The sequence below is a fragment of the Thermobia domestica genome, chromosome 4 (genome assembly GCF_964235325.1).
Source record: "Thermobia domestica chromosome 4, izTheDome1.hap1.1, whole genome shotgun sequence".
Taxonomy (NCBI): Eukaryota; Metazoa; Arthropoda; class Insecta; order Zygentoma; family Lepismatidae; genus Thermobia; species Thermobia domestica.
In genome coordinates, this window is record NC_137457.1 from 183,404,819 (window position 1) to 183,476,907 (window position 72,089).

The 72,089-nt window shown below is 33.8% G+C and overlaps 1 long non-coding RNA gene across 1 annotated transcript; it reads left to right on the forward strand.

Annotated features, from left to right (window-relative positions):
* The first annotated feature begins 11,242 nt into the window (after positions 1–11,242).
* LOC145683413 (uncharacterized) lies at positions 11,243–49,349 on the forward strand. The gene is made up of 4 exons (XR_014131084.1): positions 11,243–11,272; positions 17,512–17,528; positions 41,973–41,993; positions 49,204–49,349. It is a non-coding gene; the product is annotated as an uncharacterized LOC145683413 (long non-coding RNA).
* The last annotated feature ends 22,740 nt before the right edge of the window (positions 49,350–72,089 follow it).

Below are 72,089 nucleotides of genomic sequence, written 5' to 3' on the forward strand. Positions count from 1 at the left end.
ATCGACGTTTTCTACAATCTTCTATTTCAAAGTGAACCCACGCGTTTCTCAGAAGGTAATTCGCGAAATATCCTTTCGGGACTCGAGTAAAATCGATTCAAATGCAAAGTTCCCCGCTGTCCAATATGTATTGTACTAATATTAATGGCCCATACCGGTAATCTACACATTTATGGTGCTTCATATATCCGGAATCCAATAATACATTACTATAACGTTGGGATACAAAAGTGATTTTAGTTTCTTGTGTGCAACTGGAGATGAATATGGAAATATGCAAAAAAAATTGGATCAAGTACTTTTTCTCTGACACAGGTTGCCCACCTCCACTGCCATATTGGAATAGCGATATTGGATTCAAATTTCGGTTTTTCAAATTGTGCAAGTGATACATCAAATTCATGTAAATTTTCTCGGATATTAAGTGCTCTAATGAATTTTACCTAACATGTACCGTCTGTAAGGTATTGCATATTAATTCCCTACAGAGACTTCGCGAATAGCCATTACAGAGTAATATCAGTTGCTCTTACGTTTTTCATTTTGACAAATAAAAGCAATTTCTAACTGGAAAAATACTGTAGGTATAAACAAGACTTTTACAACATTGGTGTCATAACTTTATTACTTTTCAGGAGTGATTGTTATTACTTTCATGTTATACTATAACAAGGAAGTATTGTAAGGACAAAATGTCCAGACACGTAATGTAAATTCAGATACGACAACATTTAGGTGAAGGTCTTCCATTTCTTTATTGACGTGTGCGTGTTTGGTTGTACAATCCGCGGCAAGAAACCTGCAACATGAGCATATAAGTTTATTGTGAAATGACGAAGTCTTTTGCTCCAAAATAAGTGTGCACGGGAGGAGGCCGAGGTTTATCCTGGCGTGATTCGTTCCACTTAAAAGTTATGTTGATTGCCAGTGCTGTTAGGCGTAGTTTCACAATAAACTTACATCCTCATGTTGCAGGTTTTTTGCCGCGGATTGTACCAATAAGAGAGTATTTCGTCAACGATAAATCAAGTACAAGATTAATATAAACGCGGAATTTGCACAACTTTTTATTGGTTAATATTCATCAAGTGCCCGTTATTTAACATGCAATACCTTTCAAATAATACCAACTATGTTAACACTCACTACACCAATGAATTTCCAAGAAAATTGTACATGAATTTTGTGTATCATTTGCACATATTCTCATTTGAAACGTAAATTATTTATGTCCATCACTCAGTGGCGATACTAGTGTATCTAAACTGTATAAAATATCAATCACTTGCGTTCATCAAAACTAATGAATGTTAGTAAACGGGAAATTTGACAACACTTCAGTTGGGTATGGCGAAACGACGACAAATTGCCTCCCATTTCCTAAAAATATAAGACGACAACATTATTATAGTATACATGATCGCTGTAAAATGATCTCTATTAAGAATAAACAAAACCGACCTCTATTAAGAATATTTATCAGCAAGTGAACAAGATTTACTTTTTCAATCGAACAGGAAAATAACAAATATGCTGTAATATCATTAATATAATACTTTTGTAATTAAACAGTCATTATATATTATGGGTTATTATTCATAAACATATTACTGCAATGTGCGTTCATACGTTTTTCAGAAAAATGCTTATGTAAGTACAAGCTATTATGATTTATTAACATGTAGTACGTAATTATTAAAAACTTTAAGAGTTTAATGCTACTAAGTATGTGCAAAGTAGTCTCTATTTATCTTGCTATGTCTAAATATGTACCTAATATATATATATATATATATATATATATCTGTATATATATATATATATATATATATATATATATATATATATATATATATATATATCGGGTGATTCCGTTAGTCCGTAGCAGGCCTTTGAATCGAAAATGGTCCGAGATACGTACAAACTGAAAAACACGTGTCCCATTAGTTCCAAAGGACAACAGATCGAAGTAAAAAGTTTTGTCCTAGGGTCTCCCGCAGGGTCCCAGACAGGGTCCGACTCAAAATTGACAAATAGAAAGAGGGGTAAGTGATATATCGCTACAAAGCTCTTGTAAAAAGAAAGAAGGTAGAACAAGTCCCGATTCTCTACGATCACCTTATGCAAAATGGCGGTGGGTCAAAATGCCATCAAAATGTGCATTGAAAACAATATGGCTACCCATATAAATGTGACACGGGCAGCCAGACGGAAAAACTGAAAAACAAATGTCACATGATGCTCGAAGGACAACAGATCGAAGTAAAAAGTTTCGCCCCAGGGTCCCCCGCAGGGTCCCCGACGGGGTGTAACTCAAAATTGTCAAATGGAAAGAGGAGTCAAATGGTATATCGCGTGAAAGCTCTTCTAAAAAGAAAGAAGCTACAACAAGTCCCGATTCTCTACGATCACCCTATGCAAAATGGCGGCGGGGCAAAATGTCATCAAAAGTTGCATTGAAAACAATATGGCCACCGGCAGCCAGACGTAAAAACTGAAAAACAAGTGTCTCATTACTTCAAAAGTACAACATATCACATTAGCGGGTTGTAGATATCCAGGCAGGGTCCACCTCCAAATTAGCAGTTGTTTGATTGTGCTGGAGGAAAGACCCTGAATATTTTGAACAGCTATATTTCCTTGGTTCAATACCACAGAGGCTGTTCAGTACTCTTTCGTGACACTACTGTAAAGTGTTGTCTTGTCTCGTCTCGTAGTCAACACTGGTAATATACACAGTATGGAAGTGGAAGCGTTATGGTGGACAGGTAATCATATTATATTGAAATGTCTAGGATTGAATGGTTCTAAGAATTAATTTACCATCGCATAACGTACAAAGGATATATCATGTTTACCTTGGAGATGGCTGCTATCCGTTATGTAAGAGATGTGCACTTCACACATCACGTTTTACATCATGTTTTACCGAAATTGTCGTCCATGTACAGCAGGACAACGGTACAGACGGCGATAATAATTATAGCCCACAGCTTCAAGCTCTGCCTCTCCTATGCTTCGAAATGCGGACATTATACGTCGTCTAATTTATTCTGGTGTAGTTGGTCTATTCGTGTAAACAAGCTTCTTGAGTCGACCCCAGAAATAATAGTTCATGCACGTAAGGTCTGGAGAGCGAGGAGTGAAAGGAGTATTTTACTCTCTTCCTAAGCAACGGTGAGGAAATAAAGTATTTAATGCACCTCAGCATATACGAGCAGCATGTGCTGGACAACCATCTAATTGCATCCACATATGAAGTGGGATGTTCTCCAGCAGTTGCGGTAGATGTTCTGTCACGAATTGATGGAACAGAGCCGACGTTAAATTTCCATCAATAAACCAGGGTCCAATTACATGTGTTCCAATGATACCGCCTCACACATTGATGCTCCAACGTCTTTGTCGGCCGATCTGTAGTGTCCAGTGCGGATTGTGTAGGTTGACATGATCATCACTTCTAAATATTGCTTTCTCTGTCAGCAGCACGTACATACTAAAAAACGTTGGGTTTGTCCTCAATTTCTGACGGCCCAATTACAAAACTGGAGGCACTTATTACGGTCGGCATCTGTTAGCACCTGGCACAAGGACATATGATACGGGTGGTGTTTATGCTTCCACCCTGTACTGTAAGGGCCTGGTTCGTATTTTAAGTTAATCTTCTAAATAACTCAACGCGCTTTATCACTTTCTTAATTGGCTTTTAATATTTGACCATGATAAGTATATATAATTAACTTTTCTGCACATATAATAAAATATATATATACCTTCATACACACTTATCTACTCGTTAAGATGTCTACGTATATGTACAATTATTTATATCGTTGCTATAGTAACAACAACTCATATTTTAGCTACCGATCAGAAAATAATAATCTCGAAATCTCTATATGTCTTTCTTTTTCGTTTTACATTACATTGCTCACATAATTCGCCTCTGATCCCCTTTCTGTAAATAGGCACAGATTGCCAATGATACATACAACATTATCGAACGGGACTTCCATAATAGTTTTACTATGAAGGAAAAAACCCTGGGTTAGATATCACGCAACATTTATATTTTGAATAGCCCTCACATATATATAATATTAACTTTAATACACATACATAATTAACTTTTCCATTTATATATAATATACTATAACAACATATTTTTATATTTTTGTCAATATATCTCGACATTAATAACGACGAATTACAATTGTCATAATTAAGGCTATTCAAGAATTAATCCTAACTAATAGATTCCTTCTAGGGTACAAATTCAACTATTCCTTCAGATGCAAACAACACTCTTTACAAACAAAGATCTTCATACTATTAAATATTAATAGGATCAGTCAACAAAGTTGGAATATATAAACGCATTGATGGTTATCACTTAACACATTAATAAGTTTTGAAAAATCAAAAGATTCGATACTCATTATTCTTACTCTTTCCATATAATAAGGTGCATTTATCTGTCATTACTTTCATAAGTTTACATTAAAATTACGATATATAATTTTTAAAGATTCATAATATTCAAATAAGTAATTATGAGATAACTTTGCAAAAGACAAGAAACACAAACATCAAACATCAGATAAAGTATAAATTCTGAAAATTCAACGATAGAATAACAAAGTTGGAACAATAATTCATAATTACACATGTTTTCAACGTACATTTTAATAATAAATGAACTGAAAAACACATTAACCATAGACGTGAGTAAAGGTCAATTTAGTACAAATCCATCGGACGCCTTTTTGTCAATTCAAGTTATACGTTCGAAGGGTTCATTTAAGGAACATTGTATAGCACAGTCTTGTGTACGTGCTTGTCTTTCATAAGATGATACCATATTTTGGTTCCTATTTACGAAATTCCTGCCATCTGTAAATTGATTTTGTGAGAATCGGCGATAATTATTATTTCTACTGAAATTCCTGTTGTTATTTCTGAAATTCCTAGCTCCATTTCTATAATTGGGTTGCGTTTGATTTCCGCTATCATTATAGCTACTCATTCTAGTATTGGAATTATGTACATTAGTATCATTTTCAGGTTGTATATCTACATTACGAATAGATGCATATTGTATCTGATTACGTGCATAATTATCCTGACCTCTATCCTGCATTTTATTGTTATTCTGAATTGCAGATTGACTCTCATAACTTTGAATGAGCATAATTAAATGATTGAAATTAATGCACTGAGCCGACATTAACAACTGTTGTAGTCTAAATGGCAATAACATCCTAATTGAAGCTATAATTTGGGATTCCGGATGGCTCGGATTTAATGATCTTAGCTCAAGATATGTTAATACTACAAACTCAGTAATACTACGGTGTAACTTTGGATTGTAGTGGTTCGTTTGTAAAACAGCATCTCTATTTGCTACCATAAAATCGTTTTCATAATTCGACAAAAGAACATTCTTAAAATCTGAATACGAATGAAGACTACCTCTAATAGCCTTAAACCATGTTAGGCAAGGTGGCAACAAGATATGCGGTAATATTTCTAGGAATTGAGACTCATTTACACCGATGAGCTCACATTCATCCTGGAATTTTTCGAGAAATGCCCTAGCGGGTATATCTCCTGGCACACCACTAAACTTTGTGAGCGACTTTACTTCACTAAACCGCAACTGACTACCTGTAGATGTCTTCATACCTCTACTGGAGATGCGTCTGCGTTTGGATGTTTGCCTCCCTCGTTCTTCTCCGCCACTACTCTCTGCACCACTCGATGATCCAGCAAATTCCAATGTTGCTCTTGGAGGATGATCAGGTACCCAACCTGTGGCTATAGGATGACTCGTGCCTTCTGTATTCTGAAATGAAGTTCCGGGAATGCATTTTTCTTTGATGAAATTAACTTCATCTTCTAGTACTTTAATGTGGTTTTCATGTACGTTAATTGACGATTTTAAAACATCCATAGATTCTTGAATTTCTGTGCTTCGCTGTACAACTTTTTCTATTTTCTCTTCGTATTTCTCGAATTTTTGCACCACGTGTAAGTTCATTTGATCTAACTGATGTTGCACATGCCCCCATCTATCTTCATTACGTTGATTCAATTTTACTATTTTTTTCATCAAAGTCATTGGCTAGTTGCGTTAATTTCTGGTCCAGTTTTTCATTCACATGTTGCATTTGCTGGTCCAACTTTTCAGAAAATAATAGTCTCGAAATCTCTATATGTCTTTCTTTTTCGTTTTACATTATATTGCTCACATAATTCGCCTCTGATCCTCTTTCTGTAAATAGGCACAGATTGCCAATGATACATACAACGTTATCGTTGTAATACGCAGTACACTTGTTTGACTAATTCCGCGATCCAGGCAATATCTCTTGAGGATGCATTAGGAAGTACTTCAACAGCAGCAAAAGCATCAAAAACTACATCGTTGTCATTTATAATTGAAGCGTGTTTGTGACCCCCATATTGAGGAGGTATGCGCTCTGTTTGCTTCAGACGATTTGCTAACCGTCGAAGTACATTGTGGAAAATTCATTGTCGCTGTGGGAACCTAGCGTTATAAATTCGGGTTGCAGCTCTATAGCTTTGCCTACATTCCCCTAACACCATTAACATGTCAAATGCCTCCCCGTTCGTATATATGGCATTGTTCGAATAGAATGCTATCTTTAGCCGACACTGCACTAACACACGATATTAGGGTAGTACGTGCCACCTTTTACAATGAAATGGAAGACTTCTGACACACACAAACAACTCAATTCGTAGCGTGTATTACTTTTGTACAGCACAAGTACTTTACTAGAATTCGTACTAACGACCCTTCAGCAAAACCTGCTCAATTTACTGTGGAACAAACTGTGTTCCGGCGTACCTCACGTTCGTGCCTTTGAATTCAAAGTTGTCTGCGACAGTTTCTCTCGAAAGGCGTATGTTTTGTACAAAAACATAAACCACCAAACAGCACAATCCAGCTGCAGTAATCGGTATCAAAGATGTGTATGTTTATTCATATCAGTATTTCATTTGAAGTTATACGTTTCACATCAATGTCTCATGAATTTCACTTATATACGACGCACAGGGAAGAAAAGGGTAGGTAAGGACAGGGCTGGAACCTTGCGTCAATCCCACTATTCGCCTGTAGTTACAGTGGAACGCTGAGCTTAAAATAGGTATACAGACGAACCAGGCTGTGACACCATTCAAACCTAGTCGGGAATTGGGGGGAATGTATTCTCGAACGGAAATAACACAATAACGCGGAGAGAGTCGCAACGTGACACTCAGGGATTGGCAAGATTTATACGTCATTGAATAGCACACGGCAAGTTCAGAATACAGATCTATTTATACCACCGTTTTGGTTTCTGTTCTGATGCGGGCAAATGGTACAAAACAACATGTCCCAGGAGAAAGTTTCGTATAATTGCTGTACCCTGGAGAGTTATGGTGATAATCATGGAAACAAATCATCGCGTAGTGCACACAGCCGAAATATTTCGATCGTTGCACTAGCCAGTCTGGAGGATACAGTGCTCAATTTCCTTGATCCCATAGTGTCGGAGGTCTGGGAAGGGAGAGGCCACTCTAAGAAGCAACATCATAACTACCGACAAAGGGCTTTCAAACACACATCCTGTGCGGACACCAAGGTCAAGATCCGGGAAGAGCCCCAGACCTCTTACAAAACAGATGCAGGAAACATTGGTAAAGCATGCTTGCCTCGTTCCACATCTCGAAGAATTCTGTGCAAGCAAAGTGAAAACAGTTGTTTTCTCCCGACCGATTAGTGTCATTGACTCAATATTTCGGCTCTGTGCACCACTCGCTGATGTGTTTTTTATGATAAACTCAACTCTCCCGGGCTACCGGACACTGTCTAGCAATTTTACCGCCAATTCCACTGCAATATGTGTTTTTTCACATTCATTTCAATGCAACTTTTGATGACATTTTGACCCGTCATCATGTTGCATAGGTTGATCGAACCGAATCGGGACTTGCTGTAGCTTATTTCTTTTTACAAGAGCTTTCAAGCTATATACCACTTGACCCCTATTTCCTTTTGACAATTTTGAGTTTGACCCCGTCTGGGACCCGCGGGGGACCCTGGGGCGAAACTGCGATCTGTTGTCCTTTGAACATCATGTGACACTTCTTTTTCAGTTTTTCCGTCTGCCTGCCCGTTTCAGATTTATAAGGGTGGCCATATTGTTTTCAATGCAATTTTTGATAACATTTTGACCCCCACCATTTTAAATAGGGTGACTGTAGAGAATCGGGACTTGTTGTATCTTCTTTCTTTTTGCAAGAGCTTTCAAGCGATATACCAATTTACCCCTCTTTCTATTTGACAATTTTGAGTTGGACCCTGTGTCCCTGTCGGGGGCCCTGGGATGAAACTTTTTACTTCGCTCTGTTGCATTTGCAACTAATGAGATACGTGTTTTTCAGTTTGCACAAATCTTGGACCGTTTTTGATGTAAAGGCCTGGTACGGACTAACGGAATCACCCGATATATAGTGTGTCCCATAAGTCCGTTTACAAAGGACAATATTACAGACTTTATATTATCCAAGGAAAGTAGCAAAACAAAGAGAAAACCCTGCTGAAGAAAGGAGTCAAATATTATTTGGAAGTTCTGTGCAGACGTATTTCTTTGTTCTTTTAACCTCCTTTCAATTATCACATCTAAATATGTTTTCAATTGAAAGAAACATTAAAATTTAATTGTAGATCACCAAGGTCACAGAACAGATTTCTCTCCTCTAGAACTTGTAGTTTACCAAATCCTGGGACGGGTTCCCTGGGAAAACCCTGGGATGAGTTCAAAATCCTGAAATTGTAATTGTATTTCTATTACCTCGTGCTAAAAGAAGTGATGTGGGCATATTGTACCGTATTAAATAATGAAATAAAATAAATTAACTTATCTTTAAAACAGAGGGTGAAACTCACTCTTCTTAAACGCTTCCTGTTGGAAATGGAAAACAGCATTTTGTTCTGTAATACAGCAGTATATTACATCACGATATTATAAAAAATTACAAAAATGCGTTTTAAAAAAAGAAATAGAAACAACTTCTATATACAACAATTTACGTAAACGAAATTATGTGTGTGTGTGTGTTTGTGTGAGTGTGTTCTGTGTGATTTCGCGTACATTCATCAAAATATATGTTGAGGTTCGACAAGTATAACGGGTCTTCAGAAATCCCTCTTCACTCCTCAATAGTGATGGGCAGTGGGAATATTCCCGATGGAAAGGAATTTAAAAAATGGGAATATTCCCGGTGGTTTCCCTGGCTTATAAATTCCCGGAAAGCAATTTATTTCCATTTGTTTACTTTATCTTCCAAATTATAAGAATCAAATGACTAATTACTTTATTTTAATATATTATGATTTACTTCTAGATTTTAAAGAATTTGAAGGTTAACAATTTAAAATTCTTTGACTGTACTTTATATAACTAACAATATGAGTCTTTAGGTTCCATTTCCATTTACACTAAAAAGTAAGGTATTTGTTTAGTATTGAAGGGCCAAATTAGCAAAAAGTAGGACGATTTACATAAGAAATGAGTTGATAGTCGAGTTCAAGTAGTCAAGAAAGTATCGAACACAATTTTTTTTTAGGGCAGTAGGGGATTTGTACAAACCATAAAGGTAAGTCGAAGTGACTTATGTGAGGAAAGAAAGTGAATTGTTTTTAACGAAGATGGAAAACAACGTGTCCTGCGGGGCTCTAACCCGCCTTCCCTCGCTTACGTTCGCTTGGCAATGGTCTCTGAATGTACATTTCAAGGACTCCTCTGGAGACAATAGTAATAACATACTGTGATATAAAAACAAATTTATCTTTGAAATCATAATATAGTAATAGAATGCAATTTTCTTTGTGATTGTACATAAGTTCCCTGAAAATTCCCATTTCTCATGAATCTTACCGGGAATGTTCATCACTACTCCTCACGCACCATACCCTTCCCGCCACAGTCAGCCTTAATAAATCGATACATTTTCATAGCTCTCAAGTGCATGTATTCGTTTTTTAATTCGCCTTTAATATAGCAATTGTGCTTGTTTCACAACACCTAAAGTCAGAATAAAAGGCTAACAGATTCTATGCATAAGTACTGTCGGGTTTTTAAAATAAAGTGAAAATAACGATAATATAAACAATCACTTTATTGCTCGTTTCTGCAAGTCTAGTTTGCGCTACTTCATCAATTGAATTCTGGTATTAGCAATTTCATTCAAAATGGAGTTCTCAAAACTGCTCCTAGCTATATATTTATTTTTGTAGTTGTTTGTTATTTTTAAAATAGAAAAAAATTATGTTAGAGAAAATATCTATGACGAAAAAGTATATTAAAAAGTACTCTCCTTCTGGATATCTGGATTTCCAATCATTTCATTTCCCAAATATTGTAGAGTCCAAACTAATGAAACTTTATATAATATATACATATTTGACGTGCGAGCTTTTTAAAGCTATAGAGAGTACAGGAAATCTCATAAATGTTAGTATGAAAAGAGTCTGTATTCAAGTAGTTGAATCTATATAATATATACTAATTATTTCGTTTCACCTTCTAAGAAAGAAGGATTTTATTTACTGCTGAAATAAAACAATAGACCGGCAGTCGAGCCAGCAATTCGGTATGGTAAGAACCATAAAAGTTATACAAAGTGTAGTTATTTATGCCATTGTCAAGTCAAATATTATAACATGTTTGTTTTCACTGATTCTCTTTGCTCCATGTTGTTAACAACGAAGATAAATGCAAATAAAGTCATTTAATATACATATTTCCATTATTGAGAAAGTCGCATGGTTTGCGTACATTCGTTTAGATATTTTCACAACTATGTATATAGTAAAAGGCTATTGCTTTGGTTTTCCCTAGTATATAATTATTTTATTCATGTGGTATGAGCCGTCATGCTTTTGACCTCTTTTGGTAAATCGTATACTATTATTTTATTAAATACAAATTATATGGTACGCAAAAATTGTTTTCTTCAAGTGGTTCTTCAAACCAGAGTTATAATAGGTAGTGATTTTTCGAACATATAGCTGCTTAATATACGTAAATTAAAATGGGAGGCAATTATTTTCCCTCTTTTGATGCCTTGTTCTGACAAATGACCAAAAATAAACAATGATAATATGAGATACAATTTAGCATTGTTTTTGTTATTCCATATATTATTACATATATTATGATTTTTTAAAAATTTTCAGCAAACTGCAAAGATTAAGGTAGGGAAAGAGTTATGAAAGAAATTTATTTAAAACAGATTATTAGTGCTATAACAGATTAACAGTGTTTTCTACGGAACACAAATTTGTAAATTCTTTCAAGTTGTAAGGTAGATGCAGGTAATACGCTGTGTTAACGGTACTGTATTTTTATCGCCATAATTTTATAAAACACAACGAGTAAGACTTGCGCGTAGCAGAGTAGCCTTTTTTGCGTGTAGAAAAAAATGTGGCAATGATGTGACTCAATTGTGTTTTCTACCCAAGGTAAGAGAAAAGAGTGTTACAAAATGGCGTACTTACTTACACGTGAAAGTAATTATGCCAAATCTAGGAATCTGTTTGAAGCCAGTAATAAATCTTGCATTGCTTACATCGTCTGTATTATAGGAACTCAAATATTACGACAAAATTATGGCTGAAGCAAAAATAGTGTAATCAAAGTTCAAAATGGAGATAAAAAGTAAAATTTAAAAGCGCTAATCTCCAAACTTGAAAGGAAATTCCAAAGTGAAAAGTTTTAATACGAAGATAAAGAGTGTCACTGAACAGTGACTTTATAAAACTACACCGATATTACATGGAGCATGTTGGACAATTGAAAATCTTTTTGTCTTCTGCAGTCAGTCCTGCAGATGTCCTGGCGTATTTCGCTGCACCATGCTTGGTATTGATTAAGTAGCCATGGAATAAAAATTCTGAAACTACACTTACAAAACAAAGTGTTCCTAGACAGACACGAAATGAGGCGTACATTACTATAAACAATCGGCAATGTTTTGAAAAATCACGATACTAATAACTGATTCTTATTTCTATTGGAATAATAACGCCCTTTTGCGGAAGCTTCCCAAAGCAAATAACAGTACGTGGCGTGGCGGATTCAGTGCTGTATCCCGGAGTATTCGTCAAATCAGACTTTTCCAAAATTGTGAGACATATTGGAACCACGTTTTAGCGGATTTCGTCTTAAATGTCCCAGCACGGGACACTTGGCGTATTTAGCTGCACTGGTGTATATACCGGCATTTACCTTACTCTTTGAAAATAAGACATATTTCGAATGTCCATGTGAAATGAATAATTGCAATCTGGCATGTATTATAGAGTACTGCATACCAATAACACTTTGTCTAAATTAAATGTATATGAATGTATATGTTTTAATTTTATAGTTTCAACTCTCTTACTAATTGACTTCGATTCACGTGATACCAGGTTTAATTCTGGAAGGAGTGCAGTTGAACGACAAAAGTGATTCGGATTCCACAATGATCAGTGGGTCCACTTTTTCTTTAGCCTAGCAGACATATGCGTAGGATCTTAAACTAAGTTATCTCATCTTTAAACAATTATATATATATATATATATATATATATATATATATATATATATATTATTAAATCTACTTTTTCATTATTACATCCGAGCTATTATAAAAAAGTGAGAGTCGAATGTTGTTATACATAACCATTCAAACAAACTTAATCATTTGAACTCTTAAAATATAATTTTACATAATGTAGACAGAAAGTATCCTCTTATAAGATCATGATGTTTAATTTTGTGATGTTCTGTAGTATATTCTATTTTACACTAAAAGCAGTGTCCAGATTTGTTGTATTATTTTTCTTCTATTCGGTGTTCGGCAATTCAATATTCCATTTATATATATTTCATATTTGTTTGGCTTCATTCTTTAACATTTATAAAAACTTCTATATGAAGTGGGATTAATATTAGTTCCTCCTCTTTTTACAACTAAGTATCTTATTCCAGATGGCATATCATATCTATATTACATCGTACATGATTCATATCTCGGATTCTTTTACCTCATATCCTTATGCCGTAAACATCATAAACGAGCATTAACCAGAAATGGCAATTTCCTCATATATTGATAATTCTCAAATCTAAGGTATGTATCCTATTTGACATTTCCATTTTATCATCGTCGTGAGTTGACGAATTTATCTCGTATCTATTTAATGTATTTTGATTTCAGAATTATAACAGAAATCTGTCATAAATATTTTCGACCTCTCTATTTTGTCATTTCACTGTTAATTTATGCACTTATGTTTCTAATCCTACCATAATATTCTTTATTTTCTTCCTTTACAAATACTGACATGTATCTTTTTTTTGAGTTTGACTAAAAATTCGCACCATTTGTTTTTCATTGTATACATACACGTTATTGGATATATTGAGTCTTTGTTACTGCTATATAATGTCATATAGTTTTAAACGAGAATGATTATTCTTTAATTTATAATCTAAATCTGACATAACAAGCTTATACTTTCGTGTTTGTTCTGGACGTCTTTTCAACAGGAGCTAATTACGAAGCAAATACATGTAAAATGATTTCTCATCTTCGCTTTGTGTACTAAAGTCAGGTTTATCATTTTAATTTCATTACCAGTTCTATACATGATCTTGTATGACAAGAGAGGAAGTGGTTCATACCCAAGACTTCTATTCTGATGAAGAAAAATTTAAACTTGTAATAATAAAGGAAGATAATATAATATTATCTTATTGATTGGAATAAGTTTAAAATTGGACGTTACTACCAAATGAGCATTCTTCAACAATCCAATAACACAAACATGCGTCATGGGAAATAACATTCCGTGCTCATAGTTTCATGACGTATTATCGTTGCATGCAATAAATATTACAGGAAACATTAAATGCTAGTAATTTACGATAATTACAGTATTTAAATAAAAATGATGAGTAATTTCTAACCTGTATATTTGTGAATTTTAGAGAAACGTGTTTTAAGTCCTAGGGTCTTGATTTAGTTTACAATATAACTGCACCGGGTTTAGCTTTGGATGCAATGCTTTCGTATCTAAAAAGCTTATAAAGTGAAATTGAATGAAATTGTTATGCGTAGATTTAGCTACATAAAAAACTCATTATTTTTGTCTTCTTTGTTGGAATTAGTATATATGTGCGCCCTTTAAAATTATTGCTGAATTAAGGAAGAGAAATACGTCTTGTTAAAGTATCAAGTTCATACATAGTTTATTCGGAGGATAATTTGGGAAGTGAAACTTATTTAAGAATTATATTTATCATCAGCTGTCCTAAAATTTTCAGCTAAAAGGAAGGTCAACTTATAAATTTTGCTATGATTCAAGAATATTTAGTTAAGGCTGTTAGATGTCAGAAAGCTTGGAAGGAGAAAACCAAGATTATCCAGTAATATCACAGAAACGATTTGAGTGAATTTTCAAGTTGTAATATGGATCGGTAAATAGATTAAGAACAAGGAACCTTAATAACCATATTCCGCTTAAACATTCTTAGACACCTCAAGAGTCGTCCACAAATTTCATGATATCAAAACCTAAATCGGAGGGATCTTCGGGTCTAACTCCTCTGAAAGCAGATCTAGTTAAAACAAATGAACGAAGGAAATATTGCGTTTTATGTTAAAAGAAAATTGGTTCATTCCGTAACAACTTACATGCTTCAATAAATATTTTACTCATTTATAGCTACGAATTGCAACGTTTCGGATCAACAAGGAGTAAGTTTGCATTGGGCTCATCGCATCTAAGGAAGCCTGCATTTACGTTTATATATATATAGACTCTCTCACACACACACACGCCTAAAGAGTTCAGCCAACAAATCATTATCCTGGAGCCTGTAATGAACCTACAGCTGCTGACGATTTGACATCCTTCTTGATTAACGAGTTAAGTAGATATCAAGACCAGCCAAGCTAACCATTTGACTTGGTTGTAGTTCTGGAATAAATAAATATTGATTCCCCAATAGTAAGGCTTCAAATCTAAAGAAAAAGAAACCTAAATGCTAATAAACAAATTTAAATAACAAATTACTTTACAATTCCACAAAAGTAAATCAATATCTAAATATAATGTGGATATATATATTCAGTCAAATTAAAATGCAAAGACTTTTCGGTTTATTATTTTATTACCAAAAGAAATAGTAAATAACTTCGAGAAAGAGAATAATGTAACAAACAAGCTTTCGGTGTTTTTAACAGCAAGACGAATTCAATATCAATTATTACTTGACATTTATAAAAATATATAGTAATATATAGTATAGCAAATTTACTCGACAACAAATTTTATCTAAATATAATAAGTGAAATTTCCGAATTTTTCATACTTTAACATCGAGACAAATGTTTTTAGCAATTCCAATGGTTGCTCTATATAAATCGGAATAATAGTTCAGAATTATCCAAAAAGAATCAACCGTTTTTCACCACGACTTTAGATATACTCGAATCTGTACCGTAAAGCTAACTTCTGAATTAACAAATATGCGAATAGAGAAAGCAAGAACAAATCATAAATTAATTGAAAATCGAAAAAGTTAAGCATTAAGCAACAAATCCTAAAGCTGTTATCTGAACGACTAGCAGAATCAGGAACACGTTTCTTTTTTAAAAGAAAGAAAGTTATTATGTTTACTTTCCAAACTAATTAAACTACTAGTATCAACATCTAATTTTACTTACTACTTTTGTTAATTGGTATGAACATTAGTTGCGTTCACCAAACCAGGTACAATCAGGAATCAGGTTCTATTAAATACTACAACCATTTCCGTACATACCAATTACATGCAGTCCCCATTCGATCTTGGAAATGGCCTTACTTTCCTCTGAAATTTACCAACAATTTAATCCCAAATTAGTAGGTTACTTCTACAACGATTGGAAAGAACCCTCCGTTACTTCTTATACAAGCAATATACAGCGAAGGAAAAATAACACGTTTAACACTCAGAAAGACGTTCCTATTCACTCTTCTAACGAAACCCGCTTTCAAAAGGAAGACTTTCGACTTACGTAAGACAACAAACATAGCTACTGCACGTTCCTTTCTATTCCATGTGTTCAGAAGAGATTCGACGCAGCAACTGTCCGAATACCTAACGCCAGAATTCACGAAAGCTAAGCAATCGCGAGCAAGCAAACAACACGATTACGTCACGCGACACAACCTTTAGACTGCTATTCACAAACAGCTCTTCGTTTTAATTTTTCCTTTCTTTCTTTTTTTAAATAATGTAAATCTTAAAAATAATACAACAAAGATTTCAGGGCATTCAATGGGATTTTCACACAATAATATAATTATTATTTTTCTTCCCTTTTGGTCATCTTTAAAATATAATCTTTCACTTTATCAGTCCAAAACAAAGGGTGATCCAAAAATTATGATGGAAGTCTTCACAGCTATAAACTCAACGTCGCATTTCATAGATTGCTACAAGCCCCAATTTCATCTCTCCATGAAGTCTCCCGAACTTGAGTCCAAGCGATAGCTTCTGACACGTAGAACACCCCTGTCAAGAGAACAGAGTTTTAAGATTCACTGTTCATGTGATACTGTGCTCCAAAGGTCTGTGATACCTCCAGTATTTAGAAACAGCTGTGAGATCACCTTTCACTCCCTGAGGATATCTCTAAAAAGTTGGAAACTAGCAAGTTAGAGTTGTCACAGAAGTCTTTATCGTATTAAACTCGTTCATGAAGCACGTTGTTTCTAACTTTTCTTCTCTCAACTCATTGTATTTGCGTTTGTTGCTTAAAGTTGCTACAAAAGAAAACGATTGCACTGATTGTACTGAACAATATTCAACATGATTATTAATTGTATCATAATTACTGTATTTACCTTGTTTCGTATCATCCACAGAAAGTAATGAAAGTGATTGCTATCTTCTCATCATATTGCATTATAAGCTACCACGGAAAATTATATAAAAGTGTGTAAGGAAGAGTAGTTAAGTAACATTTCACCGCTACAAAAGAAATGAATGTTTGCTTCAGTAATATGCGAAATAAAAGTACGTTTAAATCTATGAAAGGGCGTACGCAATGAAATGGTAACTACATAGTTCGTTTTAGATTTTTACATAATCAACTTCAACTCTATTTTTATGATACTAAAATTAACTTATGAAGACAAATATACATTATAATAATCCCCAGATATTCCCAATTATTATAACAAGAATGAAATAAGTTTACGTCATGAAACATGCATATGTAAAACAAAATTAGTTTAAACGCACGAAATTAATATTACATAAGCCTCATTAATGCGAATTGTTATTCTACGGTCTAAGTTACAACTATTTCAGCAGAGTAAAAATCACTTATTGAACTCGTACTCAGTAAAACAAGGATGACTATTATGCTTTATAATCCGTATTTTTTCTACAGTAAGCAGCTATAGCAAAGTAAGTTTCTTTAAGCTCTTTTAAAATGAATAAACAATCGTATTGTAAATGAGTTTAGTAAAATACAACTTCACTTGAACATTAAACTGATTTCACTTATAAAGAATAATTATTCATATTACACATGCCATGAAACAGAGTTTACTTATAGCAATCCATAAAAAACTAACTAATTCAAAAACACAGTAAGTGTTCGAATATATTACCAGTTATTGTACCGTTACAAGGGCTAGAAATGAGTGAGCACAGTAGAATTTTGATAATCAATTTTCACCATTATTGAGACATTTCCAACACGTGATTCTTTGTTTACTTTTATAGCTGATTGAAGCAAAGTATTATTTATTTTTTTATAGTTAGAATATAGTGAATAGTAAATATCTGATACGATTTTACAAATAAGGGGTTCTAGGTCAAAACCCCCACAGCCAAAACACCCACACTGGAGAAATGTCAAAACGCCCACACAAACGGCCATAACTCTCACACAAATGGACAAATCTCCCAAATACACGAACGGTCATATCCCCCACAGCCAAAACCCCCCGGTCATAACTCCCACACAAATGGACAAATCTCCCAAACGACGAACGGTCAAAACCCCCACAGCCAAATCCCCCACACTCCAGAAATGTGAAAGCGCCCAGAAAATCGGTCAAAAGTCCTACACAAATGGACAAAAGAGCCACACATAGCAACGGTCATAATCCCCACATAAACGGACAAAAACCCCACACAAATGGTGAAAACTCCCACATTCAGAAATTGTCGCAACTGCCACACAAATGGACAAAACCCCCACACAATCGGACAAATCCCCCACACTCTGAAATGATCGTGATTGCACGTCTTTGTTGCGGCTCCTTATGACTCCCACTTTAGTGTTTCGGTCATTAGAAAACAATGCAAGAAGAATAGTTGCAACATCAGTTTAAGTGGAATAAAAAATGTTATTAAAAAGTACAAGGGCAAGACAAGCAACCAGGATCATTTCAGAGTGTGGGAGATTTGTCCGATTGTGTGCGGGTTTTGTCCATTTGTGTGGCAGTTGTGACAATTTCTGCATGTGGGAGTTTTGTCAATTTGTGTGGGGTTTTTGTCCATTTATGTGGGGATTGTGACCGTTGCTATGTGTGGCTGTTTTGTCCATTTGTGTGGGAGTGGGAGTTTTTGCTGTGGGGGTTATGACCGTTCATGTATTTGGGAGATTTGTCCATTTGTGTGGGGGTTATGACCGATCGTGTGGGCGTTTTGACCTTTCTTGTGTGTGGGGGTTTTGGCTGTGGGGGGTATGACCGTTCGTGTATTTGGGAGATTTGTCCATTTGTGTGGGGGTTATGACCGTTTGTGTGGGCGTTTTGACATTTTTTGAGTGTGGGTGTTTTGGCTGTGGGGGTTTTGACCGGTTCCCAAATAAGGACGTAAACATTGTTACCAGCTAAAGTTGACTTAAAGTAAAATTTTGAAATATGCAAAGGTAAGAATATTACAAATATAAGGAACCAAAAAGAACTTATACCATATATGTTCTAGTATTGTCAAAACACCTTGTGGTATCCAAGAAATGATTCTTGTGGTGTCTGTATTATACAATAGAAACGGGAAAATTGGAAAACACGGCGACATTTTACGAAAAAATAATATTACTGTTTGCATCATTCTGTCACATGCCTAGGTTCGCGTAGAGATCTAAACTTTTCAAAACAAATGCTGGTCTGTTCGCAATACATGTGCAAAATTTCAAACTTGTATGTTGAAAACTAAGGTCGGGAGAAAGTTTTGAAAATCTGAAGGTGACCCACTTTTTCATTTATATATCCATATACACTCTTCAAAATCGTTCAACGTCATTACTATTTGATCTAGAGTCATAGTTCAAACGTTACATTTCATACACATGACCCGGAAAATGCAAAAAAAAAAAAAACTGATTTTGTTTGCAAAATAACGCCAAAATTTTTTGAACCACGGCTAGAGCGTTGGTTGACTTACGGATCTGAAGTCGTTCTTCTAATACTTTTCTTATGTGCAAAACTTCAATCTTGTATCTTCAAAATAAACGGCTTAATAAATTGTTGAAGTCTGAATATAGGCCCTATATATACCTATACATACACATATGTATGCATATTTGAACATTTACTGATTTATTACTAATTAGCCTAGAGTCTATCTTAAAACTCCCTTTTCTGCAGTTAAAACCTTTCCAACGATAAAATCATACGTGCGTAGCGGACATCAGCAGCGGCAAAAACCGGAAATTGTTCTGAAAAATAACCTTTTGGAACACTGGTGCCCTCGAGCCCGGCATCGGTTTCACGTTGGAAATCTCAAAAAATACGAAATGCCGGAATCAGTATGCAAACTTTGTCTGACATCTTGAATACTAAAGGCGTGTTTTTTTTTTAATTTCCCTTAAGAAACAAGTGAGGCCCCCCTTCCTCACTTGACACCACAAAGTTGACAATTTGGTTCCGAAACACATCTGAGGTGTACTTTGGCTGAACGTTAACTTAACCAATAAAACTGGCTTAAATATCAGTTATAGAACCTAAATAAGCGATCAAAGACGATACTAGGTCATGGTAAAAATACCAAAAATCCTAAAGGGGTTAATTCTATTATATAGTGAAGTTCCGTAATCAAAGATATTTATTTACAATTGCTTTAAATGACATATTATTTTAAGTAAGCATTCTATCATATGTCCATCAAATGAGAAGCATTAATAAAGATCAGTCTGATATTTTGGTAGTCACTAGATCGTAGTTTATATTGATATCACTCTTTATGGAAAATATTTATAAAACTATTATATTTCTCATTACATACCACAATAATTGAATTTTTAGATTGAATCGATTGCATGTTTGTAAACAATAATAGAGAAGTAAAAGTTTAGCGTTCTATACTATGCAAGTATATTGTAATATTTTCTATATTGCAAAAATGCATGCCTATGGGAACGGAGAAAGAGGCTTTCATTATATTGCATATATTTATATAGTCTGCACAACCTGCTTTCACTGGGTACTAGGTAATTGTTAAGAATCTTGCTTTTAGGAACGTTTAATTTTTATATTTATCTCATAAACATTTTATCGTTGAAGGTATGAGTCACTATACTCTAAAGACATTAAAGTCAAAATATGGATTTTTTACTTACATTGAACCAACAGAATTATTATTATAAGTGGCTGTTCTATTTTAGTAATGACGATAGATGGGCACCTACGTTTAAAGTATACAAGTGGTGGCTCTATTGCTACTATACTCTTTCTCTATGTACTAGATACTGTTGGTAACAATTGTAAACTACCATTACAATATAATTACAACCGAATATTTTCATATTACACTCTATATGTACCCGTTTATACCTCACTAGAATGAATCACATTTTAAAATCCGTGAATATCAAATGTTCCAGTGTCTCTGCAAGCTACAAAACTACAAAGTAGCTTTGTGCCCAATAAAAAATAATAATAACATTAGTCTGGCCAGACCTACTTAGATGCATGTAAAAAATCGCATTACATATAAAACATGTATTTCCATTGTTAGTCGTTTAAAATGACCACAAGAGTTCGGATATGTTTTACATAGAGTTGTACAGCCAACCCCAAAAGTATCTTCTCCCTAAGCGCTATAATTCCATTAATTTGTGTACAGATATTGTGTAAAACGCCTGGACAGATGCAATTCAACCTACACCTAACTTCTCGGCACTGACTGCAGTTGGTAGCACTGATCCAGGTGTTTATGGAGATAAAATTGTAAAGTAAATGACTAACGAAACATGTACATATTCTAAGGTGGATCTCTATGGTTTGGATCGTGTTGTCCAATGAAAATTTTTTGTTAATGTCAATTTGGCTGTGTATGTAATGCATTATTTCTTTATATACTGGATGTTAACAGATATAAAAATACTGACAACACACGAATCAGAAAATGCTTGAAAGTAGACCAAAATGTCAAATCTAGAACAATTGCTGGAAATTAGTTTGTAAATCGTTGCCTCCGCTCACAGACCTTGTCCAATTATCCTCATTCCAGCATCTTTTTCCTACTGGAGAGGAGGTGATTTTAGTTGTCACACTAAGTATGCATTGAAATTGGAATATTTGAGAAAAGTTTGTTCATGACGGAGATTTGAACCTGAGTTCACAGAATGGAATTTCAATGTGCTAACCACACACCTACCGCGTCACTTCATTTTCCACCTAAACTATTAACCTGTTAAAATCGTTGCATACAATGACTTACACCACATTTTCTTCCTGAGCTCAAAACGACGTTATATGGACCTTCATCATTGAGAAAAATATCACGAAACGTTCTACAAGTTAACATTACGACATCGTTTTCAACTACGGCCCCGATGTACATTACAATTTTTCATCACCCTAATTTCTAATTTCTAAAGAAGAAAAAACGGCAGACATTATTTTAATACTCTTTGAATTGTATCTGGGGAAATAGAAAGTTATATTTTTGTCTTCTCTACTTACTAGTTTATTTTCTCATATTCCTAATAGAACTTTATGGCCAATTAAAGTCTGTAACAATAGCTGAGTGATCTAAAAAGTAGTCTTCCGCGTTCGGCTTTGGACCATAAGGCGCAATTCCCTAGGGATTGGAATCCTTCTGAAGAGCAAGGTCGGAATATTGACCGACTACGATATTTCTGTGTCCGTGTCCTTATAGTGTTTAGAATACGTCTATAGGACCTTAGGTGCCACTGGTGAATAATTCCCCAATAAGGACGACTTTTAAAAAGATAAAAATGTGTTAAAGCATGAGAATGTTAATACAATGACCCGGGTTAGGATCCCATCATGGCAACTATTTTTCTTTATTGGAAAAGATTGTTTACGTAATTCATATTTTACTTCTGTTATTCCTTTATTATTATTATTATTATTATTATTATTATTATTATTATTATTATTATTGAAAGCACGAGAAGAATCTTTCTGATTTTAGCTGTCTTCTATGTTTCTGTGTTCTTGTCTCTGCTCTTAAAAAGTTACTGGAAAAAGTGTAGAAGTAAGTGAAAGGTAAAAGTAAATAAAACTAATAAAATAGGAACAAGATCCTAAGGAAGGTTCGTCAAATTAGTTAACTTTATAAATAATAATCCAGTGCTCTGAAACACCAGATTGAAGATAAGAGGAGTGTCTAGGAGTTCGAAGCCTTCTAAATCAAGATTCTCCTTTATGTCCTTGCGTGTTTGTATGTCTTTCATTTTTTCAATTTAAAATTGAACTCGCTACCGCTCGCTTTGCCATGAACTGTGTGAAAAATTAGTGTGGACGAATTTACTTCATTTTATAGCAGACACATCGCATAAAACACACTTCAAATCAAGTGGCATTATTTCCTGCATGTCATATTGCCTGCATTATTTCCTGCATGTTTATTTCCTGCAAATAAACAATTTATTAAAAACACTTCATAACTGCTAACAAACATTTAGAGCGGATAAGCAAGTCAGAACTGTGACATGCTCAACAAACCTGGTATATAGACAATAAGTAGGTCAAAGCTTTAATTGGTTTATAATTTTATTGAAGTATCGTCTTTGTTATTTTCATTGTTATTTTTATTTCAAAGCTAAACAAAAGTAATAAACCTAAACAAACACTATTGCTTGAAACGTTTTCTGATACACATTTATTCATCGATACGGTAAGACGCAACAGACAAACAAAGATTCTCAAATATACAAACTCATGAATGAATCTCTCATGCTCCTCTTCCAATTACTAAATTTAATAATAATAATAAAAACACAGTAATACTATTACTAATACTAATAATAATAATAATAATAATAATAATAATAATAATAATAATAATAATAAGAAGAAGAAGAAGAAGAAGAAGAAGAAGAAGAAAAAGAAGAAGAAGAATGCTTACATATAGCTGAAAATGGAAAATAATATTATGCTGAGTTAAGGAAACATTTTATTCCATAACAATATTGTTTAAAACACGTATATAGAATCATTAATATTATGACTTCAAAGGTGTAACTCGCTTACGTTTGCGCTTATTCCGGTCTCGGTTATGTTATGAATTGTGTTAACTTTTAAGAACAATGTGTAAACGAAATTACTTCATTTTACAGCAGATACTTCTCACCAAACACATTTCAACTCAAACAATAATATTTCTTGCATATCATCTTGAACTTCGCAAACTAGGCAGTTTTGTGATTATGAAAATTTTAACGTTGTCTCGTATCTACAATATGTCGTGCAAATGATCCCCCCGTTCAAAAGCTAAACATATTTGTATTCAAACAGTTCTGCCTCGTCTCGAATCTTCACACTAACATACGGCCTCGTCTCGAGGCTTCACACCAACATACTGCTTTGTCTCGAGGCCATTTTAACAATTGCCATAAAAAGTCACCCTTCCCTCTATGTATGAAATAACGAAAATATTTACGTTGCGCATTACAAACAAAATTTCTTTCGCAAAACAAAACAATCGTGGTAGGAAAAAACAGGGAAAAAACAAGGATTGGCCAGGAATAGAACTCGGACTTCCTAATTACCATCTGACGTCTAACTATTCATGCAAGCTACTACGTGGAATACTAATCCTTCTATTACCTTTGAGGTAACACATAACAAGGCGGTCAAAGCCACTTAAGCTACACGACAACTTTCCATTGAAGATTGCGACTTCCCCAATGATTTATTTCTTCACTTAAACAATCCTTCATCTTTAATTTCAGTAAAGTTCAGTATAGCTCAGTAAAGTTTGCGTTGCGCGGTACATAATGAAGGGCCTTGGTAGGGAATTCCTTAGCTTCTTGAGATAATCCTGTCTTGTTATTTTATTTGGTTTGGGCTGACACTGAGATAGACATTCAGTGCGGCAATATTCATGGCTGCGAAAAGAAGACAGAGTGGACAACGCCTAGTCTCTTTTGCGTCTGTGTATTAACCATACATAGCATCAACAAGGTCTTCATCATCCTTAGTTTGGTTGTAATATGTTATTATAATAGTCTTCTTGTTTTCACGGTTTTCTAAGTCAATTTCATCATGATTATGCAACTATCATGGTCACTAAATAATTCAAAATCAGGATCTGCATTGGAATCATCCAGTTCACTTGCACCAGCATATAAACTTCTATGTATTTCACTCACAGACACGGTTTCACGTTCCAATATGTTCTGAAGTTGCTCGTAATGCAAACTGAAATGTTCGTATATACACACCCAAAAAATGTCGAATAAGTAATCACAATAAAAAATAAACTTCTTACAAGATTCTTGACACTAGCAAAAAACTTGCGTGAACGCTCGGGCTGGGTCTGATAGACCCAAGGGTGGTTTGTAACACTATTAAAAGTAACCTAACAATGATTCAAACTGGTTTGGGACACTGGCGTCTCTTATCGGGCGTTTCAGGAAGGTATACCAAGTTACAACTCAAACCGCTAACTTTAGGTAGGAAATGTTATTTAAAATATAAGTAGATAAGTCTCACACATCTAGCCCGACCGTTCTAGGGTTAATTATCTTCAGGCTCTTCATAAATTTAATGACGTATAATGTTATATTCTTACCGCGATTGATGTGTTCCGTCGATATGTCTGAGATCTGCCAATAAAACCTAAAAGTACAAATAATTTCTTACAATCATTAAACTTATTTTCAAAGTCGAAAATCAATTCTCCAAACAAATAAAGAAAGTGAGTTTATGAATAAAACAATAAGAAGTATTTGGAGGACAACAAAATAAAACACATTACAACTAAAAACTCTGATATAGAAGCTAGTATTGTAGAACGTTTTAACTGAAATCTAAAAGACAAAATTGGGAGTATTTAAAAAATATCAAATGTATAACTGTGTAAGTATATTGCCTCTTCTTTGCAATCATACAATGGAGGTAACATTGAAGCATCAAGATGTCACCTGCAAACGTTTCTCAAAATAACCTGTCGAAAGTGTGGCTTAATCAGTACGATAATAAAATGAAGAACAAGAAGAATCCTTATTTTTCAAGATTTTAAGATTAGGAATACAATACGAATTATTAAAACAAAACGCATATATTATTAATTATACATGCAAAACTGGACTTGGAAAGGATTTAAAGTGAAGAAGATAACACCTGAGTAGTAGAACATGGATCGATCTGGCTCATAATAGAACAACATAGGACATAAGAGAACAACTCACAAGCCCCTGGGAAAATGACCATTGTACACCGTGAGCCCACGGTCTTTTACGACCTCCATTTTAGGGGTGAATTTATTCCCTTTTATGAGCACTTTTTAGGGGGTGTACTCGTTCTATTTTACGAGCACATTTTTAGGGGTGTGCTCATTCCCTTTTATGAGCATATTTTTCAACCCTTCTTTCAACATAGCAGAAATTACACTGAGACTATGAACATACAGCAGAACAGATAATACATAAGAATACGTAACATAGCAAGGGTGTATTCATTCTCTTTTATGACCACTTTTTCCAACCCCTATTTGAACATAGCAGAAATTACGAACACACAGCAGACCAGAGAATACGTAAGATTCATTACATTTTAAGGGGTGTACTCGTTCTCTTTTATGAGCACATTTTTCAACCCCTATTTTAACATAGCAGATAGCACAGCTAATAAAAGAGCATGGCTTATTTTCCAACCCCTATTTAAACCCATAGTCTTTTATGAGCATATTTTTCAACCCTTATTTTAACATAGCAGAGAATAGAAGTGTACTCGTTTCCAACCCCTATTTTAATGTAACATTATTTTCTTTTACGGGGGTAGCAACACCCCCAACCCTCCTCCTTTGTCATCCAGGGCTTGGGACCGCCAATGGCGGAGTTTAAAAAAATAACATCATCATACTCTCATAAATGAATAAAGCATAATATCATTAGCATCAATAGTAGTGAGTGAGAATTTGTCTAAAAAATCCTGCATCGAATACCCCGATGCACGACATGCTAATTATGGGAAACAGTAATGTCCACAAAATTGAGATAAATCACCTTGAATACGTCTATTATTCCGTGTATAATACAGACAGTTTCGTTTTAAAAACCTTATATGATGTTGTATATAGGGAGGTATACCATAGCTATCGAAATACTCTCCCACACACATATTAGATATATAAACAGCAACCCAATGTTCACCAGGCTTATTACTAGAATCAGTATTTATAATTATGGCGGCTGGAAATGTATGAATAAACAAAGGTAACTCATCAGCAGCATATACACCAATAAAATGATCTTTAGGCAAATTTTGTTGTAATGCTTCATAAAGCTCAATTGTATTTAACCTTTTTTTCTTTAATTAATATATATTTTTCTCTGGAAATCAATTTCTAATTCTGAAGAGAATTCACCATAAATAATTGTTGTTACAGGATATGGCAGTGCTTCTTTAAAATGAACCTCTAAACGTACACTTCCTTGCCGTTGTGGACTAGTATGAAATGCAGCACTTGCGCTTGAATCAGGAGTTAAATCAAACACCAGTAGAGTATAACCATTAGGATATTCAGCGAGTGAAATATTATTACCTTGATTAGAATAATAAATACCTAAACCTGTAAATAACGTAGAATATGCTTGTACATATAGCTTATTATCAAAATCTGGTTGTAAAGGTTTGAAGGGCATTGGATTTCCAAAAACATACAGTGTAAAAAATGACATACTAAAATGTTGAAAATTGAATGGATTTGTTTGATAAGTACCATTGAAAGCAGTATTAGTAACAAAACCAATAATAATACGTTTAGGCACTATGCCTGGAAACAGATCTGGAAGTGTACTATCCATAATTCCTTGTGGCAGAGTTTCTGTCTTCACCTGCACTTTTGTTATAGGATATTTTATTCTAAATTTAGGATTTTGTAATACTTTATTTTGTGCTATTTTAACTGCTGGTGATACATCAACCTTTTTCACAAGCAATGTAGCATCTGTAATTACAACTTTTCCATCAGCATCTGCGTCACCCATTAGACAAAATGTAGGTTTAGCTGGAATTAGTTTAATACGCAATTGTACACCATTCAGTAAAAATTTCTCCTGATTGAAAATATCAGCATGAATATAACCCAATAATTCAAATGACTGACTTAAAGCAGTGAGAAGAAAACGTTGTTTAAATCCTACATTAGCATCGGCCACACTGTCCATATGCCCGCAGTATCTTTAAACCACATTGATGTTTGAAGATGCGTTGTTTTAGCTTCAGCATTATAATTTAGTAGTTTTTCAATATACGATCGATATGGATATGTATGTGAAGAGTAGGAAATAATTTGATTATTTAATTATAATTGCACTTCACTGAACATTGCATTGAGAAAATCATTTACAGGGCCGATTTTCTTATCGGCAGAAGTTAAATTAGAACCATCTGATTTAGTAATTTTACCTTTAACATATAACATTGTGTGCGGTAAGTCAATATAGTCATCCCCATGACCGGGGACTACAAATTCTATTGGTGCATTATCAGCTATTGAAGCCACAGGCTTATATGGAACTATTTTATTACCTATAATACTGGTTTGAGTGGGTAAACCAGCAAATAAATCTAATTCTGATTTCATACACTCACACTGCATTTTCGTTTCTTACTATTAATATTCACACATGGTAAAATTTACAATACCATACTACGTCTACGAAAATGTAATTTTACACATACACTGCCATATTGGAAAGGAAGTGGATTACCTGTACTATCTCTTAAATCAATAATAATTTGATCAAATTGTTTACGTTGCACTGGCACATAATGAGGATTATCAAAAATATGTACATTATTAATACCATGCTCTGTAATATTTGTATTTATAATACGTAACAATGGAGCTACGGTGTCACCCACCATTTGCGGTTCTACAATATCACTGTAAATATACATAAGTGTAGGTAGCGCTTTTTGTAAATCAGGTGGATAACGAGCATAATGAACAACTGCAATATCTTCTTGCTGAATATGATCAAAGCCTAGTATTCTGGCTAGTTCAGGAGATAGGCGTACTTCTATATGCTTCTCTTGATCTTTTATTACTCTATTAACCTCAATTCATTTCACTGATGCTTTGACTTTTAATTGTAAATTTAATATATCCCTTTTATGATTAATTTGAGATAGAATATCATCAACATGATAATAGTGGCCTGGTAAGATTTGAGTTATGTTCCAGTTTTTTGTATTCATGAGACGATAATAAATATTATTTGTATATTTGGAAACATTCTGAAATGTACTTGTATAATGTACTTCAACAACAGCTGTTTCCCACACTCCCTTCTCCAGTACAATAGGTTGATATAATTTAGTAGTATAACAAGCAAGAGTATTTTGAGGAACATATTTCATAGAACTATTGCTAGGAAGTGTGATATAAAAACTATCACTTTGCTCAATAATCAATCAAAAATATCTTTGGATCTTTTTATCCGTTTCACACCACCACCACCACCACTAAAATGAACTTTCTTTCTTTTTCTTCTTCCAGATCCTTAAAACACTTGATTTAATTTATTTTGAGCTTTATTTTTTAAATTTGTTTTAGCTTCTTTCCATCGATCATGCAAAGACTCCTCAATAGGTCTATTATTATCTAGTACATCTCCTGCTACATTAATTCCTGTACGTATCAATTCTTTACCAACAGTTTTTGCACCTTGTTTTAATAAAGGAAATACAGTACGAAATAAACCTCCTAGAAAACTACCAATGCCATAACCTTCTTGATATGCTGTACCTCTATACACGTTATAATCACCTCCAGCTTGATGTATGTAATAATTAAGGTAGGGCTCATTCATCTTTCTTTCTATATACTTAAAAATATCAATAGATTACAATAGAATATTAGTATTATTGCTTGTAAGTACACCATTTGCGTTTACGGGGTGGAGGACCATCCTCTTCGTCTTCTTCGTCTTCTTCGTCTTCTGTTAGTTTTCTAATATAATCTATTCGTTGAGGATTACCAATGTACTCTAAGGGTATATTGGCTTTTGCTAATAATGTAGCAAAAGGTTTCCAGCCGACAACTGAAATATTTTTCTTACGACATCTAACAAAATCGGATATCAAATCCACTATATTTTCACCTGGAATTAATTTATTATTAATATTCACATTTCCATTATCGTCCCATTGAATATTTGGATTTTGTTTCAATTTACGTAATAAAGGTCTTGCTTTACGTTTACAAATTTCAGGGAGAGTAGATATTATTTCATCATCCTCCTCCTCATCATCATCCTCTTGTTCTTCTTCCTCCGTAGTAGTAGTAGTAGTAGTAGTTGCTGTTGTTGTAACTGCTGCCGGTTTTTGGATAATATTTAAATATTTTTGTAAGACTTCTCTATATTTTGTCCATTTTTCTTCTGCATTTAAACTTTTATTATTTAAAATTTCTTTCATTTCATCATCAAGATCAGATATCGTTTGATAATGATGTAATTTTTCTGGTGAGATTAAAATAAGTTTTTGTGCGTTTTGCATAATTATTTAATTAAACTAGATAGTATACCTCCAATAATAGGTGCAAGCAAAGCAGTAAGAAAACCACCTTTTTGTATAATTATTCGTTTTTTCTTTTGTTTTAATGACGGACCTTTTTTTACCAAATATCTCAGTTCCTTTTTATATTTTTTTAGCTTATTTATCTCTGTTTTATTTAATGGAACATTTCCCTGTAATACGTTACAGGAACATTCACAGATAGAGCGAATTAAATCAGGATCTGCATTTTGTAAAATTGCCTTACGTGCTTTCGGTTTTGACTTTGCTAAAAGTTTTAAGAAATGTGCATTTTCCTTACTAATCATTTTTTTACGGCTATTAAAGCACAAATAATTGTTAGAATATAAACCACATTACAATTATTATTTTTACAGGTACATAAACATAATTAAAAGAATCTGTTGGAAAGATATTTGTTCGAACCCGCTGCTCATCAGGAGTATTTTGTTTTAAATCAAAGAGTAAATAACCATGTGCAATTGTGCGAGATAATTAATTTGAGCTTGGTCTCTAGGATTTTTAAAACAAACAATATAATGACAATTTAACGAAATATCCCGCATTCCTTTTTGATGATGAAAAATATTCTGTGTTATAAATATTACACTTATATTTCTATGATGGCTACCCTTAGTAAAAATATCTACAATCCGATGGTCACACTCACCCATTAAATCATCAATAATGACAAGATGTGGACCTTCGTGTGCTTGAAATTCATTATTTTGAGGTAAACCTTCTTTAAGCGTACAGTTTGAAAGAGTATCATACAACGGTTGCCATTCACCATAACACCATACAATATTTTTAAATAACTTACTATAATGGTCAAGAAATGTTTTAAAAAAATATGATTTTCCACAACCTGTAGGACCTGCTACCATACATGTAAAAGGAATTTTCCATTCCATCTCTATTACAGATATATTGCATTTATTTTAAATAGCGTTTTTAAATATTTTGCTTTCTTTTCTCCTTTACATAAAAAAACAGCGTTTCTGGAAGAACTTGTGATACTGATAGACTTCGTGATGATGATGATGATGACAATTTAACTAAGCAACGAAAATTTACAGTGTTGCTAGAATTTAAAATACTTGTGACGACATGCTTCACCTATAAATTCTTGACTTCTCTTTTTTTTACAATATAGTATGTTTTAAATCAATCCAAGAATTTTCACTTTTTGGCAGACCTAACCATTTCACATAGGCCTTATTATTTTTCTTTCGCAAAACTTTTTCAATTAAATATGTTTTTGGAAATTTCGTTAATTGTAATTCGTGTCTGTAAAATCTTCCTTCAATAGGTTTATTATTTGAGTCTACTAAGTGATATGTCGGAGGATTAGTGAAGAAAACTTTAGCAATTCGAAAGATTTCTGTACTCCAATTGCGTGTAAAACCTCTATCAAAACCAGGACGCTTAAGTTTACTAATTCTTACATATTCACCTATCTTAAATTTACTTTTTCTTTTTATCACAGAAAACTTTTTGCAATAGATGTTTTTCATTTTCTTTTTTAATAGCGTCGATAGGTTTCATTTTAATAGTGGAATGAATAGTATTATTATATTTATGTAGTAATTCCGGCAGAATGCCAATCCATTTATAATTTCCCTGCAGTGTAAATTTTCTCCACATTAAATTACGTAATGACTCTATTAAATCTTTCAATAATACTTGCTTTCACATCACTGTACGTGGAATAATGTTTAATGTTATTTTGGTTCATCGCCTTCTGAAACTCTGAGTTATAAAATTCTCGACCCCTGTCAGTTTGTAAAAATTTAGGGCTTTTGTTTGCTTTTCTCAGTACTGTTATAAATGCTTGTGTAATTTCTTTCCCAGTTTTATTTTTCACAGGAATAGCCCAAGCATATTTAGAGAATGTATCTATCACAGTTAATAAATATTTGTAATTTCGATTAATTTTTGCTAGAACTTTCAATTTTCCACTATTCATTTCAACTAAATCAGCTTGCCATAAATCATGAATCCCTTTCGTTATAACGGGTATTCGAGGATAGTTTCGTCTTGCACTTTTATGTAATTCTGCAAATATTTGTTCTCGAGCTGATTGTGACATATTTTTTTAATACTAATATATCCAAAAAAAAATATCGTATTTACAATATACAAATCGTACATGTTAAATCTTTATTATGATACCCCCAAGGAACAGTGTGTATATTACAATTTAAAATTTTTCTTTTGTCATCATACGGATCTAACGCTAATTTTGTCACCTGATTTTACTTTTAATTTCAAATTGTGTTTTATGGATCGTTTCGTTTTCAAATAGACATAATTTATAATCGTTAAACGTAATTTGTTCTTTAACTACATTTTTCTTGATCCCTTTACATTTTTTCAATTGTTTATTTTCACCAGTTTTTATTGCATAATTTTTTGCTCGTGACCCAACATATTCAATCATAGGAACTCCACCTAATTCGTCTTTCATTTTACCCAAAATGTGTTTATTTTTTGTGCTATATAAAGAATTATTTTCAGGATAATTTGAGGTATCAAAATAGTCATTCATATTTTTTATATCGTTATAAATATTGTTAGTTTTAATATAGTAAATGAAAGAGTCAGTATCCATATACGCAATTCTAATTTTATCCCCATATCGAGGTTTCATTATATTATAGTGGAAGTTATATAGTGCTAATTTTGATAATTCTAAAACTGTCGCTCCTACGTAAATTGGTTTATTAAGGGTTACACATTTTTTTATCATATGAAACAATGCCAAATTATCAGCCAATTTTACCCAATTTTGAAACTGATTTTGCGCTACTAATTTTTTACACTTTTTTCATTTTTAATTAATTTTATATCAATTCGTTTTCGTACATTCTCCATTGTCTTTCCGTATACAGAATTATTTAATAACTTATAGAAATCTTTTTCAAATTCAAATGTAGCATTTGCACGGCGTTGAGTATTTTCTTGAATATAAGATGCAAGCCATTTAGATTGACGAAACCATAATATTTTATGTACTTTTACCAATATTAAACCTTCTTTTAGATAACATTGTAATACTCTATAATGCAAGATATAATTCGATTCCGATTTAAGTGTCAATAGTAATTTTGAATATTTACCATTCGGTGGAACTTCATTAGTGGGAGCACACGGAAAATCAGAATGGTATTCGTGTAAATAATTTGGATACTCTAAGTCCACTTCTAGAAAAAATCCCCATTCACTATCCGTGGGCCAATTGATAATTTTATTTTTATGTTGCCAATTGTCAATTGTATCCTCCCACCGAAAACCACCATATGGTAAATAGTCAATCATTGATAGTCCATACAGATTGTTCATGTCAATATACAGTAAATAAGATTTTTCTTTTTCCGCATCAAAATCATGTACGTAAGGATTATTAGCTTTGGCATACCTTAACACAGCTTGAGTAATACCTCCGCGAATCGATTTTTCTACAAACATATACATATTGATATCTGATAAAAGTTCAAGTTCAATTTTTGTTCTATATAACATGGCTTGCCATGCCAACCCAGGTGCAGTAAAACAATTAATCGGATCAATACAAAAAGCATTTAAACATGTCTTTCTAAAATTCTCCAACACATCTGCTGTGAGAAGTACATCACATTTTAAATATAGATCGTGGTAGTCCCCTACATTTTCACATTTAAACACACGCCAAATCAGTTTTGCATATTGATAATCAGTCTCGGAAATTTGTGTTCCATTCAATTTGCTACTAAACGCCTCTCTTCCAGGAAATTCAGTTTCTTTAAATGTATCTAAATTTGTTATGTATTCATAAAAATAAATTCCCTTACGGAGAATTAAAGGAAACTTTTCATCGGAAAAATATTGCTTTGTATAGACAAATTGCTCAGGTTTTAATTTTGACACCAAATTTTCGAGACTATACGGCAGGAATTTAAATAAGTCTACAAAACGTAACTCGATAGGTCTACCATTAAAATTAAAGTGCTTAGAGAATGTTATGTATTTCTCAGTGCTTTCAGCAATTACCGAAATATTTCCAGGGGTGCAACCTAATTCTTTCACAAATAAATGTCCATCATACCCAGACAAATTATGGAAGAAGACAGGGATAAAATTACTTTGACGTTTAATTTGTAAATTACAATTGTTGCACACCGTGGCAATATACTGACCAGTTAAATGGTTATGATGTTTAACTTTTCTATTGTTACTCGTATATTTACTATCGCAAACCGAGCATTCAGTGGATAGGTTAAACTCCTGTAACTGAGAACTATTTAATGGTATTAATGGTTTTTGTTGATCTAATATGTTTATGATTTTTCTTAATTCATTCTCCATAGCAGACATAAACTTCATCGATACATTTTCTCCCCGATAAATAACTAAATCTGATTTCATATAGTTGTTACTCCAACATACAATATAACCAAAACTGCATGGTATATGTTGGTGAATTTGTATTGTATGAGATCCACTTTGTTTATTTATGTTTTAATAAACTCTCCAGATCTGCAATTATTATCACATCATTCTGTAATAACAATTTCAAATTTCGAAATTTTAAAACTTCTCCTTGTTTCGGCATGTTAATTTTGGTTGGAGTGTGTTCTTTACATAGTTTGTCATGTTCATCTAATTTTGATTTGTTATAAAAAGTTATTAAACATCGTCTACAAATAAATGTTTGATGACTACCTAACTGATGTCTGATAAACCATTTAAATTTGTAATTAAACAATAATGAGAGTTTAAATATAATAAATCAATATGTTTACCTACAGCTGTGTTTTCGCTTATACGTAACGGAAAAATAGTTTCATGATCATAATTAATGCCATATATATTAATAGAAATTTGTTCCTTAGTAAATACAGAATTTTACATATGTTCAAATTTGCTTATGTGTTCTATTTCGACGGGAAATTTTATATTCGTTTTTTCAAATAATGGTAATAAAGTATAAATATATTGTATGTAATTATTCACACGATACGAATTATCTTTTGTGGGATGCAACGCAGCTAGAATACTATACATAAAACTTCTATTATCGTTATTTTGAATATTTAAAACACATTTTGTGGATAAAATCCATTGAGGCAATTTTACATAAGTTTTTTCTTTATGACTCTTCAATAACGCATTGAGATTTTTTTATTAAACAATAATGAGTGTTGCAATTTTCTTCACAATACATTAAATCTATACGTTTATCTACAGCTGTGTTTTCGCTTATACGTAACGGAAAAATAATTTCATGATCATAATCAATGCCATATATATTAACGGAAATTTGTTCCTTAGGAAATACAGAATTATACATATGTTCAAATTTGCTTATGTGTTCTATTTCGACGGGAAATTTTATATTCGTTTTTTCAAATAATGGTAATAAAGTATTAATATATTGTATGTAATTATTTACACGATGTGGATTATCTTTTGCGGGATGCAACGCAGCTAGAATACTATACATAAAACATCTATTATCATTATTTTGAATATTTATAACACATTTCTTTTTGGATAAAATCCATTGAGGTAATTTTATAAAAGAAGAAGCGGAAAGAGGATCATATTTACTAATTTTAATTTCTCAGTGATGGTTTGGTTCAGAACATAAAGACCACCTTAATTTCTTAATTGCTCTATTTTCTTGTTCAACTAAAATTTTATTAAATAGTTTTTCTATTATAAAATTCACATCTGTACTCGGTAAAATAATTTCGTTACCACTATTTACAAAGAATCGACATGTTTCTAAATCTACTGGTTTTACAAAAGTTGTAGCCAAAGAAAAATTTACTTTAAAAGATGAATTATCTTGTTCCTGTTTTAATGTATCTAAACAGTCTTTTCTTTTATTCTTTAAAAAACATCCACTATCCTCATTTAAATCAGTATCACATTATAAAATATTTTTTTAAAATTATTATTAAATAGAGTATCAGAATTGATAGTATTTGATTTAACCTTTTTTTTTGCCATTTTTCTTTAAAAACTAACTCAAAGTTACTATAATAATTTTGAACTGAGTTTTTATAATATAATATTATTATTATTATTATAAAATGTCTTACTTACAAAAGAAAACAAAACCACACTATTAATAAACCACACTAATAATAAACCACACACACAAAAAATATCTGAACTTTACGCTTCAAATAGCAAACAGGAAGTGATTACAAAAAACATGTCGGTCAGTCTTTTATACCTGTGTGATTACATTGCGTAATATTGCGCAATAGATATGAGTCATGCTCGGGGATTCCCCTCTTTTTTTATACCTTTGTAATTGATTACATTACGTTCAGGGATTCCTATCGTTGAATGACAAGTTATTGTCTGTTAAAGAGAAAACTAGCTCAATGTTTTTTTAAAATCCGGATGAATGACGTAATGAGAATTATCTACATATGGCGGAAGTTATTATGTAACTGATAACAAAACACGGAAGTTTCGCATTCCTCTACAATCTTTAAATAATCTCTGCTATGTTCAAATATAGGTTACAACAAGTTCACTCCTTAAAAGAATCTTTGCTATAGGGTTCGAATGTATTATCTGTTATGTTCAAATAAGGGTTGAAAAATGAGAACGAGTACACCCCCCCCCGTAGTCTTATGTCTGCTATGTGTTGTTGGAAAATAAGCCATGTTCTTGTATTAGCTGTGTTATGTATTATCTGTTCTGCTGTATGTTCATAGTCTAAGTGTATTCTATGCTATGTTAAAATAAGGGTTGGAAAACGAGTCCACCCCTAAAATGGAGGATGTTATGTTTTCGTACCCCTTTGCTATGTTCTTTGTCTGCTATGTTGAAAAAGTGCTCGAATGTATTATCTGTTATGTTCAAATAAGGGTTGAAAAATGAGAACGAGTACACCCCCCGTAGTCTTATGTCTGCTATGTGTTGTTGGAAAATAAGAAATGTTCTTTTATTAGATGTGCTTTGTATTATCTGTTGTGCTGTGTGTTCATAGTCTCAGTGTATTCTATGCTATGTTAAAATAGGGGTTGGAGAACGAGATCACCCTTTAAAATGGACTATGTTTAATCTTCCATGGAACGAATACAACCTCATTATTGTCTTAGTTTTATGTAATTTCTACTATGTTCAAATAGGGGTTGGAAAAGAGAACGAGTACACCCCTTAAAAAGTGGTCATAAAAGGTAATGAATACACCCTTGTGTGTTACGTATTCTTATGTATTATCTGTTCTGCTGTATGTTCATAGTCTCAGTGTAATTTCTACTATGTTCAAATAGGGGTTGAAACATGTGCTCATAAAAGAGAATGAATACACCCCTAAAATGGAGGATGTTGTGTTTATTATCTGCTCTGCTATGGGTTCGTAGGGGTTGAAAACGAATACACCTCTGCTATGTGTTCGTAGGGGTTGAAAAATGTACTCATAAAAGGGAATGAATCTTACGTATTCTCTGTTCTGCTGTATGTTCGTAATTTCTGCTATGTTCAAATAGGGGTTGAAAAATAAGCCATGCTCTTTTATTAGCTGTGCTATCTGCTATGTTAAAATAAGGGTTGGAAAACGAGTACACCCCCTAAAATGGAGGTCGTAAAAGAGAACGAGTACACCCCCTAAAAAGTGCTAATAAAAGGGAACGAATCTGTTCTGCTGTATGTTCATAGTCTCAGTGTAATTTCTGCTTTGTTAAAATAAGGGTTGAAAAATATGCTCATAAAAGGGAACGAGTACACCCCTAAAAATGTGCTCGTAAAAGAGAACGAGTACACCCCCTAAAAAGTGCTCATAAAAGGGAATAAATTCACCCCTAAAATGGAGGTCGTAAAAGACCGTGGGCTCACGGTGTAATATGGTCATTTTCCCAGGGGCTTGTGAGTTGTTCTCTTATGTCCTATGTTGTTCTATTATGAGCCAGATCGATCCATTTTCTACTACTCACCTGATATCCTAGTGATTATTAAATAAGAGATTTAAACAAGACACCACTGCAACGATTGTTCTGCATAGAGGAATTACAAACTCTCAATTTATCAGAAACGTTCTAGATAGATAAAATAAAACGGAAAAGAAAGGAAGATGACAGGAGGAATATCTTTTTCATTGGAGAGAATATCCTTCTTCTATAGACTCCTGGATACCGACATTATCCGTAAAGAATAAATACAAAGGAACTTGATGGATATCGTTACGTTACGCTTCCCAGTAATACTTCTATGGAAAATTTTCCTGACAACATTTTAACATAATGAATTACTAAAGCTCATCAAAGAATTGAAATCCGTAAAAGGTGGGAAGTGGGTACTGCTGAGATTAATTCTGCTCATTCCATTTTAAATATTAATGAACAAAACAATAAACTTTTTTCAAATCGGCAAACAGTAATGAATGGAAGTTTGTAACAATTCTAGTTGATAAAGTTAGTTAATATACACAACAGATTCACAAATTTTCATAATTCCTACATTCATGAAAATAATACCATTTTTGTAAGTCGTCTTAATAAAGACATAAAGACATAATTAATTAACACATAAATAGATATTAGAAATAATACAGGATTTCCACTTTCATTTACATTACGAAGTGCATGTGTTGAACCACATTTTCCACCAGTGTGAAAACATCAAAAACTTTTAATAATCTTTTCTTACAATATTATCAAAAGCAAGCTCTTTCTGGAGCTGGAAACATTTATATTGGATCACCTTATCAAGTTGGACATAGTGTTGGAAGTTTCCTTTGAGGAAACTGCAGAAAGGGTCAGGAAAGACCATAAACGACTTACATGCGCTAACGTGGTCGTCTTAATGTTTGTATTCCACTTTAATTACTTGTCCTTATTACTAAAGACCTGTGGTCTATGACGGAACTATAACATGGAACGGTACAAGCATCAGTCAAGAAAATACCATCTAATTTGAAGTAATTTTTGGAGGCACATCTCTGCAAATAAAACTGAAATTCAAGTAGAGTTAAACCATGAGTTTAGTTTCTTGATATATAAGAATAAACCATTTATTCACATAGTATAAAACGCTAAATTTTAATTTCTCCATCATTGTTCATGAAATTGCAACTGATTGTGTGTAAAATGTTATTTTTATGTTGTGTAATGATAAATATAATATATTTCAGAACATTTATCATGAACAGTGTTACTGATATAAACTGCAGTGTATAGAGTACCAAAATGTCGGATAGCTCTTTAACTGTTTATTATGATAATTTTCAACGAGAGACATATAATGTAATATTTATTTCAATTTTTTTTCATATCTAGTAATTACTGATTAAATGATTTTGATTAGGTAGGAAACACAATATAATGTACCTAGCGTTGTGGAAGAACGTTTATAAATCACCATTTCTTATATTAACATTCAAAGCCGAATTAAAATATGGAACTCATGGTCAATGCTAATTAATTCACCTTACACAATGCAATTTGTTGATACTTTTTAATGGTCCTCCAATGTCATATTCAATATCGTGTCATATTTTGCATTGAGAAAAATTAATATTCACTGTAGCAGGTACTTTGTAACATCTAAACAAAACAGAGTTATTCCATTGTCAACATAAATAGGCTTATAGCAGTGTAAATAATAATTCAGAAGATTGCGGGGTAAAATGAAACATGAATATTTTCTTTAAATAATCGTTTTAATTATTATGTTACGGATAGCACCATGGATGTAAGGAAAAAATAAATGACTATCGAAATTCTCTGAACCAAACATATCTATAGTCATAAATAAGATTCCTGGTTTTTAGAATATCATAGTAAGATGTTTGGAGAATGCTGCAATAAATACAATGTAAGTAGCTTTTTAATTTCTCATCTTTCGTGGTTTACGTACTGTTGCATACTTTAAAAATTTACTCTAAGAAAATTTGAAGCTAGTGACGATGCTGACTTCCATAATTGCAATATTCTATGTAAGATATTTATCACTCACGAAATATTCACTCTAAAACAATTTATAAGTTGTTTCAATCAACTGCAAAATAAAATAAGAATCGTGAATAAATAATAAAATAAAAATGAAATTATATAATAAATTTGACATTTTATTTTCTCATTTTCTGCCTTTGTAATGGTCAAATGTCAATCCAGATATTACAACAACAAAGGTGCCTATTATATGGGTATATCTTTTTATGCATGCCTGTAAGATAACTATGTTTCAAACATGAACAATACAATTGACTTTACCATGGAAGCTAGATCAGTTTTTTTCTTTATTCAGGAAGAGAAATACTTTACTAATATCGTCAACAATAGATGGCTTAATGTGGAATAATGTTTTTGCCAAATCAATGTGATCATCACTGCTACGAATTATGTTAGTGATTTTTCCATGGGATAAATTGTTTCTGAGGCCTATCAAGATTGTACAATTTAGTTCTTAGCATTAGTGAGCTCCAGGTAATATCACACATTGGATAATAATTGACACCGTTCTGAAATTTTGACTGAAATCGTTACTCAACTGTAACGTAAATAGCAACGCATTGATACAGACCTCCCTTCCAGTTAATTTTGGAGGTCTTGGTATTCGTTGGGTTGTCGATTTGGCATATCCTTCATTTTTAGCGTCGTTCTATGGCTCCCCCCATACCACTGAGATACTCCTCAACCAACTGATTGAGCCTCACATAGAATCCGATGTCCAAGACTGCATATATGACTGGGCTAACCCAGTTGGTTGAAGCCCTCCTGAAATAAATGGGAGAAGTTCGCAATCAATTTGGGACAAGCCAATCATAAAATTATATCAATCAGTGTTATTACTTGTACAAGAAGCAGACAGTCCAGAGGTTAAGGCTAGACTTCTCGCCTCCTCAAGTGTTTGGCTACAGCATTACCTTCAAACACCCTAGGACTGCACCTTCCAAACGAAAGTTTTCGTATTGCAGTTCCACTTCGCCTAGGAGTAGACATCTGTGAATCACACAACTGCTGTAAATGTGGTGCATCAGTCAATCAGAATGGTCTACACGGTCTGTCTTGTATAAGTAGTTCCGGAAGACATGTGAGGAATTTAAACGTGTATGACATTATCTGGAGAGCATTCACATCGGCGGAAGTTCCATTTGTTCGTGAACCTGTGGGGTGTAACAGTTCTGATGGCAAAAGACCAGATGGCATGACGCTGGTACCATAGAAGGGGGGAGGGATTCTTCTCTGGGATTTCACCTGCTCTGACACTTTCGCGTCACCTAACCTCACTCTTTCTTCATCTCGAGAAGGAGCTATTACAGCCCGCAGAGAATGCGAGAAAAGAAGAAAATAAAAAGATCTGCTCGATAGATACATGTTCGTGCCCGTAGCCGTTGGAAAGAGCGGAACTTGGGGAGTCGATGGGCTCAATTTTGTCAAAGAAGTAGACCAACGTATTGCACACTTTACTGGTGACAAGCGGGCTATTACTTTTCTGATAGAACGTATCAGCATACGAGTTCAGTGGGGAAATGTGGCTTCCAGTTTAGGTACACTACCTCCTGGAAAATTGTTATAAAAGCTTTTCTCCCATAACTAACTGTTCAAAATTTATTGTTTACCTTTCTGTAAAAAAAGTCAAATATATTCCAATACTAAATAAAGAATTTAAATTTTATTTCATATGCATACATTTGACGATAAAAGACACTGATTCTTTTAAGAATAATCTGGAGAATACCAAGAATAATGTAAGAGTAATCATTGTAATGATGATAATATATTTTTATGTTTATGTTCGGATTTGTTATGATTATGTTTGAATTTAGAGTTGAAGTTATCATTAAACTACAAACAAAAACTATAATAAATTATCACATTTCCATTTCCATTTCTTTATTCCATAGTTGTTTTTAACGTAGTTTTAATTTTTTTCTGAATGTTAAATTTAGGTCGGTGCATACAAAATTTAGGTAGGTAATTATTGTTCAAACTTGTTTGCCATTTTTCATAGATGTTAACATTAATTGAAATATGAGTCAAGCGAACTAACTATCGTAGTTTCTGAATTATTCAAATTTCTTACGTAAATGATTCCTATCTTCGTCATTATTATTTTAAAGTTCTAGAATAAAACTTAGTAGCACGAGGAAGTATATTTCTTGTTCTACTGCTAACACCGACTATTGCTGCTTAGTAAGTGTTGTGTTCCGGAGTAGAATTGTGTTTTTCTGAATTGATCGGTGTTGGTTGCTAATCATTTTTTGAAATTCATAATCCCTTAAGTACCATTCAGTAATTGATTGTATTAATGAGGTGCTATAGCATTGACTATAGCATTAAGTTAAAATTAGAAGTCTTCTTGAAGTTCAATTTATTTGTTTACGTATAAAAATTTACATGTTTCAATACGGGACAAGACGTAAGAGAATTAATCAAACTTCAACGCGTTCTGTAATACCCGTGCAATTTTTCTGTAGAAAAGTAATAAGGTCATCGCGTCGAATATGCGCCACGGGGAAAAATGCGCACCTCGTAAGAAAACCGACAGCTTGTCACAGAAGCTGCTGTGTTAAGGTTTTTCTCTTATCTGACAGGAGGACGTTCATACCACTGCTATGCGTTGGTGCACAAAAATAACAATTTCGCTCACAAATCAAAAAATTGCCAGATCTAACATTAAGTGTTTGTGTATTGTGCTTTAGAAGAAAGGTAAAGCAAAGAGGATTGCGACTTCGGTAGCTACCGAGAAAGCAATGCATGGCTTACACAGGGAGATGGTAATTTTCGGAGTAGCATGCTAGTCTTGCTGCAGGACGACATATAAGTGTGTACTGTGTTTGGGGAAATATGCGACCTGCTACGTACGGGGAAAATGCGCATCCTGGAGAACAATGAGTATATTTTCCTACGGAACTGCAAAACGACTACATTTGTAAGCAAATTGATAGGTGGAATTAACTTTAAAAAATCTACTAATGTCTTTTTAAGTTTTTTCACAAGAAATGCTACCTTATACAGTCGTTACCATGTTAAGACTTCCGGAAAATTTGTACGCCACTTTTCGTTTCGTGGTATCTAGATCTCCCTAGACCTCAAAATGAGTTCTATAACGTGAGTAGCACTCCAATCTGTAATATAATTGTTCAGTATACAAATGCCGGAATATATGTAAGCCTGTGTTCTTGACCGAAAGGGAATTGTTTAATTTCTTGTGCGTATAGTCGCGAGGATAAATCTCCATCTGTTGGTAAGGCACTCAGCGCTTTTCGTGTGACCGGTACTATTCCGTTAAACGCAGATGATGTTCCTGCATATGCATGCAGTCGATCTGAGGATTTACAATCTTCAACAGAAGAAGACAGTCGCCAATACCATCAGCAGAGCCAGCTTGTACGGAATAGGAATAATGAGATTGCACGATTGTCTCAAACTGAACGTAATGTGATATGCAGCAATGTTTCATGGGTGTCAGATGACAACAGCTCTACATATCAACGGCCATCGTGAACCACGTCATTTCGGTCACTGCATCCATTGACACAATGACACATCATCTCCTGCTACTACGGGAAGAACATGTTAAAGTGCTAGTATTCTTACATCTAATCATTATTTAACTGTGCTACATCAGGTAAAAGCTACTAAGGCTACTGCTTCCGAAAGAAGACAGGAAAAAATGAAATACGAAAGTCAGAAACACGGAAAAATATTGTATCGCAGGGCTATTGATAACCGTCAATTCGTAACAAAAGCAATTATTGTGATATCTGTAATGGATACGCCGAAGAAAACTGTCAGGTGTCAATACAGTGTATCAAATACTCACTGTGGTATCATGTTTCGTGCTATCTGCCCAAGACATGATCTCCTTCGTCTGGATCACTGTCACAAATAAGATAGTTTTACTTCGGGCGATAGTGTTTTGTTTGTAACTGTTCAACCCATGTTATACAAACACAAGAGTTTGTATACAGTTCAGATGCTCCACTCCTATGTTAGAAGTTATAATACTTGACAGAAGGATTTTGAACAACATTTATAATTTATTAATAAGGGAAAGTACTTCAGTGGTAACAAAATATAGTTTCAGTATTACAAAATTAAAATAATGAATTTACGTTTCGTTTCATGAAAGTTTCCCCATAATTTCTTGATATTTTCAGCATTTAAGTTTGCAGTATTGCTTCATTGTATGATTTCATAATGTGGTTCTACATTAGGGTGACAGATATTTGATGTGTTGCTTGACAGTGGTTCTACATTTTGGTTTGTAAACGTGATTACACACGATGCGCATATTGCCCCAGCTTCGGGGAATATGCGCCCTTACTACTGTTTGGCATATTTGGGTGTATTCTGCCTTTCTGTAAACATTTTTCTTCATGCTTGCTGGTGGAATTATTTATGAAGGTATTAAACTTTACAGTTCATATTGATTTTCGGACTCCCTTCTTCCAGCTGTACCTAAAAGCTCATTTTGTCCTAAGGGGGCGCATTTTCGACGCAATGATCTTACATACATATAATCGAGGAGCAAATTATTTACAATATTTTTTATTTCATTAATAGTGTGTGTATTATACCTAATCACTAAGAAATAACAATATCGATTTTCCATTGAATCACTTCTTTTTTCTCTAAATACCATCGCAGAAATATGTTTCTTTAGCTTATTTTCTTGCTAATTATCTTATCACAGCAAAATTTGGTTAGTGCTTATTAGAACAATTGATACCTATTAATTTTAGTTTATTTTTGATGAATTGTTTTTGTAAGATTAATACCTCATTCTCGATTGGGCAATGCAACTCTTCGCTAAAAATATGCAGTCGTATAATTACGGATTTGCCGCATATAACCATGCAATATACTTAGAGAGCACATTTTCACGTTCTAAGTTATTTATTGATATTATATCTACGTGACATTCATCTGGCCCAGATAATATTGTAAGGAAAATGCAACGTTTTTGCCACTATTCTCTAGCTCTTTACTTATAAACACAAGCATTTTAACCCACTAGCTGGTGTGATCCCATTCGGGGTTCACATAGTTTAATTTACCTAGTAACGCCATCTACCTTTCTAGAAGAAAATTAGAACCTTAATTTCTTCCAGAGGTTATCGCCTGTGACAGGGAATCGAAAGTGATCTTCTTGCTGCACTCACACCGTTCTGATCATAAAAGAGAAGCGTGAGTTTATGTCAGTGTAGTTTGCGTGGGTACGGTGGACACAAACACATAAAGCCCCATTTGGGGATCACACTGAATAGAATTTCAGCAAATATTTTGCGCTTGCGTTTTAAGGGAAATGGCTCGACTGAAGCTTCTTTCTATGAATGAACTTGAGGATATTGTGAATTTTCAGAACTTTTGGACATCTGGCAGTGATGATGAGGACATTGATTCTATAGATATTGTGAAACTTTCTCCAGAACATGTCGATGGAGTGTCTGACAATGAAGATATTGATGACAATATTGTTTATGATGAAGAACCAGAAGATGTTCCTGGACAGAAATTCATTGTGCGACCGGATGACATGAAACAGATTTGGTGAATTTGCTTGTATGTTCGACAAGTACCCATAAAACTAAAGAAAATAAAGCCCCACAATCTGCTAAAAAATGCGTGTTATTTAAAAGTGTGAGAAGAAACAGAATAATTACACTAAAGTGTACCGAAATTCGGAAGTTGTAGAAACAAGGGAGAATAATCTTGGTAGTAAAGTGAAAGGAAAAACCCCGGTAGTGTGTTCTGAGATATTTGATGACAAATTATCTCACATATTGTCCAACAGACTATGGCATATACCACATAATAAAATATTCATACTTTTCAACTTTCAAATGAGTGCCTCAAGAAATTTATTGGAATTCTTCTGTTCACTGGCTATCATTCTACTCCTTAAGAGCACCTGTATTGGTGTGAAGACGATGGCATGGATATCGAATGTGTGAGAAAATGTATCAGGAGTAAGAGGTATCTTGAAATCAAGGGTTTTCTCCATCTCAGCGACAACTCGAAGCTCTCACAGATTACAGCAGAACAACGGGACTAGCTTTTCAAAGTTCGCCTATTGATCGATAAACTAAACAAAAATTTCTAAAATTTGGTGTGTTCTCTGACAATCTGGGTATTGATGAACTAATGGTTCGGTATTAGGGTCATCACTACCTCAAGCAGTTTATATGTGGTAACCCGTCAGGAATAGTTTCAGATAATGAGCAACCTGTTCCGCTGAAACAGGTTATTGTTACCGGGAACAGGTGTATGAAGGCAAGTCAAAGGATCCTGGAGCTGATGATATAAGTGTATTCGGACTTGAGCCTTCTGTCGTTCTGAAAATGATTTCTATTTTGGATAAACCAAAGACTCACAAACTGTTCTTTGGCAATTTCTTCACCGGATTTTCTTTGATGAAACATTTGCAAGATATTGATGCAAGGAACTGTTCGCTTCAACAGAATGAACAAGTATTCAAATTCCACAGATAAGGAGACGAAGAAAAAGGAGCGTGGAACATTTTACTACAGATTTGAATCACATAATGAAATATTGGCTGTGACCTGGAGCGACAAAAGCTCTGTAAGGCTTCTATCCAACCATGAAGCCATCAAGCTTCCCTCGCAAGTGTAGCGATGGAGTAGATTTGACAAGAAATATGTTCACATCCACAAGGTGGTCACAGAATACACCGCGTGTGTACTTTTTTGATCTTAGAACCCAGTACAAGAGATTAGAGTTTATGTTGAACATATGTAATAACCATGCATACACGTAAGTGCTTAGTCTTCTATCAGAAATCATAAGAGAAGGTGCGGAATGTAATTGAACTTATGAACTGAAACGCATGATTGTGTATCTGATTTTATACGTATATCAATTTAGGTGTGTACTTGTGCATATGAACATAGCAGAATATCACACACACACAATATATATATATATATATATATATATATATATATATATATATATATATATATATATATATATATCAATAACAGCGTTGGAAATCTTCATCACATGATAAACACTGTATAATCTTTTCCTTTGTCCTAAGGAGAAATGTCGCAGTAATTTGTATTTGCAATAGCGTCTTAAGCCTTACTAAATTCATCTAAAGAATCAAAGTACTAATCTGTAGGACCAGTCAGCAATGTCTACGTATATGCTCATAAGCATCCGTATTACTGGGTAAGAAAAGCAGGATGACGGTACACCAGACAACAACGAATTAAGATAACAAAATAGATCGTGTGGTACATGCATACTACTTGATGATCATAAACTAGAGGGAGGGAAAATTGTACAGACATACACAGTATATATAAAAAGAGTAACTTTATATAAGTTTAACTTAAATCACCCTGGATGCACAGTTTGACAACGCTATCAATGAAAGAGAGCACAGTATACCAACCAATAAATCTAAACCTAAAAATTCATGGAAGAGAGTGTTATATTGTTTAAAAGGATAATAAACACCAATCATACATGTAAAATACTATACATATACTTAGTTTTTATATACTAGTATTTATATATACTAACTAGTACTAGTATTCCGCATTCCCTTTTATATATAATACTAGTATTTGTCATGTATGATTGGTGTGTATTATCCTTTTTAACAATATATATCACTCTCTTCCATGAAATTTTAGGATTAGATATATTGGTTGATATACTGTGCTCTCTTTCATACATGTGAGGGTATATATATATGCAAATTTATTCAAATGAAATAACTCGCACTACTACTTACAAATAGATACATATTTACACATGTTTACCATCTAAATCTGTACCTCATGTTAATTTATTTTTTTAGGCTAATACTAACCACCCAAATTTTAAGGATTATATATATGGAAATGATGATGTCCTTGACATATAACTTCGAACATCGTCATACTTCTCAAAAACCAAGATACGTGGTTCCAAATATCCAATCATACATATATTTGATTAAGTTCTTTTGAAAACTCCTTGTATTATATTATTGATACATTTTGAACTAAAACTTGCAGTGTCATGCACTTTCGTACTTAAATATACATAACAAATAGTGTAGGCTTCAAGGTGATTTTTGATCATTTCATTTCAATGAATTCTAATTATGTCATAAAATTGTTCGTTCCCTAGAAGCTAGTAAGTAGTATATAATCTAAATGAATATTTAAACAACTAATGGGACAAATCCTTTTAGAAAGAAATAGTTTTTCGGGAGAAATTACTAAACTAACTATCTAACTCTATGGGTTATGAAACTAGAAGGTTCAGTGTCGCTTTCACAAAAAAAAAACTCTCCACTGACTTCTATAATTAGCCAACTGGATCCAGTTTTTACTTGGTATTCCTATTTCTGAGAGATCCATCTTAGTATTGTCTTCCCATCTGCGCCTAGATCTTCCTAATGACTTTTTTCTGATTGGTCTTCCAGTTAAGACTTTAGGGGCGTTCCCACTTTTTTCCATTCTGGCTACATGGGCTGCCCACATGAGCCTTCTAGATTTGGTGACAATAGCAATGTTCGTAAACAGTACAAATTATGTAGTTTCTCGTTATGAAGTTTGCGCCATCCCCATTCCCTTTCCCCATTTAGGTCAGAATATTGGTCTCAGAATCCTCTTTTCAAATACTTTCAGTTTACGTGTTCTCCCAGAGTAAGCGACCATGTTTCGTAACCATACAGAACAGGCATGGCTATCGTTTTATATATTTTAAGCTTCAAATTCCTTGACAGAATTTGCGACGACAAGAGATTTTTAACTGAATAACGACACGAATTCATAACTTTTGGCTGATAATTAATTTCTTTTCAGAATGTTTTCGTCTGTTAATATTGATTCTAGATATTTGAATGTATCCACTTTATCAATACTATTATTTGATATTTTAGCGCATTCATTACCGAAAGATCCCGACGAACCGACATTTTAAACTCCACAAGGAGTTCAAACGATACTTGGTGTTAGGATATTAAAATAGTGCATTAATAACATTATTTTCAGTTAATCGTTTGTCAGAAATATGTTAGCAAACAGATAGGGTTCTTAGTATAATAAGATTTACATAACGACATACTGTCCTTATGGTATGCTATAATTAAATTTAAGGAGAACTATTGAACATGGAATCCAAAACTTATATGTTCTTTTATTTTATTTGCAGCTCCTGAAGATTAATAGCAAGACCAAATGTATCCTTTCTATTTGAGTGACGCCTGAAGTGTAGGTTATTACTATTACAATAGAAGTATGTCCCTAATACATATGCATTATTGTTATTATTTCATGTGCTATTAAAATGTTGGAAACTTAAAATCAATTCGTTTCATTATTCATATCTTCAAACTGTAAACTTAGCTTGTCCTGAAGAACTATGATTTGGTTGAGTAATGAAAAGGAATTGATTTATATTTTGAACAGCTGTCATAAAATGCATCTCTTTTGAGTTATAACGTAGAAAGAAAGACGTGAAACAAAACGTATTTTATTGTATCTAGAACGACGTGTGGACTATAGATATGGACAAGCGAACTATTTTCCTGTTAAGCAAAGCGACATCAGAACAAATAATAAAGATATACGGAAAATAGAAACGCCAGAAAAATATCTTGAAATAATTTTCAAATAGAAACTCGTATGGTTACCAGCAAATGCAGTTCTCTCTGATAGCATACCCCAACCAAGTTGAGTATTTTACTGGTATCACAAATGCGAGTACGTATGCAGCGTAAATTAACAGTAAATGTTCAGGTATTCAGTTGCTGATTGGGTACTGAAACATATCATTATTGAATAGTTAATAGACAAAAATATCTTAAAATTAATATCTATATTTGTAGAGTTTTATACATTTCTGATCAGAGAAAGTGGGGCTACCTTTTCAAAATAATTCACAAAATGAAACCTCGATCTGTCCATCTCTGTGTTCTACTAACAAATAATGTTATTTTCCCTTAAATCTGTTACAGTGCAGACTGCCTAATTCCTAATAAAAGCATATCATCTAGTCTTAATAGTGGAAAATACGATGGATTCATAGGCTAAAGTTTATAGGTAGGGCCTATCACGTGTTTGAGACTTTTTTTTTGAGGGAGGCAGGTTTGGGGAACATCTTTATTGTTTAAAAAGCAGAAGATGAGATTAATCTGCCACTAGAGGTTTTCGCACTCTCTCTTGGCATGGGGTGTGTTTGCATCAATTGTGCCTTTATTTTACTTATAGTTGGGCATTGAGCTGTAGAGAAAGATACTGGTGATTAATAATTAAGAAATATCAGAGAAATTAATACATTACAGTAACATAGATATTGATAAGTTAAGAGAAAACATGAATATAAAGAAAAATTAACATAGGAAAGATAAATATAACTAATATATAAGAAATATATAATTAATGCAAGATAAATATAAGTAACTAATATATATTGAATATATAATGAAGTGGAATAATAAAGAACAGTGAATGTACTAAGAATGCGACGAAATGAATGTACAAAGATATAAAGCATTAATGGTATTGAATTGGAAGAACGACAGCCGAGTGATGATGATGAATGCAGTGCACTTGACATCACAACACAATACAATTAAATTTGTAAGTATGACGAATGCAGGTTAGTCTTCTGTCTTGGGGCGGCTCAAGACTAATGAGAAAACACTCTGAAGCCCTTGTTAGTGGTGTGATAAATAAACAGTGCTATAATGGAAAAAGATGAGGAATGTCATGATGAATGAGTTGTCGTTGGAAGAATCTGACATGATTGTGATCATCCGGTAGAGTGCGAGCATAAATGGAAAGTAAGATGCTTAGTGGCGTATAAAAGTATCTGAACTGCGATTATTGCTCCAAATCTATAAACATGGTGTCTAGAAAAATATCCTTGTAGTCGTGAAGGCATTTAGCTATAGATTTTCTACGTAATTGGGCATGTGTTGTACAAGCGGCGGAAAGTTTATCTTGTCGTAGAGATCGTGATTATGGTAAGGTAGTTTGATACGAAATGCTAGCCGAAAGGTATGACGCTCGAGTATCTCTAATCTGTCATAAAACTTTTGGGGGGCTGAACACCAGGCGACATGACCAAAAGTGAGAATACTCCGCATAAATGCTTTATAAGTGTTCAGTAGCAATGTTGAATTTAAACCCCAGGTTTGACCTACAAGGCGACGAAGAAGTTGAAGTCTTTTTTGCCTTTTGTAGCAAATTTCTGTAGTTGTGCTGACCATCTCAATTTATCAGCGAAAATGACACATAAATAAGTAACAGTTTTAGGTGGTCGGAGGAAATGATCGCCAACACGTATCTCAAGCAAATTCGGATTACGATGGACTTTACTACGACAATTGGGGGGTAAAATAACTAAAGTTTGTGTCTTTTCTTCGTAGAGACCTGGCTGGGCAACCTTAGTTTGAAAAAATATTCCGGAAATCACTTGCAAGAAACAATCATGTTTGAATGGAAGAAATATAGAAATACGTATTCCAGCAATTTAATACGATACGTTAAAGCACTATAAAAAGTAGTTATTTTCCCCGTCTATAAAATTCATACCATCCTGCGAGATCCATGTTCGACTCCGAGCGAGTGTTTATGTGGTAGGAGATAAATATAAAGCTATATGTCCAGGTCTCATATACAACCTAATTTCCTACCCAACAATGTCTAATGATTGATCCTATAACGATATGACAATGCTTATACTAGAAACTAATTCGTTCTGGTTTTACGCAAGAAGAAGCGTCATATGTACACATTTCTGTACACATTTCAATAAAAAATTTAATAATATCCTAATGAAAAATGCGAAACTACGTATATCGTAAGTCCTTTCTTGCACGGAATGTAAAGAAACTATAATGTCGGTAATGCGGTCAAGACGAACCATTGTGTACGATACTAAATTTCGCTAAGTTTAATAACAAGGAAAAATTATAACAACTGATGTGAAAATACAATAGAAATGGTCCTCTTTTTCGTTTCAAATTTACTAAATAAATATACTAAAATTATATATAAATATACTAAATATATATTCTCTCAATACTGAATCATATAATTTTAATAAGTGGTCTAAGATTCAATACCTTCACGTACACCAATCACATGTATTTATTATAAGCACGTGGGTTTACGTTCATATGTAAACTACAACAGACGTTGTAATGAGACCACACTCCAGGAAAATACAAATATGATTCGGAAAAACGACAAAAAATGCATACTCCTTCCTCATGGGTGCTCCCTGAAAGAAAAACAAAGAGATGAGAAAATTGTTGATAACTCATCAAAAATCACTTGAAAAAATTGTTGATAACTCATAAAAAATCACTTTTTACTGGGTTTTGTATGGGCTACGGATGTTCCGTAGAAACATCTCTGTCTCATTTATGAGCGAAGGACAATCATTTAGTCACCTACTTCCGGTGCTGCCAAGAGTTTTGAAGTATTTTGGACAACAATCTAAGGCCGATGTGGGATAAAAGGATGAATAACCTCTATTCCGAGAACACTAAGTATGTCGAGGAAATTTGTTTTACACTGGAAACGTTCAGAGACATATAAAATATTTACAGAAGATTTTTAAAACATTATTTTTATTATAAAGGAAAGGGTTTAAATCTCGAGTTTGTTATTTAAGATTCCACCAAGCAGAGCATTGCACGGTCTTTAGTTTGCTACACTACGAGCTTGTGCGTCTTTAGTTTTCTACACTGAGAACATGGCACAGAGTGCTCACAGCAGAATGCTCTTTATATTAAAAGAAGTTCTATTTTAACTTCCACAGGCACATTTTAGACTAGTGAAATATAATTTTCTTCTTTCCTTTCTATTTTTGTGTTTTAATACGCGAGATGAAGGATGTTTCCCACGCCTCAAGCGAGGACAGGGAAACAGAAATGTTGACCTTAAGATAATAATGATACGGCTGAGAGCAAAATGGCAATAGCTTGTACAATGTCTATTTAACTAAATGCTTGGTATATGTTACAGAACATCAAATCGATTCTATACGTTGTATGACTTAATTGTAAATACTAATCTTGGTAGGCATCTAAAAGGAAAGAAATAATACCAAGATAAGGCGTTGAACCACGTTCTTCAACATATAAATCAAAGTCAATATAGATTATATAGACTGTCTCATTAGAATTTAAGAGCACCAAAGGAACAAAATATTCATCATATTTATTTAGGACTGAAATGTATTTTACTTAGAAACATTTGACACAGTAGAAGCTTTCAAAAAAGAATTGACGTATTATAAGCAGTATATGATTAAATATGTAAAAGGAACCACACAGTGCTTTAACAAACCTTCTGTGTTTTATAGCAAGCATTCTGTTCTGAAACTGTATCATTTGTTAGCTACTGACCCCAAATTACTAGCACAATTACCTTTATACGAACAGTTTCCTGGTTGTTTTCAAATGCAACCTTCATCACTATACCAAGAACAAGTTTTGTCTCACATTCTTTTATCTGGTTATCATCAACAATCTGTAATATTCTATTACAGTTGAGATAAAGTAAATTTTGGGGGGAGGCAGTCCGAGTACTCTTTCACACTACTGTATATTATTAGATTTTACCATACAATTTTCGGTTTACATACTAAATCCGTTTGTCTCTTATAGAAATCAAAATTAAGTCAGGAGCTTCAGAATAATTAGGAAAAATTATAATTCTGGAAATAATTTCTTTATGCCTATATTATTTCATGGTGAATTTCAGTATGTGGGCACCTCAATTGGTTGATGATTAAAATTATACATTTTTTCAATATCGTATTTCAGTAGTTGAGTACAGTTTTCTGAATTTTCTACCAATCCAATATTTGGTGGAATAATTTAGATCCCCTTCGTCCCTCTGAGATGCCCTTGTTCTGGTATAATTCTGTTAGATTCAGTGTTTACCATTTTCTAGTCGTTTTATATTTTCCTCCCCGAAAATGCGTTTGCTGTGACTGGGAAATATATTCCACCTTAGTATTCTAGCGCGCCTTTACCTTACCTTTCGTTGTTCAAGATTAGTAGACGGACTACATGAATATCTGCTCCGTGGAAAATTGTATATTCTACTGGACAAGACTAAAGCATTCATTTAATAACGTAGTAAATTGCAAATAAATCGTTTGAAAGCGGAACAGAATTCTGAACTATTGAAAATCCTGCGGTGAAATTAGTCCGAAAATACAAAATATGGAATTGAACTGAGCAGGCACCATCTTTGTTAATACAGACAGAGCTACAGGATTCGTAATAAAGGGTATCGATTTGTCCAGTTTGTGATGTCTTCAAACTAAGTTTTGACGACTAGTGTTTCCTTATGAATTTCCTTCACACCCAAAATTCTTGTTAGTTTGCAGTAACCTATCCATATATAGTTTTGGTATAGTACATGTGATTTTTTAGACATGTCGGTAACGATGTACTGTTAGTTAAGTTCACCATTAAAATGACAGAATAAATTTCTGTATGGACTCCCATTTACGCTTAAATTGACAGCTTCCAACACATCATATTTTGTATAATTTCGTATAGGTTACCTTCCCTTCAGGAAAGGAATTTTTCGTTCACTAGTTCTGATATGTCCCTCTGAGGCTGTAAATAATGATCTGATAATTGCAACAAACTGGTTAATTTGAGTGCAAGGGCCACCTGGCCCAGACGACTTCCCTTTACAACATCAGATCCGGTTGAAAATGTGGCTGATGTTAGTGATTTCTTTGTCCTAGACATGTAGTAGTTAATTTGTGTACTGATGTGTACTGGTATGAGTAGTTTGGCTTTTGTGATGTAGCATATATGTGTGTGTTGATGTAAGTGTGAGAGTGTTACTAACAAAAATAAACTTTACGTTCCTGCTTAAACACAAGCCCGTATACATGACGCTATTCTATCGCCAGAACGTAGTTCCAATTTTTTTTTTTTCCCTTTTCAATAATTAATCTTATTTTTGTTGTCAGTACATCTATCAAAGTATACAGTAAATAATGCTTAATTTTTCTTGCGTATACGTGATCTCCGAGCGATGAAGTGTGAATATAGTGTGGCTTGTATTGAAATAGTTGACTGTTGGTTCATGTGAGTTCTCATGTACCAGTCAATGCGCGATAATTTCTTTAGTAGCATGAATATTTTAAAATATAGAATGTGACTCCTTTGAACAGTTTGGCTATAATTAAAGAATAGAGTATCTAAAATTATTCTGTTAAAAAATGTGAAAAAATATAAATGCATAATAATAATAATAATAATAATAATAATAATAATAATAATAATAATAATAATAATAATAGTGCATTCTTTCCCACGTACTAAGTTATTGATTGTTTATATATGATGATGAATTTTCGACCTGTGACCACGATATCAGAATTTCGTATGAGGAAGTGTGTATTATGTTCACTTCGTGGCTTCACTTTCAACCGGAATCGTTTTTACTAACTTCTCATCTCGTCTGACCCTGTGGGTGGTATTTATCTAGTGAATAGTTCCGAAAAGTTTAAATGTAACTACAGAAAAATACAGCCCTTTCCATATAGCCGTTCAGTTTAAGTACGCGCCCAGCCTTATGCTGGCGATAGTACTTTGTTACTTTGAGACTTTTTATCTCCCTCGTTATCTGACTAATTTGAGTTCATCATTGTACATGGAGGTGAAAGGATCGATAATACTAAATAGCGTAGAAGATTTATTACAGTAGAGTCCCCGCACTAGAGTGCCTGCAGTCCTAAGGTCAATGAATTTCCACTTTTTGCAAGAATATAGTGTATGAAATTAGTTGACATCTCAAGGTTCGCGCACTTGCGGATTGGGGGCACTAGAAAGAATCGGGCAAACAACGTGTTAGTACAAAAGTATTTTATTTTTTTTTAATTTTGGCAAAATCCAGTTAGGATTGTGTTTATTTTATCGAACTTCACACTAGTTTTCAATACTTGTATCTGAACTCTTCTCACGTTTCTGAGGGGTCGCACATTTTAAAATTAGAAATTCTAAATTAAGACTGCACACTATCCTTTCGGTAGTTCCTTGTTCTTCAATGACTTTGATCGGATATGGTGGGTAGTGAGATTTCCAAAGAAATGCCTTGGCTTTGTGAAAATCTCGTTCTGGGCACGGACACTTCTCTCACTTTGATATATTTTAAGCTACGTATTTATTGGAGTACTTGTTTTCGCATATTTATATATTTTTGCTGTAAAGTTGGCAACAGTCATCTGTTTAGATTGGACGAATTATCTTTGTAGTATTTAGTGTTCTAGAATATTTCCTTTGGCGCGATTCTGTTGCCTTCTCTGGCTATGTTTCTATTTCTTTTCTCTAAGAGATATTGCGAGACAGAATTCGTAGAGTCTTTTTCTCTCGTGATATATCACAGAACGGTTTTAATCACTATTTGACTCATTGTAGTTGTGTTCGATCGTATAGCATAACATCTAGCTTTACTCTCGTCTTACTTTATCATTTTTTGATTGACGTTTACCGCTATAATATTCATAGTCTCCATTTTTGTTTAGATAAAGTGCTATAGAGATGAATTTTCATGTAGATGTTTTGTCTCATAAATGTATGTTAAATTTTGAGTTTTTATTATCTACATGGCAAACTGTCAAATAAATGTTTCTTTCGCATTTCGGTTTACGTAACTGCACCAAATCATGAATGGTCATTAGTTTTGAAATCGCCAAGGATGTAATCATTTACAGTATTAGCGGTTATTCGTTCATCGTGTAGTCGAATTTATTTTATTATACATGATCTAGTGTTGCAACCTAAAATTTATTAGCGGGTGATTAATTTGAAATGGTTAGAATGATTAAGTATATGAATATTGAAGTATAAATCCGTAATGTATGTAAATGTGATATTGAAGAAAAGCGTATAATGTTGAAATATATTGATAAAAATGAATAAACGGCTTGTTACCTACCCCGAACGGTTGTGTTGGTTGCCATACTTTCATAAAATTTGACAATTATAAAACGTAAATTCGAAAAGTAAGGTAATAACGTAAAGATAAAGTGTAATTTTGGATTAACCGCCCTATGTTTAAACACCATCCTTAACACCATCTACACACGTACATGTAATGTGGTTAACTTTTATATGTGTGGAGTAACATCTGACATTGTCATACTAAGAGCATGTTGCATGTAAATAAGACAGGTTATCGTAACCATAAGCTAGAATCAAATTTGTCCTAAGTCAATGAACCTGAAATCTTCCTATATAGTTTTAACTCCATTACAGTGCCATATAGTGTAAACCTCTGAGCCCAAATAGTGTTTTCATCTTACTTATTGTGGTCTTGGTGCGAACGCGACTAACAACTTCCGTAATGTCATTCCGATTATCTTTCGACATTAGTAACACAATCTCCACTAATTTAAGAAAAGTTTGTACTTTCAATTCACACTAATATGGTTGCGACTGTGTGAGTGTGCAATAACTTATAATGTGATGATAAGTTAGGAAATATTGTTAACTAAGTATCAAACTGAGTAATGGATTAAGCGACTCGGTGAAACCAATGACAGCGACAGAAAATGTTGTGGTTATTAATTTACGAATGGAAAAATTTTATAAATAAATAGATCCAGAAACTGAATATGCGATGGTTGCACATAAATAAATGTTATTTCATGTGCAATCCGCATACATGCGAATTACGTTCATGGATGCCAAATAGGGGCAATGCGGACACGTAAAACAAAATGTCATAAGAAACGAGGCAAACGACTCGTTAGACATTTTTAAACCGTATTACTATACTAGATACAACCTGATGTTTCTAAAGTCTAATATATTATTTTAATTTTTCTTTCCCTTTATAACATTAAATCTATATTGACATAAGTTAAAATCCGATGCATTATGATATTCAAATATATCTACTTATTTGTAAGTAATTAATATTTTTTCGTGCTTATTCTTAATAGCTGTAATAAATGATACCAAACTATAGTTAGTTAATAGTTTCCTTCCCAGCAAGTATTAACTACTCATCTGTACAGTTCGCTGCATAGAAATTGTTACGAAAATTCTAAGTCCAAATAATAACAAATTCTCACACCGTTTTCTTATGCATCCAGAAATACATGTATCAATCAATTAGTTGCTTCTAGTACGATCCAAATCCAACTCCTCCCTCCTCCACTTCTCTTTGTCTAACACACTGTTTGTGAAGTAGTACACTGATTCAAATTAGACGAAAAAAAAACAGGAATCAAGTTTACAATGTTATAGCTCTAAAGTAGTCTTTTTCATTCGTTTGTTCTGAAATATCTTTTAAGAGCCTATTTTTTGAAAAGTCACACAATCTTCCCATAGCTTCATTAATACCTTTAGTTTCACTGTTTCCCTTCTTTAAAAACTGCAAACTAGTAAGATGCTCCCTAAGAAATCTATGAAAATTGCCAATGACGGCAGTAAGTTTTGTGCTTTCTAAAGTCTGCAATGCACGCAAAGAACACGAGAATATCTACTGCCAGAAATGAGTGTCATTCAGTGATTAATTTCATTTCTTTTCAGTAATTGCAAGCAAATGTTCCAAGAGCGTCATTTGAGCGGGACAGAAGGGTGTAATTTCCCTTCCCTTGAGCTTCATAAATACATATTGTTTGAGCAAAGGTATAGCAATACACTAATAAAAAAGTGAATTTTTTTGTCGTCGCAGACTCTCACCCCCTTCCCCCGAATAAAATCTAATATGACACTGGATTTAGCAACAACCCTATAGAGTTACGATAACACATTGCTAGAGAGCTTACATTTTGTTTCAAGAGTTGAAGATTTGATCTAAAGCCATATGAGTTAGTGGGCGACATTGAGACACACACACACACATACACACACACACACACAGAGAGAGAGAGAGAGAGAGAGAGAAATTAAATATGGAAACAGAGAGGAATGATTTATATACACAGATTTAGAACTGGGGAAAAATGATCGGACAGCATTCGTATTGTGAGGAAAATAGTGATTTTGTGAAAAAGGAGAAGGGAAGGTTTCGAACTGCGAGCATCACATTAGGCAGTTGTCGAATTGAGGTGGAGAAACTTTTGAGAGCACCAGATGATTACGAGTGGAGAGAGAGATCTTGAGAACTGAGGAATTAAGAATTTAAAAAATCTGCAACTTCCGAGACGAGTTTCGAATCGCGAACCTTGTAATTAACGAACCATGATTTTATCAATTCTGCTACGGAGAACTATGTACTCATGCACATACGTTTTCTTTTGCTATATTGAAAGCTAACTTAATGGGATATTCCAAAAGTTGACTTGGTGGTTGCGCCGTTCTGATAGGATATAAACCTGTTGTAACTTAGTTACAGTGTGCATAATGAACTTCGCCTTGTCCAGAACACTTTCTAGGGCAGGAAAATTAGTTACTATTGTGTTAATTAGGTTACATTTGATAGAGCCATCTGATAAAGTATTGCCAAACCCTGTGCGTCATTGTGTGTTAGGTGATTGATTAAGGTAAGTTACTCCTATATGTATGGTCCGAGCTTCGAATCAAGACCATTCTTATTGATTATTATTTTTTGAGCTACGCTCATACTGTGCATTCCACAAATTCAATTTTGAAGTAATGTAGTCACAGCTAGATTAATTCGAAATTATTTTCAAATATGATATTTATTCTTACATGCGTTTCTTTAACTTGCGATGTTTCAAACTTGATATTAAATCTTACAACCTTAATAATGCAAGTCATTTCCCTAAGGCATATCTTCATGAATGTTTGCACAACAACGACAGTCAGGCGTTAATACAAAATTCAGTTCTTACTGCAATGTATGTATATATATATATTTAGAGAGTTTGACTCAGAAAAAAACGTACAGTGCATATTCACTATTGGAGGAATTTCAAACGAATTTACTATACTAACAGATTACCATCTCAACACTCTATTGTGGGGGCTAAGACACTGAAACCATTCCAGGGAGGGAAAGGGGTTATAAGTAAAAAAAAGTAATAGAATACAATAGATATTGGTGACTAATTCATAGTTTTCTGGTTAGAAGAGATGAATTGTGGCTACCAAATGGCACTCCTCACTAGTTTGTAGCCTTGCATAAATGGAAAATTGTTTAAAAAATTTAATTTACCTTCAAGTATGATTGTTAAATAAAAAGCCTGTCCTTCATAATTATGTTTTATAATTATTTTATACTTTATTTCCCATTTATAATATATTTTCTATATATGTTGTATTCTATGTTATACGTTCAATGGTAGAGCGATCACCTCTGGTGCTTGGGGTCCCGGGTTCGATCCCAGCCCCGCCAAGTGAACTTTGTGGTGTACAAACACCGCGTGCGTGCGTTTTCTCGGGGTTCTCCCGTTTATTCCACTTTCTTTATTCCACCATTTCATTCATCTCTCATCATCACCGTCTCCTTTAACCTAACCGGCATAATCGTAGGACGTAAAACTTAAAGATTTCATTTCATTTTTTTAATGTTATACGTTTGTTATTTACATTTTACGTCTTAGATTTGAAGAGGAGCTTATGGCAATTCAGAGCAGCAGGTACGTACACAGAATCCTGACCTTGGCAATCCAGAGCTCCTGCCCCACGAAATCATACGTTCCGTAAATTATATCTACTTTTAGAGATGATGATAGACATTTTAGTAAAACATGTCCTCAAAGAGCCTTGTCTACGCCCCTGCAAAGCAGTGAAATGTTGGTGTGCGAGCAGTTAGTAATGTTTTCCCAGAAGTTATATCTTCGATAGTTCCGAGTGTCATATCAGTATTTGTGCATTATTAATTTCACCCTCAGTGTATTGAAACGCACTAAAAACGAACTCTTCTGAAGTCTTCACTGGTTCCCCCTGTTCTGAAGTCTTCACTGGTTAATGCCAATAGGGTCAACATTGGAGATATCCAGAACTTTAATATCACCTTTTATCTCAGTGATTCCCTACACTATCCATTCGACATAAATATAGGATGTTTTCGATTTTTTCCCTGTCACTCCCATTATCATATCTATGCCAACCAAGGCTTGATTTGAATTTACGCAGCATCCACAGTGTCACTATTCATCTTTGCACATGAATTGGATACTAATATCGTTAGTATTTGACGTCTTTTACCTGTCATCTTTACCTCTTCCTAGGGGTGGTTTCCGTGTCTCGACCCCATAACTATGGAGAAATTTCAACTAACGTAAATATAATTATAAATTACTATTTGAAAAATAACAGAAACCAGCGAACAATAGAGTAATAAAAAATATATTAACGTTCAGAGAAATTTAACAGTATTTTAGGTTTGATCCATCCACCTTTAACATAATATTTATTCAAATTGCGTTTGCCTCTTACAAATCATGTTTAAATTTCATTGCTGGTATTGTTATAAAGTATTAATATAAAATAAAGCATTAAATTGCAATTGTAGAGATCACCATATGTATTTTGACATTATTGTTTCCTGTATTTCCTGTTATTGTTTCGTTTTTCGGCTTTCACATGCTTTTCTGTTATTGTTTGGTGTATTTGCTGTGTATATAGGAGAATACCCTGTATATTTTCAAATTCACTATCCTAAGCAGCATACTGAATATCTATTATTGTTTTCAGTTTTTTCTGTGTATATGCAAAATATCGTATTCGTGTTTTTCCTACTTATCTACATTATTAACTTATTATATTCTATTTCAATTAGTGTTTCTGTATTTGTGTGTCAATTTGCTCAGTGTACTGATGGATATATGTAACAATATTTAACAACAATTTAATTTTCAATAACTGTACAGGTGATCCTTATCGGAGAGGAATTCGTTAACTACTTTTTCGATATGAATGTATTATTTTTTTTTTTGCTTTCCATGGTAAAAATTGCCAAAGAGCTCAAATTCATATGCACAATTAGTGATTTAATTCACTGAATTCTCACTTAGATGTTGCTATCGTCACAGGAAAAGTGAGATACAGTTATACAAGAAAAATGAAATGAAATATTTACGTTTTACATCCCACGATTATACCGATTAAGCTGATGGTGATATTGATGCTGAGAAATGAGTGAAATCGTGGAATGAAGAAGTGGGAGGAAAGGGGAGAAACCCCAGAGAACTTATGCACACAGTGTTTGTCCATAATAAAGTTCATTCGACGCGAGCGGGGATCGAACCAAGGACCCCGGGTACCATAGGTAAAATTATAAAAGAATAGGCGTCTAAACAAATACGGAACATTACTATCAATGAGAATTATATAAGATTAGATCTTTAGCTATTTCATTCTAAGGTAAACTTTCAATCAATCTTGTTCTTCATTACTATTCGGAAACTTAAAGTTGTTGCTGCAAGGACGTGATAATTCTTTCCAGTAGACTTCACAGTCTACAGCTCCTTCACAACTTCTTTTTCATCTAAGGCTAAAGTAGTAGCATTTTAAACATTGAGGAAAAGTGTGAAATTATTTAAGAACCTCCAAAGTGGAATTAGGAAACTTCAGTTGGACCCTTATCACTGTAGGACTCCCTCACCACGCTCTCGTTAGTTACGCCGTGTGCATGATACAGTTTTGCCATTTTAGGAATATTTTCTAAGGCAGTACGAGTTTTTTTTACTGCTGTGTGAATTGAGTTGAATTTGTTTGAACTGTTTTTTTTAAAAAGTAGACAAAAGATCCTATAATCAAACACAGATCACGTCTTTCAAAGCTCTGATGGAAAACGAAACGAATCGTCGCATACATGTTACGTTTTAGAAAAGACAAATAGTAAAACATTGATTGCACAAACATATAATGGTATCATTTGCATGCAAGTTTATAACTTGTAAAACGTGTTGGCTTGTTAGATGAGGGGTTAGTAAACGTTCTTCTTCTGCTGGTGGTCCTACCTTCAAATGTCGTCCATTCGCGTTGCGTTTTCTTTTAGCTACACTGAATTTGTGCATTCCAGATCTTCAAGCTTGAACCAAATCTAATACCAGTTAGTGAATAAAAAGTAGGTGACATTATCTTCAAACACGAGACATTATTACATGTTTCTCATTAAGTTCCAGTACTACACTTTGATGTTAACACTTACATCCTTCATTTAAGTCATTTCTTGACGTGTTTTGTTAGAAAATTCATTATTCGAGACGCAAAGAAATGCTTTACCAGTTAATGGTGACTCCTTTGAACGCAAGTGCAAAATATGATAGTTAAATTTGTCATATCGTTAGATTCGTGTGGGAAGAAACAAACTACTGAACCAAAGGTTTAAGAACAAATCAAGTTATTAATATAAACTTTGCCGAAGGTTATTCACTTTTATCATCATCAAAGGAATACCTAAGGCGATCTGAAACGAAAAAATACAACATACCGTACAACTTTGCAAGCGGAGGCAAAGAAACCTAACGTAACAAGACTAAAGAGATTTATTTACAGCGTAGTGATCGTGATTGAGTGTTAACACGTCTTTCGCTGGTCGTTCGTCCAGTGTCGTATAGTGCGAGAGGCATTGAATGCGCCCAGTGTACTTTGTGTTTGCTTGGAACTTACGCTGACTTGATTCTACTACATTTCAGTTTAGTGGTGAATAGTGAGTTTATTTAGAATTATAAAATGTCGATCAAACGTGTCAATACATTAAAATTAGGATTTCGTGCGATTCCTAACCGTCCATCCACAATAAAAATCCATGAGTTTATTCAAAATACGTTTAAGTTAAAGGAAGAACAAATACTAAGTATTGAGTTGGATATTTATCGTAAATGTGTGTATATTAAGTTATTGTCTGACTTGTTGTGTGACAAATTGTATAGAGATCATGGTGATAGTGTTAAATTTCAAGATGATAGTGGAACATACCCAGTGACATTAGAATTAGCTGTTCGGCCTTTAACCTATGTGCGAATACATGCAATTCCCACGGAATATAGTGATAATGATGTCACGCGTGTCTTGTCTATCTATGGAGAGTGTAAAAGTATAAAAGACGAAATTTATGACGATACTCATATTTATAAAGTTAGATCTGGACGAAAGATCGTGACTATGTATTTGTTTAAACCTGTACCGTCCCTCCTGGATATTCGTAACCAGAAGTTCCTAGTAACTTATTTCGGTCAGGACCGTACTTGTTATTACTGCCAATCTCGAGATCATTTACAAGATCCATGTTTTCGGCGGGCAAAAACGGGCCTTTGTTTCACCAACAACCATAGAACATACTGAAAGGAATAAGGAACGCTCTCGGGTTTCGCCACCCCAAGAAATTAATGTGGTTAAACCTGCTAATTTGCCTACTTTAACGTCAGATGTTGACTTTCCCAAGTTAATGACTGACCTTACTACCCCTGTGATACAGGGCCGTTCTATAACCAATACTCCGATAGTGCCAAACGACAGTGTTTCTAACCGACCATGTTCCGGAGCAATTTCGGAAAACTTCTCTCCCAAGGATATAAGTGATAGTCAAGACTGGACCTCATCTGCAGCCCCTCCAGCTTTACATGGTACTTCTTCACTGGCTGAGTCAGATCTTCCACGGGAACATCAAGTTGTCATTGAACAAGATACAAAGAAGCTTTTGATAGATAGTGCTTCCTCCTCCACTAGTGTTGTTGATGGTGATCAGAATCTAGAGTGCATCTATAGTGTATCGGAAGTTTCCTCTGTAAGTCCCATTTTCCCAGTTCAGTCCAAGGAAAAAGATCATCTATTCTCCCCTGTGAGTTGTCCTAGTGGGAAAAATGGATCTGATGCCCGGAATTCCCAGAAAGCCTCCCAAGACAAGAAACGGAAGAAAGCAGGAACGGCTATAGCTCAAGTAAAACAACCTAAGAAGACGGATCAGGGACACTTAAAAGTATCACCTAGGATCACCCGGTGGTCTATAGCGAAATTAGTGAGTACGGAATATCTACCTGATACCGCAGTTCCTTCTTCAGGTGAGTCACTAACAGTTTCTACTCCTACCTAAACATTCAGAAACACAGTGCTTACAGCCAAACAGTGGTGTGGTATTATGAAGTGTGTTGCTAACATTAGACAACTTCCTGTTACAATATTCATGTGTACTATCTTAAAACTAGCAACTATAAATATCAACGGAATACAATCGCCAGTAAAAATTGAAGCTCTAAATGACTTTCTACTTCGATCTGAAATAGATTTAGCTTTTCTCCAAGAAATTGGTCCAAAGATTGTAAACGTACATCCATCATATAATATATATAATAATTGTACATATAATAGCCTTGGTAATGCAATTTTGGTTAAAGAAGGCATCCCGCTTTCAAATGTAGAATTACATCCTAATGGTAGAATTATAAAAGGTCAGGTTAATGATATAACTCTAATCAATGTTTATGCGCCCAGTGGAAGTCATAATAGAAAAGAACGGAATATTTTTATGCAAATGAGGTAGCGCCATCTTTAGTGGCCCAAATAATGTTATATTTGGCGGCGATCATAATTCAAATATAACTCACACAACAGAACCATCTTACAATTATTGCCTTACCTTTATGAATTGGTAAAGAATTTGTCTTTGGTAGATGTGTGGGACTTCAAACACCCAGATTTACGGGGGGACACATTTATTACAAAAACTTCGAGCTCAAGGATAGACAGGATTTATGTAAATGCTAACTTCAAATCCCAGGTTCTTTCTGTATACCGATATACCACGTGTTTCACTGATCATCTCTGTTTAATAATGGAAATTAAAATTAATGACCAGAAGATTGCTCGGGGACGGGGGTATTATCACATGAATGAAAGTCTGCTAAATGATGAGTCATTTTGTCAGCTCTTTTCTCAAAAGTGGGCTTATTGGCTTAAACGAAAGAAGTGGTTTAAAACATATATTGAGTGGTGGAATCAATACTGTAAGGACAAAATCCGAAGCTATTTTAGGTGGTATTCCTCTGAAATTTATGCTGATAAGCGAATACTTTATAATTTCTATTACAAATGTCTATTAGAGGCACAAACTGAAGCGATGACAAATCGCTCAGCCCTTATCTCTGTACGTAAACACAAAGCCAAATTATTACAATTCCATAAATAGAAAATGGAAGGGATTAAGTTACGTAGTAAAGTTCCAGGGTTTCCGGAAGAAGAACAGTGCTCTTTTACACATGTGTTAACAGAAGCCAAACGTGGACGGAGGAAACTTATCACGTCACTCACGGATGCTCTTGGCTCTATTCAAACTACTCGGGACAATATTCGTAACACCCTGTATGATTATTACTACCAGTTATTTGGGATCGATGCTGCTACCGGCTGTGACAATAAATTACTTGACAGTGTGCCTGCAGTGCTAAATGATGAAGACAATCAAATTTTATGTGCTCCGTTTACTAAAAATTAAGTACAAAGAGCTGTGAATGCTGCAAAAAAGGAAAATCTCCTGGCCTCGACTCTATCTCTGGCCGTTTATATGTTAAATTTTGGGATATAATGGGCGAAACACTAACATTGATTGTAAATGAATGGTTCTTTGCTTGAGAGACTATCAAGCGCCCTAATACAGCCGTCACGGTCTTTATCCCTAAAACTGCTCAACCATCCCATGTTAGCCATTATAGACCTATATACCTTCTTAGTACAGATATCAAAATTTTTAGTAGATGTATTAAAAACCGACTACTGGAATACATGGATAAGTTATTACAAAATTTGCAATATGTGGCTGTTAAAAAGAAAACCATCTATCACATTTTATTAACTATTAGTGATAGTATTACTATTTGTAATGATTGCGCTCTAAAAGCGGCTCTGATAAATTTAGATTTTAAAAATGCCTTTGATAATATTGACACTCGTACTTATGGTCTGTTTTCCGAAAATTCGGTTCTAATGAACAATTGGTTACATGGATGAAATATTTTTTATAAAGACGCTCATTCGAAGTTAAATGTTAACGGTCACCTATCCAAGAACATTCCCATCAAACGTTCAATAAGACAAGGTTATCCCCTTTCAATGTTGAGTTTTGTTATTAGCCTTGCTCCCCTGTTATATGCTATGGATGACCGCCTAACTGGTCTAAATATTATTATTACCTCTGCTATAAAAGTGGCTAGTTATGCAGATGATGTAACAGTTTTTGTCTCTTCTAAACTAGATTATTCTCTCATGATGGAATGTGTTCTTGAATATGAGGTAGCATCTGGACCTGATTAATTTTTTGTCAATCACATATGTTAAACATAAACAATAGTATTGATTTTAATGATATAGATACCGACCCTCAGGCCGACAGTATAAAAATTTTAGGAATTACCTTTTATTCAAACATAATGCACACTATTGATCATAACTATAAGAATATTGTAAACACACTGCGTCATTCAGGTTATGTAAATCAATCCAGAAATCTATGTTTATATTCTAGAGCTAAATTTATAAATGTTTATCTATTAAGCAAAATCTGGTATTTGGCAAATGCATTACGTATGCCTCAACTCATAGGAAAACAAATTCAAAGTTTATGTGGTTGGTTTCTATGGAAACATCAGGTCTCTCGTGTTAAATATGATGTAATGTGTTGTTTACATTCCCAAGGTGGCATCAGTCTGTTCAATATGAAAGAAAAAGCTGCCAGTTTGTATGTTACTCGCTCAATGACCTTGTACACAGACTTAGCTAATAGTGTAACACAACAACTGCTCACTTACGTATTAGCACAAACAGACAGGATTCTACCCCTGTGTATGGCTGACCTCCCTCAAAGCTGTAAGTACTTGGAAATTGATTTGTGCGATTATATATATCTGTCTCAGCTTTTTGATTTTAAAACTTTAAGTAGTAAAAAGCTGTATGTTTTTAAAGTGAATAGATTATATGTCCCACCTAAATTGTGTTAGATGATTCCTTGTGTAATTGGTCCAATATTTGGGCCAATATCAATGACTCGACCTTGAGCGTTGCCAGCAAATCTATCTGGTTTATGATTGTCCATGACGTTATTAAAACTAAAGAAAAGAGAAACAAATATGATTTTAGTCCTGATGCTCTTTGCAATAGATGTAACAATATAGATACGTTGATTCATAGAATCACGAAATGTCTGGAATCCACAAAATCTGGTCTCAGTTACGTCACTTTTTAGCCACTTTTACTCGTAGCTCGGAACACAATATAAACATTAGTATAGTTTTAAGGCCAGATTATCGCTTTATCCCGTTAGTAAACAACGTAGTGTCAATTGGTATATAGGAACGACCGTCAAATATATTTTTAATTCCAACTTAGAAGCAGGGGGAGCCTTCTATGTACAGTATTTACAAAAAGAATATTCAAAATTAGCAAAGGATGTACGTAATAAGCAATTTGCAAATTTTATAGCCAACTTATTGTTCTCGTAACTTCCATTTAAAAAAATACTACGTTTTGTTATCTTGTGATAAAAGCATAATGACTTCAATGTAATTGATTCTTGAGTACAATAAATTTAAAAAAAAGTGGTCAATGTACAGGATCAGTAAACTAGAGTTTCGTGGTTCGAATCCGCGTCGGGCACTCTTCCTACTTTAAGATTTTTGATGGCGAATGATCGACGATGACACACGTTTTACTATATTCAGATATTTGAATATTCGGATGTTTCAATACTTGCACTATCAAATCTTCAGGGATAACAATAGCGATAATAATACTTGTTATTATCTTGTAGAAGATTAAAAGCTAGGAACTAATTATCGCTCCGGTCATACCGTTACAAGCAGAAAAGTGACATTTTGTGAGAATATTTCTGTTTCGTTTAATGTTGCCCACGGGAAGAGAAATTTCTCATCTTGTTTGTAAAACAAACAAAATAACATGAGAATTAACATTTTACATACGATACGGGATAACTCAAATTATCATGTCGCTTTGGAGATGAGAATCGACACGAGACGAAAAGTATCGTAACATTTCTTGTCTTGTTACAATTCTCCAAATAGTGCATGCCCATTGTTTAAGTAACAATTGCTCTGTAGACGGAATCTTTTAAGCTTTCTGTTACTTAGTATTTTATAGCTCATTGGATTATGGTCTGTGTAGGTATTTTTTAACAAAGTTTTTATACTTACCTCTGCATATCCTTAAAATGAGTATATCATATGCCTTACTGTTGAGTGGTATTGAATTATTTCTATCACAATTATTTTTCTTAAAGCATACAGTAGAAAACTTTCTACATGAAACGTTAGTGGAAAGCTTTTGTTTAAAATGTAGGTAGTTGCAAAGGTGTATCTTGAAGGTACGGAAACCCTTCTCCGAAATCCCTACGCTTAAGTAAGTTTTCCAACTTTTAGGCTTACTTAAATATATTATTATTATTATTATTATTATTATTATTATTATTATTATTATTATTATTATTATTATTATTATTACTGAACATTTGAGACCTAAATATTACGTCCTACTCCAACACAAATATGTATACTGAAGTTAAGTAAAATCAAAAGAAAATTTTTGGACTCTATATAAGCATGAATTGTCTTATAAGAGATACTTTGGAAGGAAAAGAGGGGGGAAGGTGTCAGCTACTCGACAATATGAAAATATGTCTTCTGATGCCATAACAGAAACTAAGTAGGATTTGTCTTCATCACGGTTCATAGTAACGCCCTTTCTTTGGGTAAAATATATTGGATTACGTTTGCGTTATATTGATATTTTAACAGTATATATATATAGTTCAAATTTACCAATTTTGGTTGAACGGATATATGGAACGTGTTTGATAATGACGAAGGGACATATTATTATTACTGTTAGTAAGATTCGAAGAACGTAGAAACAGTTCCACAATGTCGTTTCAGACAAATTTATGACTCATACTAGACCCTAAAGATGACCGTTTTGTATTCATGAATTGTTTGCAAAACACGCCAAGTTTTCAGACAGTAGGAACCGAGAGTGTAGACTTTGACGTCATATTATTTCTTCCCCTATGAAGGAAGTCGTTTCAACTCTAAGTTGTAAGACCGAGAGAAATTGACTATTTTTTAAATTATAAAATTGTTATGAATTTCGTCGTAGGGACTCGAACCGCGGACGCATAACTCAAGAAACAACAGCTCAAGCTACCACCCTAAGACTGCTCTTCTAAGTAAGAGTCAAGAAACACTCCTCTGTATGAAAAATTGCAAATCCTCTAACTTTCCTCTATTATATTCGGTTATTCTCGTTTTAGATTTATTTCCAGTAACGTTGAACGACAGGGACACGAACACAAATATATCGAGGACATTTAATATTTCAAAGGTTCCCCTATCGGGAATCGAAACTGAGACCCCGCCAACTGAACTATGTGATGGGTGGGGTGCTTGGTTCGTTCCCAAGGCAAGTAAGCTTGAGACGGACAACATCGTGCTCGGGACACTCTCACTTTCTCATTCTCCCTGCCCGTGATGGTTCACTTGCTTTAATTATAATCTTCCTCAACCTAACAGGCATAATCGTGGGACATTAAATGTAAAGACTACATTTTTTAGCTGTTTACCCAAACCAATCCAAATCAAAAAACAGTTGCATATTATTGCTTATTAAAATGTTTTCACAAAAAAAAAATGTAGAAAAAAATCGGGGAATCGTAATCATGTTTCGTTTTAGATAAAGGTATTCTGAATCTGCTGTTTCACTTTTGAATGGAAAATGATTAAAGGAAGTAAATTATGATGGACGAATTGGTAGAATGAAAAAGTGGGAATGTTCCGTGAAAACCCACGAACACGATGTTGACCGTCTTAAGCTTACTTGTCTTGGGAACGAACCAGGGACCTCATACATCAGATAGTTCACTAGAGGGGTCTCAGTTTCGATTCCCGGTGGGACAGTCTTTGCAATATTAAATGTCAACCACATCTGTGTTCGTGTCCCTCTAGTTCAAGGTTGCTGGAAATAAATGTAAAACGTGAATAACAGAATATAACACACATAAGTTACGGAGATACTTGAGGCATTTAAAAAAATTAAACTTGAATTATCTGGACTATAATATCTTATCATGACCGAAATCAGTGTTTCATCGTTAATAAAATATTGCAATCGTAAACGTTTAAAATTTATTACATACACGAGTGTTTCTTGACTCTGACTTAAAAGAGCAGTCTTAGGGTATTCGCTTGAGCAGTCGTTTTGTAAGTCAGGGGTCCGCGGTTCGAGACCTTCCGACGAAATTCAGAAATATTTTATAATTTACAAACTTGATATTTCAGAGGTATAATAACATAAAATATTGTCAATTTCTCTCGTTCTTCCAAGTTAGAGTTGAAACAGGGGGAAACTAACATGACGTCACAGTCTACACTCTCGGTTACTACTGTCTGAAAACTTGGCGTGTTTCGCAAACAACTCACGAATAAAAAAACGGTCATCCTTAAGGTCTAGTATAAGTCATAATTTGTCTCAAACGACTTTGTGGAATTGTTTCTACGTTCTTCCACTTTTACTAAACGTAATAATAATACTTCCGTTCGTCATTTTAACACGTTCCACATATTCGTTCAACCAAAATTGGTAAATACGAACTATTTTCTTTTCTATATATATTTTGATAAATTATCAATATAACGCAAACCTAATACAATGCCTTTCACCTAAAGGAAGGGCGTTACTATGTATCGTGATGAAGACAAATCCTACTTAGTTTCTGTTAACCTAATTGAGAGTTCGATTTTCATATTGCCCAGTAGCTGACACCTTCATTTTCCCCCTCTTTTCGTTCCAAAGTATCTCTAATAATAATAATAATAATAATAATAATAATAATAATAATAATAATAATAATAATAATAATAATAATAATAATAATAATAATAATAAAGGTATTACAACTTCTAAAGTTGTCCTAAAATTTGGAAAACTTACTTAAACGTAGGGATTTCGGAGAAATGGGTTCCGCACCTTCAAGATACACCTCTGCAAATACTCACAATTTAAAGAAAAGCTTTACACTAACGTTTCATGTAGAAAGTGTTCTACTGTAAGTTTTAAGAAAAATAACTGTAATAGAAATAATTGAATATAACTCAACAGTAAGGCATATAATAAACTAATTTTTAGGATATGC